Genomic DNA, 72,089 nt, shown 5'->3' with positions numbered 1-72,089 from the left:
CCTGGCATTAGTTCAATAATGAAGTCTATCTCCCGAGCTGGAGGCAATCCTGGAATTTCATCTGGAAAGACATCAGTAAATTCACTAACCACTGGCAAGTCAGCCCATTTTGGGCTAGTTTTCAGCACATCTACTGCATAAACAAGGAATCTCTCTACTCTTTTCTGCAATAAATGAGTCATAGATATAACATATATCAAAGGAATTCGAGATCTCGAACCTTTACCTTAGAACTTCCATTCATCTGCCATTTCAGGTCTGAATCTCACCATTTTATGAAAACAATCAACTGTTGCCATGTACTTAGTTAACATATCTATACCGATAATGCAGTCAAAATCTGACAAAGCAAGCATAATAAAATCTATCTCTATCACATTACCTTCATACTGTAGTATACACTTTCTAACAGATTTCACGGATAATACCTCTGCCCAAAGGTGAAGAAATAGATACTACAGCAGATAATGGCTCAATAGGTAATGCATGTAATATGGCAAATTGTTCAGATATGAATGTATGTGATGCACTTGTATCTATCAATACATAGACAGGATAACCAAAAAGCGAACAGTTACCTGCTATGACATCATCAGGTGCTGCCTGAGCCTGTTCCTCAGTCAATGCAAAAACTTGAGACTGTTGTCTCGGAGGTTGGCTCACAGTCTGGCTTCCTCCTTTCCTAATCTGTGATGGTTGTTGTGGCTGAAATGAGTGTACTGACGACGCTTGCCTCTCAGGATGAGCTACTGATCTAGATGAACTCGCACTTGGTACTCTCTCATAACCATGTTGCGGACAAACTCTAGCAAGATGACCAACCTGGTTACATAGATGGCAACTACCAAATACTCCTCTACATTGATCACTGGAATGACGACCTCCACATTTATTGCAATAGACTCCTGAAGAACTAGATTTTTGTCCAGATATAAACTGTTTTGATCCACTAGAACTGGTTGAACTACTGCTTGATCGCTTAAATTGTTTCCCTCTAGATCTAAAAAAATCTCTTTTACCGCTGCTACTACTTCCTCCCTCGAATCTGGGTGGTGGTTGTGGAACTTGTGACTGATCCTGGGGTTGTCTAGCTGGCGGTGGTACAAATGGTGCTCCTCTTTTTCTAATCAAATTAGATTCCGCCCCTTTTGCTCGATTAAGTGATTCTGCAAAATTATTGGGTCTTCCAGCATAACCAATTTAAAGATATCTGGATTCAAGCCATTTATAAATTGGCCCGCTTGGGCTTCATCATTCTCTGCTATGTGCGGAGTAAATTTCAGCAGGCTAGTAAACTTGGCCACATATTCCTCAATGTTCAGTTGTCCTTGCTGCAAGCTAGCAAATTTCGCTCCTTTGTCTTTTTTGTAGGAGACTGGAAAGAAACATTGATAAAATGCAGTTTTAAACATAGACCAGGTAACAATAGTACCTCGATTCTCCAGAGCTTTCTTTGTTGTAATCCACCAACTTTTTGCAACTTCATGAAGTTGATGTACAACAAATATAATTCTATGATTATCAGAAAATCCAGAGAATCAAACAACTGATCAATGTATTCTAACCAGTTCTCACAATCAACTGAATTCTCGGTCCCCTTCAGATTTGGCAGTTTAAAGGATTGAAATTTTTTCAACAAAGTTTCCATCGGTGTTGCAGTCACATCCATCGGATCATTAGATGTACTGCCCTGAGCATTCTGAGGACCTGCCATAGTCTGTGGTACATTCGGTATTCTTCGAGGAGGCATATCTGATATTCAAACAGATTAGTACACAATACACTATCATATTCAGCATTTCTAGTCCCATCCTTCTCTGATCGGTTTCACATAAAATTTCTAAGATTAGGGCTCAAAAAAAGCATGTTTTAGCAATTACCAATACAAAATCATGCAAAATAAATAAATCAAGCGAACTCGATCTACCCCGCTCATCTATCTTAGTCCAAGAAACATAGGCTCTAATACCACCTGTTGTGGGGCCTTGGGTTTTCTAATCTCATTTTAGGGCAATTAATAAATAAACATGATTGAATCAAACTTGATACAAAATAATCAAAGCCTGAAATTTTTTTTTAAAAAAAACAAGGACTCTTTGCACAGGTTCGTGCATTAACCTGTAGCTAAGAATCTATGGCTACAAGGTACACGGACCCCGTGCCACCTCCGTGTCCAGGTACGTACGAATCAATAACACTAAAACTCCAAGTTTATATTTTCTACACGGACTCCGTGCACCCTCCGTGCCTAGGTCCGTGCATAACATTTCAAAAATTTCAAGTTTCTTCCTTAGCTACAGACCACACGAACCCATGCACGGATGCATGTCCCGGGTCCGGGCATAGCTAAAATAAAATCAATTCCAATTGTGAAGGTACACGGACCCATGCACGGAGGCATGTACAGGGTCCGTGCCCTGCTAAAATCTGCATATTTCAAATGATTTCTATTTTCTGAAAATGCATAAATGATCATATAATTGTCAACTTTAAACATGTCATTAAATTCGAAAATATGCACATACATAGATATCAATGTGCCAAGCATAATCTCATGCATTTCTTACATACATCTAATATTCCAAACACATACAAACTAGATGAAATAAAGTATTTAACATGTGTTCTTCAAACTATAAACAAATCATTTTCTTCTAGCATGTTTTTCAAAGACCTATGGCACATAACTTCTGCTAAAACCCGAGTCCCACAGCTAAGACTCTCTCTCTCGAGCTACTCGTGCCGGTTCTGGGCAGCTCCTGCCCCTGCTGTTGTCATGCACACATACAAAACAAGACAACAGTCGGATACGATTCTCAATAAAGATAGCATATCAACTCAAGATATATCAACTCAAGTTATAAAGTAAATGCAATGCATGTTTCATAATCTGTTTCAATCATCGATATTCGTATCCGATCCCGGCATCAAGATTTGTATCCGTTCTTGGTATGGATATATCCACTAATCATAGTTTGTATATGACACAACATCAATATTCATATCCGACCTTGACATCATAATAAATGCAATTGTAAATCCGATATGCATTAACTAAACGAATCAATGAATCAAGTTCTCAATCAAGAACACATAAATAGACAAGAATGTGATTTTTAGGGAAACTCAAGAATCCTCGATCTCGAGTATTAAATCCCTTAGCATTCGATGTCATCTTATACCTTTTATTTTAAATTGTAGATGCTCCAATCTGAACACTACAACAAGAAGATCTCATATCAAAATTCTGCTCAAGTTCATAATTCAACCTTCAAAGTCGAATGGCTTCAAACCTTGATCATGTCTTCACCAAATCGAAGTCTGAATTCTCGAGCGCGTCAAGTTTCAATACAAATCTGAAATAAAATGTTTATAGGCAATGAATATCAGCTTACACAATAGAAATTCTCAGCTCAATCACAAGGTTCGAAATGTAATCAATTCTTGAACCGACGGCGTAATGGCTACAAACCGGCAATCCAAACTATATCTAAATCAATATATCAATCAAGTCAACCACGATCCTCAACATATCAGCAAGAATAACATGAAGACTAGAATTTTCATAAATGGAAGTGTTCGAACATATCACTAAAATTCATAACAAATCCGTACGTCAATCTTTTCTGATCCGACTTCGAATACATAATCGATACTAGCTTAAGAACATGTATAACCAATAATAATTAAATTCCATATTCAAATCCAAAATCAAACATGATAAAACTTAAGAAAACTTACACCAAAACGTAACTCTCGGAGCGATGATCGCAGATATATATTCAAATCTGAATTCTAACGGTCGGATGATGAAATACCGGAGCTTCAAGAAGTGAAAATGGCATGAGGTTCTTGGTTCTGATTTCTCTGCCTTGGTTGCTGATGTTCACATTGGAAGATGCTAGAAAAGAATGGAAATTTAGATATATTCAAGCTTATTTGTAGTTTAGTCCCCGAACTCTTTGCTATTTGCAAATCAGTCCTCAAAATATATTTTTAATTCAATTTCAATCCTAAATAATTTAAGAATATTATAATTTAAATCTAAACTCTAAATATTTCCAAATTAAATATTTTCGAATTAAAATTAAATAATTTCGGTCCTTACAGGTTGTTAGAGTGGAATTAAGTCCGATTAATTTGCCCGATGAAAAAAGATTTAGTAACTGGTACTGGAGTGGACTTAACTCCAACTAATTTGCAAGATGAACAAATGGTAGAAGATTTAGGAGGTGATGTGGTGGAACAAGAATTTATTGGTGATCATAATAATGCTAGTTTGAAAACAAAGAAGAAGTGAAGAATGAGCTGATAAAGATCGCGATAACTGCATGTTTCGATATTCATGTTTCAAAATCTACAAAAACTCTTTATGAAGTTTGATGTGTGATCAATGCATGTACTTGGAAAGTGAGAGCTGGACAAATGAATGATTCTACTCGTTTTTGTATAAAAACTTATTGCAATACACACACATGCGACCTTGGTGATAAAAGAAGAAGACATAGGCAAGCGAGTTCTGCTGTTGTTGCCAATATGTTATTGGGGAATTATGAAGGTCAATACACGACACCTACACCAAATTGATAATGACAATGATGAAAAATAGAGGACTTGATGTTTTCTACCATAAGGCATGGAAAGGCAAACAAATTTCTCAAAACAAGTTAAGAGGTGATCCGGATGAGAATTTTATGTGGCTATCTTCATATTTGGAAATGATAAAGCAAGTGAATGATGGTAGTGTGACTCGTCAATATTTGAATGAGCGACATAGATTTAGATATGTGTTTGTAGCATTTGGTGCATGTGTCAGTGGCTTAAAGTTTATGAGAAAAGTTATTGCCATTGATCGTACATTTTTGAAAGGTAAATACAAAAGTGTGTTGCTTGTTTCAACTGCTTAAGATGGAAATTTTCATCAATATCCTATTGCATGGGGTGTTGTTGACTCTGAGACTACCGCATCATGGACATGGTTTCTAAAAAACCTCAAACAACTGATACCTGATGATGAAGGATTGCTGATTATGAAACACCCCTAACCTCTAATCTTAAATAAATAATAAAAGAAAACGCGGATTTTAAAAAAAAATTCGCCATGACTTGTTTGTAAGTAAGTAAAACCTCCCTGTCACAGACAGCAATTTTAACCAAAAAAAATAAATGCGGTAATCATAACTACTGCGATAATCAAAAGTACGAAAAGGAAAGGCAACCACCACCCGGTTGCCAAAATAGCAATAACATGTTTAACAAATAAAACGTAAGCACAGGGAAACACATCCTGGCTATTACCAAAAGTACATAAGTTTAAACTCTTTATTACAATTATAACTAAAGAGGAAACATAGCAGCGACAGTCTTAGGGCCTCGCACCACTGGCAACCTCAACCTCGAGGAGCCTGACCCTCGGTCTCAACAAACTGCTCCTCACCAAGCAAACAAACAAGCATAGTGAGTCTAATGATCCAGCAAGTATAAACAGTGATATAACAAGGGTTTTAAAATACTCCTAGCAATACTCAAACTACAATACATAATATACTTTGAAACTTAAATTGTAAATGTGCATGAAATAAGGGAAATGGGACAACATGCAAGTATGAACTCACACCAACTCACGCCATGAAACTTATGAGCTTTCTTGACTTAATGAAATGCATGCATAACATAAAACTGAATAAATTGAGACGAGTCAACTGATACTTGAAACTTTAACTTTGATTTTGCTTTAGAACTTTGATCCTCGAATTCTTACTCAAGTTTCGATCATGATCATGGCTGCAGTGCACTATGCCGGCAAGACGCCAAGATTTCTTCCGACGCGATTTGCCCCTTTACTTTCCTTTTTGGTAGGGGAGCCGAGATGAACCTGGCCGCTTACTACACGTCTCGGGATGTCTCCCAGTCGCTTACTACACGTCTATGGCAAGTGGGTGAGGCATCCCTCAACCCACATTGCCCTGTCCAGTCACAATCAACTCACTTTGTTCAAAAATACTTTCTTTCCTTCCATGACTCGACTCAAAATACTTAGCATGCAAGAACTTGTATCGACTTCCTTTGAAAATATTGTTTGGCTCAAAGATGAAACTCACGCACACGAATATGCAACTTAATAAATGGAACTCAACTCAAAAATATGGGTGCAAGGTGGGTGAGTAGCTGCCCCTAAGCTAAAAGCCCAACTATTCTTTACTTTCCTCAACCTTGCCTTCAACCGAGCAACCAAACCGTAAAACCCTTAACTCTATTATCCCTTAGCCAAATTCGACACCGCTCAAACCGACACTCTCCAAACACTACAAACTAACCATATGACCTGTTTTCAACCTCATTTGACAGCCTATATAACCTGAACAAAAATCCAATCCGGACAGCCCACTTTTGCCCTCAAAATTCTGCACCGACACCTTAACTTTAAAAATCCATAACTTGATGAAATTTTACCCAAAATGAGCCCATTTAATACCGACGCGACCACAACGTCATGAAATTGACCTAGGACCAGCCCTAGTCATGCCCAGACCTCGTCCAGATCCTCCCCTGCGCCGAAATCAGACTGCCCTGCTCAATGCAAATGCCATCCCACACACTTCTACTATGAGGAATCACCACCAAGCCATATATCCTTACCCCCACCTACTTCCAAACCACTAAACACACTCCATACCATCTCTTAGGACTTAACACAAACACCTTGGCAGCCCTCAACCATACCTCCACTCCACAAATTCAAAAACATAAATTTTATGCACCAAAAAGCCTCAAATCACGAGTAATCAACCAAGGCCAAATGTCAAACAATAAAGTACAATTATATACTTCAAAAACAGCCCAAACATTATGCAAATTTCGAATTTCAAGCAAAATAACCCTCTGAAATTTTCGATGGACATAAGATGCAACAATTGACCTCATTTTCTATACTACAACACATCATACAACCCAATCAACAACATGAATGTGATTTTCGAAACTTAAGCATAACCCTAGCTGGAAAATCAGAAAAAGCCGAACCCATACAACTCAAAATACAAGGCATTTCGAAATTTAAGTAAAGGTTTAGCATAGGAACATAAATAGCTAGCTAGAATGCCCAAATAAATGTTTAAACTTGCCTTCAACCTTTAATACCCAACAAAAACGAAAATGAAAGGGAATGGGATGGCTGAATCTTCAACCAGCAGATTCTCTTGACCTCCAAGATGGTCCTCCCAGCGTCGAAAATGGTGGTGGAGGGCGGCGGTCAGCAGCTGAATGTTGGATGGGGGGGGGGGGGGTGGGGACCGGCCGATTGAGAGGGAGGGGGAAAAGAAAAGAGAGAGGGAGTTGGGTAGTGTGGGTTTGGATGGCTAGGGTTCAAATTAAAATGAGTTGAGTGTTTTAAAATGTTGGGTGTTGTGTGTACATGTGTGTATATGTATAGGTGTAAGTATTTTAAAGTAGGTGTGTGTGTGTGTGTGTGTTTTAAAAGTACAACTTATAGTACAATTTTTCCTACTAACTTACACTAATAAAATTCCTAAGTTTAAAACCCCTAATAAAAATATTAAATTGGGTTTTACTAATCCGGGTTTATGAAAATTCTAATTTTCAAAAAAGTCAAAGAATAAGCCCAATATTGCAATACTAAGGAAAATGATTTCTGATACCCGGAAATTTCTAACTTTTGAATTCCCTCCTAAATTTTCCTCTTACCTCCCTACTAAACTTTCAAAATAGAAATTTTTGGAATTTGCCGCCAAAAATCCACCATCACCATACGCCGGAATTGGAAGTCACAGTCTCAAAAATTTCAATAATAAAGAACTTAAAATATTTGAGCACTTAAACTTTAAAAAAAACTTAAGCAATTAATTCCAAGCAATTAAAATCATAATTATTAAAAAAAATAATTTTAGGCACTATCTTAGGAATTAAAATCAACACTTTAAATATTTTGATGTCACTTCAATAAATGGAATATTTAAATAATATCAGAGCGATTAAAATAATTTAAACAACTAGACGAACGTTCCAAAATTAATTTAAATAAATACAAAAGCAGTATAAAAACTTTTAAAATGATTTGGACAGATAAAAGAATTTAACTAAATAATCTAGACATTTAAAATCATTTAAATGAATAAACTAAACAATTAATTAAAATCATTTAAATAAGCAAGCTTATACCTTTAAAATATTTAAAATAAATAAGTTGCACAATAAAAACTTTTGAATAAATAAATGATATTCTAATAACACATAATTCAAATAAAGAATTCAAATCAATTAAACTTAAAAATAATAACCATAATATTTATTTAATTTAATATATACGAATTAGTAGATTGGATTTTAAGTACTACAATTCCTTCCCCCCTTAAATGGAATTTCGTCCACGAAATTCAGGATTTACTAACTAGGTCCAAATACATTAGACCCGGTTGGCACTAACTTTTCTTACCGAGCACCCACATGAGTTGACGCTAAATAGCTTACGATGTACACTCTGATACTTATTAATGTCTATATCATCAAGAATCTGACTAATTCTTATTGCAATACATATTCACAATTCTTATTTGTTCCCAAATGATTGCTTCCTAAGAGAGATTTCAAATCACTGCTCCCATGTGACTTTAAAAGTTTTAATTCGTCACCTAAAGTCCTAAAATATCTTATACCTGCCTTGGTTCGATAACCTTAAATCCGGGATCGCAAATTCTAAGCATTAAAGTTCTGTATCCCCAATAAAGAATTTATGTTGATCTTTACCATAAATTAGAAGCTTTATAACCACGAAACTATGCTTAATGTATATTCACCAGTTAAACTTAACTCATATAATCCAGAACTTGAACTCTTGAGAAATCCACAAGTTCCCAGACTTAGCAACTAAACACTAAACTTTTCTAAATAGAATAACTAAGGGACTATACAATTCTACCTCGTTAGACCTCGAAATAAGATATGAATCTGACCCATATTTCCCAAACATCGATACAGAAAACCCATCATGTATAACTAACAACTCTGTGCCAGCTCGAATGATAAAACAAATTATCCATCTCCTCAACAATTGCATAAGGACCGACAAATCGAGTTAATTTTCTTATATACCCAAGTCTATAGTACTACCGAACAATGATACCTTCAAAAACAACCTAACAACCATTTTGAAATTCTAAAGGTCTACGCCACTTATTAGCAATGATTTGCTTAATACTCTTGGACTATGCTCAATCCCTTATTAGTTACTACATCTCACAACGCCTCTATGGATGATTAAAATTCTCTTAAACAACAACTCTAGTTTAGCTAACCTTTAAGTGGAACAAATGACTCTCCTTAAGTTAGGATTGATTGACCCATTTCTCTAAATAAATCTAATCTAATCCTTGATAAGAAAATATAACCATATAATTCATTATTGCTCAGCTCCAAGATGTTATCCAATAATATAAAGAATCCAAATAGGCAACTACACAGATCTCAATTATCCATTCACCAATTTATACTTTCGTCTTTTAGGCATCCTTGATTCTACCGAAAGTTTAATTCTTAGTTAAAGTATTCCAACGGATTTATCCACCTTTTCTATCCCAGACGCAACGACTAGGAGATCCATATTTACACCTCAAGTCAAATTATCCCACGAGTTATTATCCACTTATTGGATTAGATAGCCTTTAAGTACCAAACAATTCTTACATATCGCCTGAAGACATTTCTCAATTCCCTAGTTCAACTCGACAGCAAGTTCGAAAATCCAAAATTCCCAAATTATTATATCTACAACCTGAATTTATATTTCAAGAACTTAGTACCCAATTAGGCACCTTGAAGAGTTTGTAACCCGATCTTATATGCTTCCTCAGTATTCCTCTAGTACCTTAGTATTTCACCGGTAAATAAATCTACAGCTTATCCGATAAACCGCTTGAATATTCTATTCATCATTTTGTTCCCATAGTTGGTGCAATAGTCCTACCGATTGACATTCACAAAACCTTAGAATGCTATAAAGTACCCAAATGTCTCTAGGGACAACTCTATTTCCTATCTCTCAACTGTTCACCCATTCAGCTTACCAAAAAAATAATCTGTTTACTCTTAACGATCCTATTCAAAATTGAAACAACCCAAATCAAATCATTTACTACCTAGCAATCTACTCACTAGAACTAGATACAATTGATAGTCGCTAATCCTGGGATCACAACAATAACTTAAGATTTTATCTAGTATAAATGCTAAATTCCAACATTCAAAACTATCCATAATAATATAAACAAAGTATATACCTCAAATCTTCACACCAGTTCGATTCACAACTTAACTGACAAAACATACATCTATAAATTTCTAAGCAAACTATACACTTAGTTTATCCAACTAAATTCCATTCATAAGAGAATAAATTACTACAAGGACACATCAATTAATATTTTCCTAATGCGCAAGTTTAATGTTTTCAACCAACTCCTACAATCTCATCAAGAATTGTTAACACTGCCTAATAACTCAAACAATTCTCCTGTACTGTCCAAAACTGGAAGAAATATTGGTACACCAACTCCGTTTAACTTGAAGTCTCATGCTAAAAAAATAAAAATTTGAATGGTACACTTCAAAACTACTAACAGAAATTTTTAAACAAAATTAAACACTGAAATTACACATTTAAAGGATTTAAACATCTATTTTGAAAATATTTTTAAAAAGATTACATCAAAACATTTAAAGCAATAAATCAATTACGACTATCATATAAAATTCCTTAAAACTTACAGACCTTGAGGCGAGATCCCTTGAGTTTTGGCAACCGGCAGTAGGCTCAGCCCAAACCAAGACCGTGCTCTGATACCAACTGAAACGACCCTAACCTCTAATCTTAAATAAATAATAAAAGAAAACGCGGATTTTAAAAAAAAAATCGCCATGACTTGTTTGTAAGTAAGTAAAACCTCCCTGTCACAGACAACAATTTTAACCAAAAGCATTAAATGCGGTAATCATAACTACTGCGATAATCATAAGTACAAAAAGGAAAGGCAACCACCACCCGGTTGCCAAAATAGCAATAACATGTTTAACAAATAAAACTTAAGCACAGGGAAACACATCCTAGCTATTACCAAAAGTACATAAGTTTAATGTAGTAGCCCGTACCCGAAATCAGTGATTAAGGGATTAATCAACGCAAATTAAACAATTGGGTATCAGACAGTTCGGAAGCTCTGAAGGCGCGATCAGAAGCTCCGAACAGGATCAGAAGCTCCGATCGAATTACGTCAGGCATGATGTGTGGCAGGATCGGAAGCTCTGATCACCCCTATCCGAAGTCAACCAGTGATATTTTGACACGTGGCAGATGAGGATCTTCGAAAGCTCCGATGGCAGGATCGGACGTTCCGATCGAGGAACGGAAGTTCCGATCGAGGATCGGAGGTTCCGATCGTTGTCTATAAATAGAAGGCCGAGGCTTCATTTTAATTTGCCAATTCCAAGAATTCCCTCTCCATTCTAGTCTTATTTGCTTAGTTCTAGTCTTCATAGGCTTGATCCGGGGGTCGGCGAGGCGTTTGGTAGTCGCAGCGGAGTTGTGCCCAAGTTTTGGAGGCATCGACATCAAAGGGCTAACGACGGACGAAGGTATAGCTTTTGCTTCCTAAAAATATTTAGGAGTATGCAATAGCTTAGTTAAGGCTTTTAGAGCACTTTAATGATAGTAGTATCATTTGGCAGTGTAGAGCTTACTATAGGCGTGGACCTAGAGTTGGTAGAGCTTGCACTTATTTGAGGTACGAAAGTACTGTTCGAGATATCCTGACTGAGTATGCATATATTATGTGACTGCATGGTTTATATGTCATTGATTTATGCTGCATTCATTTGCATACTGAGCTATCTCCTTTGAGATGTCTATTAGTAGGGTTGTACCCTATCCTGTTCAGAGATGCGTGAGTTGAAGAATCAGCTACAAGATCTTTTGGACAAGGGGTACATTCGTCCTAGTGTATCTCTTTGGGGAGCTCCTGTTCTTTTTGTAAAGAAGAAGGATGGGTCTATGCGGCTATGCATTGACTATCGGCAGCTGAATCGAGTCACTGTGAAGAACAAGTATCATTTGCCTCGTATTGATGACTTGTTTGATCAGCTGTAGGGCACTTCAGTTTACTCCAAGATTGACTTGAGATATGGGTATCATCAGTTGAGAGTCCGAGATCAAGACGTAGCCAAGACTACATTCCGTACTCGCTATGGGCATTACGAATTTCTAGTGATGCCATTTGGTTTTACTAATGCGCCGGCTATATTCATGGACCTGATGAACCGTGTCTTAAGGGAGTATTTGGACAAGTTTGTCCTGGTCTTCATTGACGACATCTTGGGGTATTTGCGTAATATGGAAGAGCATGTTTCTCACTTGCGGTTGGTACTGCAGACTCTTTGAGATGAGCAGTTATACGCCAAACTGAGCAAGTGTGAGTTTTGGATGGATCGAGTGGTCTTTCTTGGCCATATCATATCCAGGGAGGGGATTTCTGTTGATCCAAGCAAGATTGAGGTGGTGCTTAATTGGTCATGACCGACGACGGTTGCTGAGATCCATAGCTTTTTGGGTCTAGCAGGATATTATTGTCGCTTCATTTTGAATTTCTCTCAGCTAGCTCGACCTTTGACGCAGCTTACCCGCAAGGGTGTGGATTTCGAGTGGTCCTCCGAGTGTGAGGAGAACTTCTGGGAGCTTCGACGACGGTTGACTTCTGCGCCGATGTTGGCATTACCGTCAGGATCTGGAGGGTATGTGGTGTACACTGATGCTTCTCTTCAGGGGTTAGGTTGTGTCCTGACTCAGAATGGGCATGTGATCGCATACGCTTCTAGACAGCTGAAGCTTCACGAGGATAACTACCCAGTCCATGATTTGGAATCGGCAGCCATTGTGTTCGCTTTGAAGATCTGGCGTCATTATCTGTATGGAGAGAAATTTGAGATCTTCACCGACCATAAGAGTCTCAAGTATTTGTTCACTCAGGCGGAGTTGAACATGAGGCAGAGACGTTGGATGGACTTGCTTAAGGACTATGATTGCGAGATTAAGTACCATCCGGGAGCTGCTAATCTCACCGCTGATGCATTGAGTCGCAAGGTGCGACTATCCGCACTTCAGACTTGTTCGATGTCTAGTGCGATCAGTGACTGTTGTACTTCAGGATATACTTTCAAGCATAAGAAAGGTATGCAGAGTATCCAGATGTTTGCGATATTATCTGAGCTAGCTTTGTATTCGCGGATTCGAGATGCTCAGATGTCTGATTCGAAGACCCAGTGTTTAGCTCGTCTAGCTAACAATGGTAGCTCATCTGGATTTTATTATCAGTCAGATGGCTTTCTGTGTTTGTCTGGTAGGCTTGTGATTCCGCAGGATGTAGAGTTGCGAGAGGAGATTTTGTCTCAGGCGCATCGCACTAAGTTGAGTATTCATCCTGGGAGCAACAAGATTTACAAGGATCTACGTACTCATTTCTGGTGGAAGGGAATGAAACGCAGTGTTTATCAGTTTGTTTTGAGATGTTTGGTGTGTCAACAGGTCAAGGCAGAGCACCGACGACCTGGAGGATTGCTTCATAGTCTGCCTATTCCTAAATGGAAATGGGAGTTTATCACAATTGACTTTATGACCCATTTGCCGGTATCCCCGAGGAACTGTGATGCTATCTGGGTTGTGGTGGACCGACTTACCAAGTCAGCGCATTTCATTGCCTATAGCCAGGAGTACAATGTGGATCGTATGGCTCGGTTGTACATTCAAGAGATCGTTCGACTTCATGGAGTGCCTGTGAGCATTATCAGCGATCGGGACCCCAGGTTTACTTCTAGATTCTGGGGGAGTGTTCAGCGTGCGATGGGTACTACTCTCAATTTGAGTACTGCCTATCATCCGGAGACTGATGGTCAGTCAGAGCGCACTATCCGTACTTTGGAGGATATGCTTAGAGCGTGCGTCATGGATTTTGGCTCAGCCTGGCAGGATCATTTGCCATTGATCGAGTTCGCGTACAACAACAGCTATCATACTAGTATTGGGATGGAACCTTATGAGGCATTGTACGGGCGGCATTTTCGTACTCCACTCTTCTGGGAAGAAGTGGGGGAGAGACAGGCTGAGGGACCGGAATTTATCCAGCAGGCGGTAGACATTGTTGATCAGATCAAGAAACGGATTAAGACTGCACAGGATCGTCAGGCCAGCTATGCTAACACCAAGCGTAGGCCTTTGCAGTTCGATGTCGGGGAGAGGGTGTTTTTGAGAGTGTCACCTTTCCGCAGAATTCTCAGATTTGGCCTTAAGGGCAAGTTGTCTCCCAGGTTTATCGGTCCGTTTGAGATCTTGGAGAGCATTGGCGATTTGGCTTATCGACTAGCTTTGCCACCGCATCTGTCCAGTATTCACGACGTGTTCCACGTATCTCTGTTGCGACGGTATGTGGCGGATGAGTCCCATATTCTGCTGCGGTCTGAGGTTTAGGTGAGCAAGGATTTGACCTATGTTGAGAAAACTATTCGTATCCTGGATCATAAGAATAAGGTCTTGCGAAACAAAGTCATTCCTTTGGTTTTAGTTCAGTGGCAGCGCCGAGGCACTGAAGAAGCTACTTGGGAGCTTGAGGACAGGATGCGTGAAGACCATCCTAAGTTGTTTTGATTTCATTCTTAAGTTGTATTCAGTTGCAAACTCAGTAAATGTTTGATTTGAATAAAGAATGTTTTTGTACCTTGTGTTACATTCAGTACTTAAGATCTGTTTCGAGGACGAAACATCTTAAGTGGGGGAGAATGTAGTAGCCCGTACCCGAAATCAGTGATTAAAGGATTAATCAACGCTAATTAAACAATTGGGTATCGGACAGATCGGAAGCTTCGAAGGCGCGATCGGAAGCTCCGAATAGGATCGGAAGCTCCGATGAGCGATCAGAAGCTCCGATCGAATTACGTCAGGCATGACGTGTGGCAGGATCGGAAGCTCCGATCAGGATCGGAAGCTCCGATCACCCCTATCCGAAGCCAATCAGTGATATTTTGACATGTGGCAGATGAGGATCTTCGGAAGCTCCGATGGCAGGATCGGACGTTCCGATCGAGGAACGGAAGTTCCGATCGAGGATCGGAGGTTACGATCGTTGTCTATAAATAGAAGGCCGAGGCTTCATTTTGATTTGCCAATTCCGAGAATTCCCTCTCCATTCTAGTCTTATTTTCTTAGTTCTAGTTTTCCTAGGCTTGATCCGGGGGTCGGCGAGGCATTCGGTAGTCGCAGCGGAGTTGTGCCCATGTTCTGGAGGCATCGACATCAAAGGGCTAACGACGGACGAAGGTATAGCTTTTGCTTCCTAAAAATATTTAGGAGTATGCAATAGCTTAGTTAAGGCTTTTAGAGCACTTTAATGATAGTAGTATCATTTGGCAGTGTAGAGCATACTATAGGCGTGGACCTAGAGTTGGTAGAGCTTGCACTGATTTGAGGTACGAAAGTACTGTTCGAGATATCCTGACTGAGTATGCATGTATTATGTGACTGCATGGTTTATATGTCATTGATTTATGTTGAATTCATTTGCATACTGAGCTATCTCCTTCGAGATGTTTATTAGTAAGGTTATACCCTATCCTGTTAGTGGATGAACTTCCGTGGCTTTGGGTCCGGTAAATCCACTGGTATTATGGTATGGGAGCCACCTCCTGAAGCGACGGCAGAGCGTGCTACATACCAGGGCCCGGTCTGTCTTTGTATCTGATCCTTGACCTCAAGTTATAGGGAGTTCACTTTGCATGCATGTATACTCATACTCTCGTACTGAGCATTTTATGCTCACGTCTCGTACTCTGTGTTTCTGGACACCCTATTTCATGGGGCAGGTTTGTGATTGGACGAGGCGGGTGGATCGAAGAGGGACTAGACAGTGGTTGATCAGCTGGAGCTTCGTTTAGGTTTTTTTTATTCTGTTGTTTTGGGTTTATACAGCTATTCGATTTGGTTGAATATTTTTGGATATTTACAGATTCCTTTTCTTGGTGTTGTAAATGTTATGGTTTCCGCAGTTGAATTCTGATTACTGTTTTGATTAAGTTAATTGCATACCTAAGTTCTGTTTAGTAGGTGATCCGGGTAAGGGTCACTACATTTAAACTCTTTATTATAATCATAACTAAAGCAGAAACATAGCAGCGACGGGCTTAAGGCCTCGCACCACCGGCGACCTCAACCTCGAGGAGCCTGCCCCTCGGTCTCAACAAACTGCTCCTCACCTGGAAAACAAACAAGTATAGTGAGTCTAATGACCCAGCAAGTATAAACAGTGATATAACAAGGGTTTTAAAATACTCCTAGCAATACTCAAACTACAATACATAATATACTTTGAAACTTAAACTGTAAACGTGCGTGAAATAAGGGAAATGGGACAACATGCAAGTATGAACTCACACCAACTCATGCCATGAAACTTATGAACTTTCTTGACTTAACTGAAATGCATGCATAACATAAAACTGAATAAATTGAGACGAGTCAACTGATACATGAAACTTTAACTTTGATCTTGCTTTAGAACTTTGATCCTCGAATTGTGACTCAAGTTTCGATCATGATCATGACTGCAGTGCAATATGCCGGCAAGACGCCGAGATTTCTCCCGACGCGATTTGCCCATTTACTTTCCTTTTTGGTAAGGGAGCCGAGATGAACCCGGCCGCTTACTACACGTCTCTTTTGGTAGGGGAGCTGGGATGTCTCCCAGCCACTTACTACACGTCTATGGCAAGTGGGTGAGGCATCCCTCAACTCACATTGCCCTGTCCAGTCACAATCAACTCACTTTGTTTAAAAATACTTTCTTTCCTTCCATGACTCGACTCAAAATACTTAGCATGCTAGAACTTGTATCGACTTCCTTTAAAAATATTGTTTGGCTCAAAAATAAAACTCACGCACACGAATATGCAACTTAAAAAATGGAAATCAACTCAAAAATATGGGTGCAAGGTGGGTGAGTGGCTGCCCCTAAGCTAAAAGCCCAACTATTCTTTACTTTCCTCAACCTTGCCTTAAACCGAGCAACCAAATCGTAAAACCCTTAACTCTATCATCCCTTAGCCAATTTTGACACTGCTCAAACCGACACTCTCCAAACACTACAAACTAACTATATGACCTGTTTTCAACCTCATTTGACAGCCTATACAACCTGAACATAAACCCAATCCGGACAGCCCACTTTTGCCCTCAAAATTCTGCACCGACACCTTAACTTTAAAAATCCATAACTTGATGAAATCTTACCCAAAACGAGCCCATTTTATACCGACGCGACCACAACGTCATGAACTTGTCATAGGACCAGCCCTATTCATGCCCAGACCTCATCCAGATCCTCCCCTGCCCCGAAATCAGACTGCACTGCTCAATGCAAATGCCATCCCACAACACTTCTACTATGAGGAATCACCACCAAGCCATATATCCTTACCCCCACCTACTTAGAAACCACTAAACACACTCCAAACCATCTCTTAGGACTTAACACAAACACCTTGGCAGCCCTCAACCATACCTCCACTCCACAAATTCAAAAACATAAATTTTATGCACCAAAAAGCCTCCAATTCACGAGTAATCAATCAAGGCCAAATGTCAAACAATAAAGTACAATTATATACTTCAAAAACAGCCCACACATCATGCAAATTTTGAATTTCAAGCAAAATAACCCTCTGAAATTTTCGATGGACATAAGATGCAACAATTGACCTCATTTTCTATACTACAACACATCATACAACCCAATCAACAACATGAATGTGATTTTCGAAACTTAAGCATAACCCTAGCTGGAAAATCAAAAAAAGCCGAACCCATAAAACTCAAAATACAAGGCATTTCAAAATTTAAGTAAAGGTTTAGCATAGGAACATAAATAGCTTGCTAGAATGCCCAAAGAAATGTTTAAACTTGCCTTCAACCTTTAATACCCAACAAAAACGAAAATGAAAGGGAATGGGATGGCTGAATCTTCGACCAACTGCTTCTCTTGACCTCCAATATGGTCCTCCCGGCGTCGGAAATGGTGGTGGAGGGCGGCGGTCAGCAGCTAAAGGTTGGAGAGGGGGGGGGAACGGTCGATTGAGAGGGAGGGGGAAAAGAAAAGAGAGAGGGAGTCGGGTAGTGTGGGTTTCGATGGCTAGGGTTCCAATTAAAATGAGTTGAGTGTTTTAAAATGTTGGGTGTTGTGTGTACATGTGTGTATATGTATAGGTGTAAGTATTTTAAAGTAGGTGTGTGTATGTGTGTTTTTTAAAAGTACAACTTATAGTACAACTTTTTCTACTAACTTACACTAATAAAATTCCTAAGTTTAAAACTGTAATGAACTGGGCTGGCCCAGTTCATTCTTGCTCTCATGATCTTCTCCCCCCTGGTGAGAAGTTTTTGCCCTCCCCAGGATTCGAACCTTGCACTCCAGGTCATAAATGCAATGTTCCCTTAATCCTGGATTCGAACCTTGAAGAGTTTGTAACCCGATCGTATATGCTTCCTCAATATTCCTCTAGTACCTTAGTATTTCACCGGTAAATAAATCTACAGCTTATCCGGTAAATCGCTTGAATATTCTATTCGTCATTTTGTTCTCATAGTTGGTGCAATAGTCCTATCGGTTGACATTCACAAAACCTTATAATGCTAATATAAAGTACCCAAATGTCTCTAGGGACAACTCTATTTCCTATCTCGCAACTGTTCACCCATTCAGCTTACCAAAAAAATAATATGTTTACTCTTAACGATCCTATTCAAAATTGAAACAACCCAAATCAAATAATTTACTACCTAGCAATCTACTCACTAGAACTAGATACAATTGATAGTCACTACTCCTAGGATCACAACAATAACTTAGGATTTTATCTAGTATAAATGTTAAATTCCAACAGTCTAAATGCTCACTAAGCGGCTACGAGCCAGTTCTCTACACAAGGATTTGAAATAATAATTGAAATTATGATCCACCCAAATCCTCATCATGATGGATCATGAAAGGAAACAGACATACAAGTAATGCTGCTTAATGTGAAATGAAATGATGCAAGCATTACAAACAAAACGAGCTGAAAATGAAAATCTAGATAAGTGAAAACAACCAACTCATAATTAAATTCTAGGGATGAGTGAATAATAATGGAGGCTCCAAGAATAATGAATATGAGCCAACAAGATACAAATCTCGTGATCATTCATCCATGAGTAATGAAATCATGCTCAAACAATCAAAGCATGATTGAGAGTAATCGATGTGACTTCAGTCGAGATAAGTCCATACAAGTCAATAATCAGGGGAAACAACGGTCCTAAGGCATATTCAAATGTCAACCACAAAATAAGTAGATCACCAAAAATAAGGACAAAATGAATCTCACTCACATCAACATGTGACTCTATAACCGAAGAAAAATTTCAAGAAGTGTGAGATAAGAATAAAGTCTTATTAAAAGTTCAACCTATGTCAAAGTAGCAGAATACAACGTTGATTGATGGCATACGAATTCATAAATGAACAAAGGATGTGCAAAGAAATTTCGGATACTCAAAAGTATTCGTTGCAATGGATATGAGCACAAAAGAGGAAAAATGAATTAATGATCGGAATAATAGTTCATATAATTGAAAGGCTCATAGTAATCGAATCACTATTTCTAAAATCATATTTGCCCATATAACAAAAGAAAAACTCAAAACTATCTATAATAATATAAACAAAGTATATACTTCAAGTCTTCACACCAGTTCGATTCACAACTTAACTAACAAAACATACATCTATAAATTTCTAAGCAAACTATACACTTAGTTTATCCAACTAAATTCCATCCATAAGAGAATAAATTAATACAAGGACACATCAATTAATATTTTCCTAATGCGCAAGTTTAATGTTTTCAACCAACTCCTACAATCTCATCAAGAATTGTTAACTCTGCCTAATAACTCATACAATTCTCCTGTGCTGTCCAAAACTGAAAGAAATATTGGTACACCAACTCCGTTTAACTTGAAGTCGCATGCTAAAAAAATAAACATTTGAATGGTACACTTCAAAACTACTAACAGAAATTTTTAAACAAAATTAAACACTGAAATTACACATTTAAAGTATTTAAACATCTATTTTGAAAATATTCTTAAAAAGATGACATCAAAACATTAAAAACAATAAATCAATTACGACTATCATATAAAATTCATTAAAACTTATAGACCTTGAGGCGAGATCCCTTGAGTTTCGGCAACCGGCAGTAGGCTCAGCCCAAACCAAGACCGTGCTCTGATACCAACTGAAACGACCCTAACCTCTAATCTTAAATAAATAATAAAAGAAAACGCAGATTTTAAAAAAAAATTCGTCATGACTTGTTTGTAAGTAAGTAAAACCTCCCTGTCACAGACAGCAATTTTAACCAAAATCAATAAATGCGGTAATCATAACTACTGCGAAAATCATAAGTACGAAAAGGAATGGCAACCACCACCCGGTTGCCAAAATAGCAATAACATGTTTAACAAATAAAACTTAAGCACAGGGAAACACATCCTGGCTATTACCAAAAGTACATAAGTTTAAACTCTTTATTACAATCATAACTAAAGCGGAAACATAGCAGCGATGGTCTTAGGGCCTCTCACCACCGACGACCTCAACCTCAAGGAATCTGCCCGTCGGTCTCAACAAACTGCTCCTCACCTGGCAAACAAACAAGCATAGTGAGTCTAATGACCCAGCAAGTATAAACAGTGATATAACAAGGGTTTTAAAATACTCCTAGCAATACTCAAACTACAATACATAATATACTTTGAAACTAAAATTGTAAGCGTGCGTGAAATAAGGAAAATGGTACAACATGCAAGTATGAACTCACACCAACTCACGCCATGAAACTTATGAACTTTCTTGACCTAACTGAAATGCATGCATAACATAAAACTGAATAAATTGAGACGAGTCAACTGATACTTGAAACTTTAACTTTGATCTTGCTTTAGAACTTTGATCCTCGAATTGTGACTCAAGTTTTGATCATGATCATGGCTGTAGTGCACTATGCCGGCAAGACGCCGAGATTTCTTCCGACGTGATTTGCCCCTTTACTTTCCTTTTTGGTAGGGGAGCCGAGATGAACCTCGCCGCTTACTACACGTCTCTTTTGGTACGGGAGCTGGGATGTCTCCCAGCCACTTACTACACGTCCATGGCAAGTGGGTCAGGCATCCTTTAACCCACATTGACCTGTCCAGTCACAATCAACTCACTTTGTTCAAAAATACTTTCTTTCCTTCCATGACTCGACTCAAAATACTTAGCATGCAAGAACTTGTATCGACTTCCTTTGAATATATTGTTTGGCTCAAAAATGAAACTCACGCACACGAATATGCAACTTAAGAAATGGAACTCAACTCAAAAATATGGGTGCAAGGTGGGTGAGTGGCTGCCCCTAAGCTAAAAGCCCAACTATTCTTTACTTTCCTCAACCTTGCCTTAAACCGAGCAACCAAACCGTAAAACCCTTAAGTAGATCTATCATCCCTTAGCCAAATTCAACACCGCTCAAACCGACACTCTCCAAACACTACAAACTAACCATATGACCTGTTTTCAACCTCATTTGACAGCCTATACAACCTGAACAAAAACCCAATCCGGACAGCCCACTTTTGCCCTCAATATTCTGCACCGACACCTTAACTTCAAAAATCCATAACTTGATGAAATCTTACCCGAAACGAGCCCATTTTATACCGACGCGACCACAACGTCATGAACTTGACTCGGACCAGCCCTAGTCATGCCCAAACCTCATCCAGATCCTCCCCTGCCCCGAAATCAGGCTGCCCTGCTCAATCCAAATGTCATCCCAAACCACTTCTACTATGAGGAATCACCACCAAGCCATATATCCTTACCCCCACCTACTTCCAAACCACTAAAAACACTCCATACCATCTCTTAGGACTTAACATAAACATCTTGGCAGCCCTCAACCATACCTCCACTCCACAAATTCAAAAACATAAATTTTATGCACCAAAAAGCCTCCAATTCACGAGTAATCAATGAAGGCCAAATGTCAAACAATAAAGTACTATTATATACTTCAAAAACAGCCCACACATCTTGAAAATTTTGAATTTCAGGAAAAATAACCCTCTGAAATTTTCGATGGACATAAGATGCAACAATTGACCTCATTTTCTATACTACAACACATCATACAACCCAATCAACAATATGAATGTGATTTTCGAAACTTAAGCATAACCCTAGCTGGAAAATCATAAAAATCCGAACCCATACAACTCAAAATACAAGGCATTTCAAAATTTAAGTAAAGGTTTAGCATAGGAACATAAATAGCTTGCTAGAATGCCCAAAGAAATGTTTAAACTTGCCTTCAACCTTTAATACCCAACAAAAACGAAAATGAAAGGGAATGGGATGGCTGAATCTTCGACCAGCAGCTTCTCTTGACCTCCAATATGGTCCTCCCAGCGTCGGAAATGGTGGTGGAGGGCGGCGGTCAGCAGCTGAAGGCTGGAGAGGGGGGAACGGCCGATTGAGAGGGAGGGGGAAAAGAAAAGGAGAGGGAGTCGGCTAGTTTGGGTTTGGATGGCTAGGGTTCAAATTAAAATGAGTTGAGTGTTTTAAAATGTTGGGTGTTGTGTGTACATGTGTGTATATGTATAGGTGTAAGTATTTTAAAGTAGGTGTGTGTGTGTTTTTTTAAACGTACAATTTATATTACAACTTTTCCTACTAACTTACAATAATAAAATTTCTAAGTTTAAACCCCCTAATCAAAATATTAAATTGGGTTTTACTAATCCGGATTTATGAAAATTCTAATTTTCGAAAAAGTCAAAGATAATCCCAATATTGCAATACTAAGAAAAATGATTTCTGATACCCGGAAATTTCTAACTTTTGAATTCACTCCTAAATTTTCCTCTTACCTTCCTACTAAACTTTCAAAATCAAAATTCTTGAAATTTACCACCAAAAATCCAACATCGCCATACGTCAGAACCGGAATCCACTGTCTCAAAAATTTTAATAATAAAGAACTTAAAATATTTGAGCACTTAAATTTTAAAGGAAACTTAAGCAATTAATTCCAAGCAACTAAAATCATAATTATTAAAAAAATAATTTTAGGCACTATCTTAGGAATTAAAATCAACACTTTAAATATTTTTATGTCACTGCAATAAATGGAATATTTAAATAATATCAGAGCGATTAAAATAATTTAAACAACTAGACGAACGTTCCAAAATTAATTTAAATAAATACACAAGCAGTATAAAAACTTTTAAAATGATTTGGACAGATAAAAGAATTTAACTAAATAAGCTAGACATTTAAAATCATTTAAATGAATAAACTAAACAATTAATTAAAATCATTTAAATAAGCAAGCTTATACCTTTAAAATATTTAAAATAAATAAGTAGCACAATAAAATCATTTGAATAAATAAATGATATTCTAATAACACATAATTCAAATAAAGAATTTAAATCAATTAAACTTAAAAATAATAACCATAATATTTATTTAATTTAATATATGCGAATTATTATATTGGATTTTAAGTACTACAGATTATTTCTGATAGACATCAAGGTATAATTAATGTTGTTGCTAATGTGTATGAAAATGCACATCATGGTTATTTTGTGTGGCATCTTTTACAAAATTCCTTCTGTTGAGGAGTTTGGTAGACGTAAATGAAATGAGGTTGCCATTATGCTAGATTGGTCTGCGTGATGATATATTGCTTTGATGGTCTCAATGGCTTCACGATGGTCTCTAATGGTCTCTGTCCAGTGGTCGCCCAGCATATGGTTGCATGGTCTCTAATGGTCTATGATGGTCTTCTTAGTCATCTAATGGTCGTCCGACATTGTAATGGTCATCTTAGTTTTGCGTGGTTGTTGGTAGTCATTAATGGTCACCTTAGTTTTTCATGGTCTCTGATAGTCTCTAATGTCACCATAGTTGTCTGGTGTTTGCCCAACATTGTAATGGATTCATATGTTACATATATAATATATGTCATGAATGTCATATGATATCTCTATAAGTTATGATATATATATTTATTACATCTACAATATATAATAATTTATTGTACATCACAATATTTCATAGTATACCTATGTAAATTATTATATATATATTTATGACGTATCCTAATATATATATCATACATAAAAAGATTTAGTCTAACAAAATATATCGCATGTTTATGACATATAACTACAATATGTTACATTACAACACAATATATTTTGGTATATCTGTATCTCTATATATCATACCATATTTCATGCATGTAAATGATATTTTTATATGTATTACATGTACAACATATTATGATGTGTTGTGCATCATAATATGTCATAATATACATAAATATACATATGTAATTTATGATATATGGATTTATGATATGTATGTTATGATTTGTTGTGCATCACAATATGTTATAGTATACCTATGTAAATTATGATATATATATATATATATATGTATATATTTATGAAGCATCTCAATATATATCATACATAAAAAGATTTAGCCTAACAAAATATATCACATGTCTATGACATATAGCTACAATATGTTACATTACAAGATATTATATCATGGTATATATGTATCTCTATATATCATACCATATTTCATACATGTAAATGATATTTTTATATGTATTGCATGTACAACATATTATGATGTGTTGTGCATCACAATATGTCATAATATACATAAATATACATATGTAAGTTATGATATATAGATTTATGATATGTATGTTATGATTTGTTGCGCATCACAATATGTCATAGTATACTTATATAAATTATGATATATATATATATATTTACGACGCAACTCAACATATATATCATACATAAAAATATTTAGTCTAACAAAATATATCACATGTTTATGACATATAGATACAATATGTTACAACACAATATATCATGGTATACAGAAGACCATTAAGAGACCGTGGTAAGAGACCATTCCACTTTACAGAACACCGTTAAGAGACCGTGCTACTTTACATAAGACCATTAAGAGACCGTTCTAAGAGACTGTTCTAAGCGACCGTTCCACTTTACGACCATTTCAAAACGACCATTACAGATGACCGGAGACCATGCAACCTTAATAAAGACCATTAGATGACCTTCAATAAAACCATTAATGACCAGAGATCATACAACCTTAGCAAAGACCATTAGACGACCTTCAATAAGATCATTAATGACCGAAGACCATGAAACCTTAGCAAAGACCATTAGACAACCTTCAATAAGACCATTAGACATTCAACTCCTAAACATATATTTTCAATGCAAGACACTGTATGATCCACAACAATCTTCAAAATCAACACCAGATACCATTACTGTCATGAACTACCATCATTATAAGACCATTCATGTCCAACATCTATAATTCAATTCAACATGATCAACAAAGTTCTAGCATAACAAATTATATAATAGGTCTATTTTCCACTCAATGTCCAATGCCCATTCCAAATAGATAAAGAAAAGTACTTTCTAAAATCAACAACTATATCATCATTGAGTGTTAATGCATTTATGTCACATATCTCCAAAGCAGCTTTCGTGATGGCATATACTCCACATTCTCCACTGCAATATGAAAAGGATACTAATTAATACCACGATATATAGGAAAAAAAATTTTATTTTAGTAATGTGTAATATAGGGGCTGTAATATTTGACTAACTTTAATTGTTGCTGGGGGAAAGATCTAGGTCGATTTACATTCCACTTATTGCTATTTTAATTATTCCCAACTTCGTCATCAACACAACAATCATTGCTCCAATTGGTCTCATGAACGAGAGTATTTCACGTCTATTGTAACAACTCTGGTTTGAATCATAAACAAATATTTCTTTTTCCTTCACATTCACCATCAAAGTATCCAATGATTTCATAAGCTATGAGTAAAAATGATACTTCTGACATTTTTCCAGGGAATTGATGGCCACTTAAAATCTTTCTCGGTCACAAGATTTATCAACGTGTCAAGATTCTTTTTTTTATCATCATTGAACTCGTTTATAAGCCTCTAGGAGAAATAACTATCCATCAATGAAATATCTTGAGCAATAATTGTTGTATGATTTTTTTTGTAGAACCAGCAAACCCTTCAAACATTCAGTAATATGCTGAAAATACATTCACTAAATTATTATATGTTATATAAACTTAAAAATTTATAAATAAATTAAGATACTCACATCATTATCTATCCAAGATCCAGGTGTGTACAATTGTTGATCCACAATTTGTTGTAATCTCTACACATCTCTTTCTTCATAGTCGTTTCCTCCATAATATTCAAATCCAACTCCAGCTGCTTGATATCCTTCTTATATTCTTTATTGTCAAACCAACCCAAAAATGGATTGAACTTCATGACAATCGATGGAGTGGTGGAGGGTCCACTGGTGAATGGAGTCGATAAAAACTTTGAGTTTTTAACTACACGTTTCGGGGATGAAGGGGTCATCGAATCTAGTTGCTCCACTGGCTCTGGACATGGTTTTCCCTCCGATCGAACATCATATTTATTTATTAACATATAAACAAAAAAAATATTAATAACTGCACAAAATAATTCGGAATATATAACTCAACATGTTCTAATTATAAAATACCGATTTTACGTGTGAATGTATTTTGTATGTGCTCGAATAATCCCTTTGATTGATGCACATCATCTTTATCTATTAACATATTAAAAACATATCAGTGATTTCACGAAATATTTGGAATGTATAACCAATAAATTACCAATATGTTGTGTGGACGAATGTTGCATGTGCTCAAATTTTTCCTCCGATTGATGAACATTGTCTTTATCTGTTAGCATATAAATCAAAAAATATTAAGAGTAAAATACCAAAATTTCATAAATTACTATAAAAATACCCATGTATCATGAAGAAAACTGTTGCAATGGAGTGTTGGGCTCAAACTCTCGTTCCTTTTCATTTTCCTTGCAAACATATTGTCTTTATCTGAAATATAATCCAAAATCATTTGCAATGTGTCCTCAATCTTAGTCAATCTTGTTTCAATATTAACCTCGCTTTCTGACAACCTTCTTTCTAAATCTTAGTCAATCTTGTTTCAATATTAACCTCGCTTTCTGACAACCTTCTTTCTAAACTGGCTTCCATTTGCGACAATCTTTTATCAATGTATTCTCAAATGTCATTGGACTGAACTGAAGTAGATGCCGCAACATTTACATTCACATGTGTAGGAGATGGAGAATTTGGTGCTTCATGTGCACGAAGGGATGGCTTCTCGGCATCTAACTATGTATATGGCTCTAGTGCAAGTGTTTGAATGAAATAAACATATTTTTCTTCCATCATATACTCCATTATTTTTTCGATGATTGCATCTTCAGATGAATGGCTAAAAAAACCATTCAAAACATAAGCAGCAGAGACCTCTTCCGTCGTAGGCCTCAACAAACCAATAATATCCTACAAATATTTTAAATGTATTAGTTAAGTATAAGGTATTAACATATATACTAATAAACTAATACAATATAGGATATTAACATATATATGGACAAACTAATACAATGTATGTTATTAGCATATAAATAAATAAATTAATCCATACATTGGTCAGCTTGTTAGCTGCATCAGTAACCTCACTAAGCGATGGAGCTTTCTTTTTAGACCATTTATTTGACTTCCATCGACACATACGAGGTAGCGGAATGTTATGTTCCTCTTTTTTTGTTGCAAAAACTTCTCGAATCCTTGGAATACATTCATATGCCAATATCTATAATCACAATACACAAATGAAAATATCAATCAATTAACATTATAAATAATTCATATTTTAAAACAATGATCTTATTTACCTAAAGAGGTTGGATGAAACCACTCATATTGAAAGTGAAATTCTTTACGCATTTTTGCTTTGCTCGAGCCTCAATCAATTGTTGTTCTTTTTCTACTAAATATTTTTTCAAACTACCAAGAGCTTGTTGGAAAGCAACTCTACCCCAAGGATATTTATTAAAACCATCTATATCATTAATAAGATAAAGTATCTTGTCATCTATAGATGGATCACATTTCTCCTTAATTGGCCATAGAAGTCCACCAACAAATAACAAACAAGCTAATCTGATTTTATCCATATTCACTGCAATTAAAGAACTACCAACCATCTCTTCTAATTTCGCACATACATCACTCAATAAAACTATACTCGCCCTGGAAAATGTTTTTCATGAAAATCAGTACATTCTTGATTGGTGGAAAAGTATCGCTGCAAGTGATTAAATTTCCAAATTGTGTGTTTTTTACCATGAATTCAATATCTTCTGGATTTAGACTATTCATTATTATCTTCGATATTTCTTTGTAACGTGCTTGAACTGTTAGTTTGCACTTGAAAGCCTTTTTTCTGGGAGATAGTTGAGTATCTAAGTTTATCTGTGTTCGTAAGACAAAATAATATCAAAATGATATCAATTTTAAGATTACATGATAGAAAAAAAAAAAAAAACCATCTCACCCTATTCATAATCAAAATATAACCAAAAGATGGTCTCTATACATCATAAAAATGGTCTTCGTAGACCATCTAATGGTCTCTAAAAACCATCCAATGGTCTCATTAGCAAAAACACGGTGCACATCAAAAAATGATGTCCAAGACACCTCTTTTTCCCTTTTTTTTTCTTCGTTTCGAGTAAAAAAAATGAAAGAGTTGAATAAATAAAAAATCCAAAGAAAGTTCATGGCCAAGAGGAAAGGTGCACATTATAAAAATGGTCTACATAGAAATGGTCTCTACAGACGGTCTCTAGAAACCATCTAATCTTGAGGCAAGACATGTAAATAAACTAGTGCAAAAAAATCCTAAACCATTGAAAGGTCTCCAAAAATCATCTAATGGCTCTATAAGCCAAAACCTCTATAACTCCATATTAAGGAGCTTATAGTTGTCGGACTTGACCGAGTAAATTTTCTTCAAACATTTCTTCTATTTTCGATATGTTCATTATCACTAATTTCGAAAAACAAAAGAGTTCAAAATTTCAAATATAACCGGTCCCTCCCCTCCCTTGGAAGCCCTAAATTCACAATATTCAAACGTATTCGCATCTCAATTCTGTGAAACTAGACGTTGATAAGTTAGTACATATCATAGATATTTCAAATTGATCTATGAAAAATCACCTATATTTTCAAATCGTACAAAACATCACAACCCAGAAACTATTACAAACAAATTTCACAACATTTTTGCAAAACAGGTAAATAAAATTACAAGAACTCTTTCATTCGACATCGAAAGTAGCAATGGTCGTGTGATGGTGAAGAAGATGTGCTTTCGAAGAAGATGGTTGTGGGAGGAAGAAGATTTCCACTGGGGTGGGGAATATATTTTTTGGATAAAGATATGGAAGAATGGAGGAAGATGGTCACATGAAAGGAAGATGGTTTATGTTGACTATACGAAACAAGGGTTTACGAGCGAGGCAAAGCCAGGGGTTTATGTTTAATGGTTGGATTTGTGAGTAAAAATGTTTTAATAATTTATTTAATAGGGTTATTTTTGTAATATAAATAATGAAGGTTATTTTTCAAAAGTGGTGTAAGGGCTAAATCTTCGGCTCACAGACCACAGTTGGTGGTCCACGTAACTCCGCTTTCATCGTCGCCGGCTACAATTTTTTTTTTTTAAAAAAAAAAAACCCCCCAAATTAAAGCCCTGTAAATCCCCAAATTTTGAGAGCAAACCCTAATTCCGATCTGGATCAGGTGCGTGGAACAGTCGAAACCCGATGAAATTCGCCTGATCACGCCACGTGGGGTGACAATGGATTTCTCCGAACTGGAAGCAAGCGAGGGTTTGCGTTGGTCATGGCACTCGTGGCCCGTCTCCAAGTCTGAGGTTGCGTCTCTAGTAGTTCCACTATCAGTGATGTGCACGCCATTGATGCCATTCAGCGAGCTTCCGATCCTCCCGTACGAACCCTTGAATTGCTCCCAATGTGCTGCCGTTTTGAACCCCTACTCTCGCGTCGACTACGTCTCCAGGATCTGGACCTGCCCTTTTTGCTACCGCAAAAACCCGTTCCCGAAATCGTATGCCCATATCCACGAAAACAATATTCCTGCCGAGCTTTTTCCCACTTACAGCACGGTTGAGTATCATTTCAGCAAAGGGGGTTCTGGCCCTGGTTTGGGTTTGTCTTCGAGTTCGGGACCAGTCCTGGGTAGGAGAGAAAATGGGCAGTTGGGTTTGGGGTCTAACAGTAGTTCTTTCTCGAGTTCAGCTGCATACTCCGGCTCGGGTTTGGGTTCTGACTGGGTGGGAAGTGTGGTTGGGCCAGCTTTTGTGTTTGTTGTGGATGCTTGCACATCAGAGGAGGAGTTGGGGATGCTAAAAAGGGAGTTGTTGCATGTCATCTCACTATTGCCAGAGAATGTTTTGGTAGGTTTGGTGGTTTTTGACTCGATGGTGAGGGTGTATGATTTGGGATTTGCAGATTGTTTGAAGGTCATGGTTTTTCATGGTGAAAGGGAGGTTTCATCTGAGAAGGTATAATGCGTAAAGATTGCGAATTTGTAGTGATGCTTTACATTTGATGATAAGGATGATGCTCATTTTCAATCTATTGCTCAAATGGTATGAATTTGATATATGATCATGCTGTTAGTGGAAGATGTTCACTTTTTTTCTGATTGAACATAATCAACCTTTTTAAGTTGTCATATAGTTTTTGTTGATTCGTCTCTTTGTGAAAACTGAATATATATACGATGATGGGGGAGCTTCTGAAAATGACAATGGAATTTAATTTCATACGACTTTGTTTTCTTTGGTTATGTTCTAATGTTTCATGTATTATATGATGTTTTCTGAGAGTAATTTTGTTTATTGTCCAATCAGAGGAATTTTGTTCCTGTGTACAGCAATGCTTGTTTTCATTGCTGCATTTGGTTATTGAAAAATAAGACGTCAAATGTGCATGAATCAAGTGACTCTTAAAAGAACATGCATGGGATACTAGCAATTTAGCCATTGATAACCTATTCATACAACAATACCCAACTTAATTGTGTGCTTTATTTCTAGCATTTAACTTACTGGCATATTTTCTCAGATAAACCAAATAACTATTTCCTCCCATTATTTCCATCAATATATAGATTTTTGCTTCCAAAATATTCATCTTTTCACCCTTTTCTTAATCATGTTCTAAACCTCACTATGCTCATACTTTTGCTGGATCTAACTTAACAAGATTTGGAATTTTCACCACAAATGTACCTTCTTTCGCATGAACGTTGTTAGTCCGTAAAATAATGACTGTACTGTAAGCCAGTTGTTTTTGGTGAAATGGAACTTATAGATGAGCACTATTCGATAAAATGTCCTCACTTAGAGTTGTAGCTATGGAATATTAGATCCAGTACAAAAGATTCTTGCTTTCTCAACTATAGCAGTTTATTTTTATTGACTCACCCAAGTTTATTGCCTTCTTTTTGACAGGTCAAAGAGTTTCTGGGGCTTCATCACATGACAAAGTCTCTTGGAAAGTTATCGGCTGTGCAAAGTCGAGGCTTTCTGTTGCCAGTATCTGAATGTGAGTTCAACATCACAACAGCAATTGAAGATTTGCATTCTTCAACCGAGGTCAGGCCAGGCCATCGGCCTCTAAGGTCTACAGGGGTTGCTATATCGGTTGCTGTTGGGCTCTTAGAAGGACTCCTGAACACTGGATCTCGTGTTATGGTCTTCACCTCAGGACCTGCAACAGTTGGCCCCGGAATCATTGTTAACTCAGATCTTGGTGATGCCATCAGAACTCACCGAGACCTCAATAATGGTTATGCTTCCTACTATAGAAAATCTACCACATTTTACAAGAAAATGTCTCAGAGATTGTCTGATTCATCTATCATTCTTGATCTGTTCGCATGCTCTCTGGATCAGGTTGGAGCAGCTGAGTTAAAAATCCCAGTTGAAAATTCTGGTGGTTTCATGATGTTAGGGGAATCATTTGATTCTGAGCAATTTAGAAAGTGCTTGCGCCACCACTTTGATCGTGATGATGATGGAAATCTGAAGATGTTCTTTGATGCAACAATAGAGCTAGTAACAACCAAAGATGTCAAAATTTGTGGAGCTCTTGGCCCCTGCGTTTCGTTGAAGAAGAAGAATAATTCCGTGAATGACAAAGAGATTGGCGAGGGTGGCACTTACATTTGGAAACTTGGTACCCTGACCAGCAAAACGTGCATTGTTTTCTTATTCGAAGTTGCCAATGAACAGAATGTTCAGCCTAGTTCGGCATTTTTCTTACAGTTCATAACACGTTATAGATATAGCAACATGGGACTTCGGAAGAGGGTGACAACTGCTGCGAGAAGGTGGGTGGGTAAGAATTCACCGGAAATTGCATCTGGGTTTGATCAAGAAGCAGCTGCTTCGGTAATGGCTAAACTAGCCATTCATCGAACAGAAAATAGTTTTGCTCATGATGTTATCAGATGGCTTGACAAAATGCTGATACGTTTTTCAGCCAAGTTTGGGGATTATGTACCGGAAGATTCATCCACCTTCCGTCTCTCAACGAACTTCTCCTTATATCCTCAGTTTATGTATTACTTGAGAAGATCCCAATTTATCGATGTTTTTAACAGCACACCGGATGAGACATCTTATTTTCGTCTCATGTTAAACCGTGAGGGTGTTGTAAATTCTCTTATCATGGTTCAACCAACTCTTTTCCAATATTCTTTCGATGGCCCCCCTATCCCTGTAATCCTGGACATATGCTCCATCTCCCCAGATGTAATTTTACTATTTGATTCCTTCTTCTACGTTGTGATTCACTATGGTTCCAAGATTGCACAATGGAAGAAGCTCCGCTACGACAGAGACCCCAGCCACGAAAGTTTCAAGAAACTGTTGGAAGCACCCGACCTTGACGCCGAGCAATTGGTAACAGAAAGGATTCCTGTTCCAAAACTTGTTAAATGTGACCAGCACAGTAGCCAGGCAAGATTTCTTCTTGCCAAGTTGAATCCATCCGTTACTCAGAATTCAGAATATACAGATGGTACTGATATTATATTTACCGATGATGTAAGCTTGCAAGTATTTATTGAGCACTTGCAAGCTTTGGCAGTGCAAGGTTAATCGAGTCGAATGCATCGTTTTGAAGCTGAGTATGATCATTGAAGTGAGCTGTTTTCTGGTGTCACAAAAGAAAACTCTAATGGAAGGGGGAAGAGGGTTGATGTACATATATATGTATTTGGTGTTGTGATATTATGTATCCATTTTTTCGGCATTGCTTGGACTAATTTTGTGCTATTGAGGGTTTTGGAAAAAATTGTGTGTAAATAAATGCCTTGTTTGATATTGTTTCAACTCACTTCCCATAGATGGCAAATTGTATCTGATATATCTCAACTGTTTCATATTATAATGTCGAACTATTTTTAAATTATCAAACTGATGGATAATGAAAATGGTGAAAAGAAGAACAAAAGGTAAGTGACTTCGTTCTTGTTAGCCAAAAATTCAATTTCTTTATGTATTAAAGTTTTGGGTCAATCAGCATTTGACAGCGGGCGCAAATCTGAAAACAAATTGTATGGTAAGTTATGGTGAGTTGCATCAGAAATTTGAAAGTTAAAACAAAATGTATGGTAATTTACTTTGGAAATTAAATTATATTAAAATTTCGGGGTTAAATGTTAACACATTTTAGCACGTGTAGCTTAGAGATTTTCTCAATTCAATCCCTATTTTCTTTAGTCTTGTACAAAAATGATCACACAACCCACGCAAGTATGACTCAAATACGAATTTTTTCACAAGGTATTTTCTCGAATTTAAGGGAGAAGAAATCTGATGTGCAAGATTTTATTTGTTATCACATTGCTATTATTATTTTTATTATTGATACTTATTAATAATGTGAACTCTTTGGATGAGCTAACTAGCCGAGCTAATTAGACTCCTCCAACAGCTGATGAGCTGTTGCTGACCTGAAACCACGAACAAGAGTGTTAAGGGGGGCCGGAAGGTGTTTCGGCGTATCCCCTCCGACGCTCAAGTCAGATGCTAGGATAGCGAAATATAGTGAGTGGTGTGTGCACTCGAGTGAAATTGAAATTACAAATAATGAAAGTGAACCTGGTATTTATAGGAGATGGCTCCGGGTTTAGCGCTTACCTTCCTTATCAAGAACCCGAGAATCCCGGGATCATAATCCCGAATATCTAGGCTGAGATCTCGTCCGAATCTCATTTGACAAAGGAAATATTGATATGTCTGATCTAAGCTGAACGGTCATCACCAAGACACTATATTGTTGCTCTCCATGAAGTCATATGGAGAGTGGTGAGTGAGCTATTGCTGAAACTCAAAGCTCACCATAAACGCTGATCCTAACATTTTAGCTAATTTTCTAAGGTTATCGAACCAATCTGCTAAGCTAGCTTCCTACTGACATCGAGGCCGAGCTAAGCTCCCAAACTCCGGAGCTGAGCTCCCGAGCCGAGCTGAGCCTCCGAGCCGCACTCCCGACCCGACCTGAGAAGTATAGTGGGGGAGCTTGGCCGAGCTCCTGAGCTCCCGACCTAAGCTGGGAAATATGGTGGGAGAGCTTGGCCGAGCTCCCGAGCTCCCGAGGCCGAGTTCCCGAGCCGGTCCTAGTTGGATAGCAAAAACCTTTTACTTTAGGGTCATCGATGAGTTGAATTAATTTTCTCCTCCGGATATCAATTATTGTTATTATTTTGATGCAGTAAAGGTGACGGATTTGTACAACTAACAACCCACACAAGCATGACTTTGAGACCTCGTTGTTGTTACTAGACCAATGCATCATTGAAAAAATAATAATAATCGAATTCTCTAAAATGTCATGTGTCTGATAAATAAAAATAAAAATAAAATTTAATGGGTTAACGCACATGCACACCATACTTCCATATCAACGTTGAAATAAAATAATTAGAAAATTAACATTGCATTAATTGAGTTAGATACTTAATTTTAACCCAAACAACCTACTTGCATGTACGTACAAGGTGCAAAATTTTTCTAGTTGGATAAATGTCTGTGACATAAGATTTTTAAAAGATTATTGATTTTCTATAGGGGTTTTTTGTTAATATACTTTTTTAACTTTTCAATTTTCACCAATGGCTAAATATAATTCACCCCAATTTTTGTTCAAATAAAGGACAATCCTGTAACGAGATCACATTTTAAGGGGTGGCAATGTAATTTACCAAAACATTATTATGACAGGTCAATTTCAAGAAAATACATTACAAAAAACTCAAAAGGGTATCTTAAAAGAAAACAAATAGGCCTTGGCGGTACAAACTTAAGTAGGGGCAGGCACCATACAATGAGAGTAGAGATGTAAACGAGCCGAGCCGAACTTTTGAATGTTCAAGCTCGGTTCATTTATCGAGCTTATTTAACGAATATATTCATGGCTTACGAGCTTATTCGAGCTTTTATCGAGCCTAAACGAGCTTAATATATTTAGACTATGAATTTAAATATTCATTAAATTAATTAAAAACTAAATTATATTTTTGAAAAAATATAATATTATTATTAAAATTTGTAATTTTATTCTAATAAATTAATTTTTATAGATTTTTCAATATTTTTCATAAGTAAAGTGTAAATTTATAAATTAAATATCAATACTATTATTTTTTCGTCTAAGAGATGACGTACGAGCTTGTTAACGAGCATGCTCACGAGCTAACGAGCCGAATATTGTAAAGCTCGAGCTTGGTTCGTTTGCCTTAACGAGCCTCATTAAACGAGCTCGAACGAGCTTTTAACGAGCCGAGACCCGAACAGTCCGCGAACTGTTCGTCTCATTTACATCCCTAAATGAGAGAATATATGCTACACCGGGAGCTTTATTCTCGGTGAGTTTGTATAAGATGTTCGTGTATTCTCGGTGAGTTTGTGTAAGATGTTCGTGCGTTTCTGTTTTATACCAAGATATTCACGCGAATATCTTATAAAAAAAAAAAAAAAAGGGATACTTCTCCCCCTATAGCATAGACTTACCCCATACATGAACAAAAAAAGGAAGGATGCCTGCAGCTAAACATTACCAAAAGCTAGCAAAAAAGAAACAAAAAGACAGAAAATGTACATAAAATGCAGAAGCAAAACCTACATAGTTTACAGTAGTACACAGGTCAGATTATAATGATTCCCCAAACTTCCTCTCTAAAATGATCTGACCAAGTTTCGTGTACAAAGCCCGTTGCTCTTCGAATGTGAGGTTCATCAATATCTACAATGACACAATATCAATATGAAAAATAAATAGGGCGACAATCAAGTTGGCTTTAGCTTAGGATCGAGAGTGGATTGTAGAAGTAGAATATGCTGCCTAGCTAGAGCTATAATCGACGAAAATGATTTAACTCAATTTTTTTATAATCATATAGCATTTTAAGCATCATGTTTTAGTGTTGTGTCATATAGGCAACCACATAAAACATTAGGAATAGTTAATGCTTCCAACATAAAGTAAAGGATAAACAAAATTTTAAGGTGTGATGAAATTATTATTTAACTTTAAGGAGTCTCCGAGATGTTCACAGTTTCATTACCTGGTCCATAATCATCTCGATCGATAGGCTTTGAGGAACGATAAAGGATTGGTGATAGATATAAGCAAAAACAGCCATAACCATCTGGACGGTAAGAGGAATGTTATCAAAACAATGGTATGGACATCTTCATGGCACACAAGAATGAAAGTCGTACGAATATCTCTGTATCAAAATCTCGTATTTTCTCAAACTCACCTGGCAATCCATTCTATCAGTGATCCCACCATGTCCAGGAATGCTATCGCCAAAATCCTGCAATAGCAGGAAAACATTGAGAAATTCATTGCAAGACTATTAAAGATATGCATAAGTTGACAAATGTCATCACTTAAACAAGAGATTTCAAGCCTGGATTGGTGGGGGAAATGATACAAAACCTTGATCTTGAAAGCTCTTTTAAATCCACTGGCAAAAAAGCCTCCAAAAGGTGCTATAATTGATGCGAAAAGTCCAAGACACAGTGCATGCCATTGCACAGGAAAAACAAGAATTTCCTTCCAAAGAAACTGCAAAATAATAGTAACAATGACGATGATAAAGAAAGGTAGAAAATGAATCAGCATTGCAGCACATAAGTAGTTATCTCAAAATCAGAAATATGTTGGCTAGAGTGCAAAGAAGATGCAGATACGGGTAGGCATAGCTGAAATATTCGAGCATGCAACAGCAGAATGCACTTTCGGTTAGATTCTAGATTAGTTCTAGATCATAAATATAAATGCCCCTATAATCTTTAATGCTGTTACATCTCTTGTTGTGATACCAGAGGGGCTCTCCTATCAGGAATGCTAGTCTTTTGGGTTTGGGCTTTCTGTTTGGACTAAAGGCATAACATTGGTGTTTCCACAGGGAGACGAAATAGACGGGGCCGTCTGGGAAAGGTTAACCATTCGGTGAGTATCGGTAATGGTCATATCTATACTATATATAAAGTTCGAGGCTCCAGTGGTCCGACTTTGTAGCACCAATTGAATTTTTAAAAAATGCCTATATCAACTTAAAAAACTATTCTTTCTCATTTAATAAAAAATACCATGAACATATTTTAGTACATTTATAATTTATCCATAACTATAATATCTCATCCACTTTTCAAATTCAAGAATTCACATATATCTATACAATAGAAAATATATTTAACATATTTAGTACATTGGTGTTTCCATAGCTCTGCTTGCAATCGCGGAGTAGCCGCTACGCTTAAAGAATTCGTCTAGCTACCTCTAAGCTAGTATTTTGGGCTTGAGCTCTCCTCTTAGACTTCTGGTATAACATCTCTTCTCCCTGAATTGTAATTTCTGGCAAAGATGACACAAACACGTCTTTCTTATCTCCATACTAGACAGATATCAAGCTTTTTGTCCAACGTATGGTCTTTTCCCATAAAATGGCAATTTGACACCATCTAAATGTTTTTTCATTGGAAAATGTATAGACAAAAATGGGATTTGTCGCATCTGTAAAGAAAGGCGGGAAAGAAGGCATGCAATTTTGAGGCTAAAACTAAACTTTCAAGAAAAAGAACCTTTCCTCTGATGATTGAAGATTTTTGGAGAAAAGATCAATGTGTAAAAGGATGGAGCAGCTAAATCAATTACCCATCTAGGAAACCACTCTGGTACATTGAAGTACTCGGGACTGAAGAGGGGATCAGGATCGCAATTAAGCCAACCGGTCGATAAATCCTGCTTATACATTACAAAGTCAAAAGAAAGCTTCATGTTTCTCGAAAGATAAGTATGAAATTCGAAACAAAGAGATTGAGTATCATCCAGTAATGTTACCTTCCTTGGGCATATTAACCACTTAAAGCGAGCAAATACATTGGCAAGCTACAAAATGAGTTAAATAAACTCATCAGAACATGCTTTAAAGTTGATTTGTTGACCATAACTCTAAATTGATTTTCTGTTACCATCTATAACGTTTTTCCTTATCCATGTCATGTTTTTGTTCAATGATTAGGACAAAGAAATTAAATACTAAAAATTATGACAAGTCAGTCAAATATTGGCCATTGCTTTAAAATTTTCTCAAACAAATGGATAAAATATATACCAAAAATGCAGAGACGACCGTAGTAACTGATGCTCCAATGAAGCCCTCCCATGTTTTCTTCGGTGATAGCTTGATTAAAGGAGTTCTCCCAAAGAAAAACCCGAAGAAGTAAGCGGCGATATCATTGATGACAATAAGTGAAGCTGGAAGAAGGAACCTACAAAGTCATCAATCTATATTTATTACTGCTTAACCAAGAATCAAGCAGAAAACAGAGACATCGGAGTAACTGTAAAAAAAAACGATTTACTATGAAAAAGAGACTTATTAAGATATGGTAAAAAATTCTCCAAGAATTTAAGTGAGAATATGGCAGAACAGCAATAGTTATGCATTGTAATTATGTTTTAATCAAACGGGAATTTCAAATTTGTTTTACCAGAAAATTCCTTCAAATATATTAGCCACAGTAAATGATGACTGTGCAAACACCACAATTAAAATCATGTGTGTCCACGCATATTGGCCAAATTGATACTTGTACATCTTTTTCTTCAATGTAAGTATGAACCACATAAAACCTGAATAACAAAACAAGAAGAAATATCAGCTATACAGTTAACTATACCATAAAACCACATGAATTATAAGTATGCAGTTTGTCTTCCTGACTGAAACGACAGAACAAGCTCAAAATAGAGAATACAGCACAACACCAACTCCACAAAACCAGAATGAATTATTGAAGAAAAAAGTACAATATCATATAGTACCAACCTAAAATGTAGAAGAAATAACAGGTAACCATGTGATACTTGATAAATCTACTAACGATCTTATAGAGGAATTTGTCTGTCATCACAGTGTTCACAAGTCTCCGATTGAGAAATCGACCATAAACAAATAACATTGCGGTGAAGAAATATTGCCTGAAATACAGAGTACAAATTGTTACACACAGAAATTGCGCTACTGGCTTCGGAAATTTTCGGCCAGTAACATAATGTTAATAGCAGTCAGATAATTTTAAAATATAAAAAGGCGGATGAGAAGCTGTTCCAGATACCAGTTTAAGAGTCTGAAGCCTGGGAGGCTTTTATCTTCGTGTGCTCTCCTAAGCAAATTGAACAGCTCCTTTGCCATAAAAATTTGGATAACAACGATCATGGCCCATATGTACAGATGACCCATATAGATTATCAAAGCAAACCCTCCAATCATCCAAACAGATGAATATATCCGTATTAACATAGACTTATACTTGTTACGATCATTAACAAGCAAATGGCTGCCATTTGCTGCGTTAACTCCAGGAGGGCTCTAAAGGTTCATAAGTGAAACAGAAATTAATCAGAACTCTGAAAACCATGAATACAATCAAGAAGTAAAAATGTAAAATAATTTCAATCTTATCAGATCAAGTAATGGAAAAAGAAACAACCCTGAACAAAGAGTTCTCTTCCAAATTTTCTTAAATGAGGCTAAGGCTGTACCATTAGAGTCAAGCATGCATGCCAAAAGACGGTTGGCAGGGGCAACTGAAAGTCACCTATTTACTAAAATATTTTTATGTATCATAAAGACACAAAAATTATACGATTTTAACCACCCCTAATTTTTTCAAGTTTGATTTCCCCATTATGCAAAACTCCTAGATTCGAGCATGAAAAATGTCATAGCAGAATTACTAATTGGTCAGTCTTCTCAAATCTCACCATTCTTCTTTGAGCAGAACCTTCACTTAAAAATCAGAAATGGGTACGGACATTTCATAATGTTAACAAATTGTCGTGAAAGAAATGAACTCCAAAAGATAACTAACCTCATTTGAACCCTTGCGTCATCTTAACCGTGCAGTAGGCCCACTGGTTGGTGATGGGCTGCCAGAACCACTATCCTTTTGCATGCTTCTCTTTGATTCACACCCCACCGAAAATATATGGCATAAATATTTGAAGACCGAGAAGCTACAAGAAGATCTAATGACAAACAGCGGAAAGTTTAGATCCACTTGAACTCTGTTTAGCTGGAATAAACAAAATTAAAGTTGCATAAGCTGCTAAACATAACCTTTAAATCTCATTTTCCACAGGCTAGGCTCAATATAACAACAAAAATGATATTCAATTACAAATTTAAGTGTTTCTCGATGTTAATTCAAATTTTCCTTGTCACTAATCTTTCCTTAATGTTCAACTTCTTATCAACATTCAAGTTCAACTCCTCTCATTGAAAAAAAAATTAAATTCAATACACTTGCAGAATTCATCATCAACAACAAAGCCTAAGTTTCCAAATATAAAAACATCATGGTTCCATAGTTGTTTTAGCTCTCCAGCAACTATAAAAGTCGACATTTTTCATTAACACGGAATGCTGCATACATAAAATAGTAAAAGAAGCAGAATCAAGAAAATCTGAGTTGCTCGAGTGAAATTAATTATTACAAATTTACAACATAAAAAGGTTGCATCTTTACTCAAGAAAGAAAACAAGAAACTCAAAACAAAACCCAGATAAAAAATAGAATAGTTACATCAGTCTGTGAACTCTTTAGCTAAACTGTCACACACACAAAGAAGGCATCGTTATCATCTTAAAACTAATGCTTCAATAAAAATCCCTCTACGCAACAACAACTTGGCACGTATACAATCAGATGAAAAATGAGAAGAAGAAAAAAGGGAATAAATACAAACCTTTGCTTTGTGTTTGCGTTGGAAGAGAGGCTCTCAGCGAGGTACTTTGTAGAAGACGGGACCAGAGGCATTAACATTAGTTTGGGGTGAAGAAAAAAAGGAGCTTGTTTACAATTTTAGTTCCTCCAATTTTATTAATTACGAAAAAGTCCGATTTGGCCACACAAAATTGTGATTCAAGAAAATCCTGTAAAATATTCTTCAAACCTTTTTTAGTAAATATTACTTTCATTTGACTTTCTATTAAATAAATTCTATACCTTAAGTAGGATCTAAATTTTGGCACAATATATTGTTTCAGAAAGTTTATTGATGTATATCTCGGATCACAAAGACTCGTGTTTTTGCTTTTTTTGTTATTCTCTACCATATTAGGAGAATTCACGCCACAACAAATATGATTTTTTTAGTAGCGCAGCATCGATGACGCACATCAAGGGTAGTGGGAGGAGTTTTTTCAACTTTCAAACAAAGGGCGCTCTTGAACCTTTGTCTTTTTTTTTTTATTTAAAAAATATTTTTTTATTATTTAATGATCAAAGTTTGCCGGTCGTTTTTTTTTTTCCTTTTTTTTATTTATTTATAACGTTAATTTTTTTTTTGTGTTTTTTTTTTAAATTGTATTTATAGTGGTTGTAATTTTATCCTATAAATACACATCAATTTTTTTTTAAAATATATATATAAATTTCAACTAATAAAAATAATAGTTATTTTTTATTTAATATAATTAATGAATATTAAAAATATATTCATGATAAATTACGTATATAAGAATATATTAAATGTATATATTGATAGTGTAAATTAATAGTGTGTTTTATTAAAATAATAATTGAAATATTTGAAATGAGTGTGGGGACTAAAAGAGTTGTTTGAGGTTCTTATTATAGTGGAGAGTTGAATGAGATTTTTTGTTTTTGATGTGGCGGAGTAGGGACCACAAAAGAGTGTTGGGGGAGGTTTACCATTGTGGATGCCCTAAAAGCATGTTATTATTTACGGTGTGTGCATTCACGTGCGTTTTTTTATATTTTTATAGCTTTTACAAACAATGGCAATCTGTGTGAACGTGATGTTAAAATTTAATGTTTATAGCGAACTTTGCGCGCCAAATTACTTGATTAAAAGCACGGCACTAGATTACCAAATATCATCGGACCCTTTCTCTCTTTTCTCTCATTGTCAAACCTCAATTATCATTCCTACTCCAACAACTCAATAGCCAAGAATAAGAGACGGCATCGAAGAAGATTTCAAGTTCTGGAAGCTTTTTCATCTTGTTTTCTTGAAAACTCTTTCATCAACAAGAGTAATCTTTGATCTATAGAACGATGTAATTATTGATAAATTGTGAAATTGATATATGAACTTTTGTAAAAAAATTAATGAGTACGTGGTCAAACTAAAAAGTCAAATTTACACTTTATGTAAATTGCTTTTAAGTCCAATTAGATTATTTATTTCAACTACATACTCATTTTATTTTTTCAACATTGTTTTATTGATTAAAATTATAGAATAAATTAAAAGCTTATTGATAAAAATATATTTTTTTATATTCGAATTAAAGTACAAATTGAACACAAGAGGAAATATTTTGGAAACAAAGGGCTAAGATTTTTTTGGCTTCAGGAGGAGGATGCAAACACTAAACTTTTCCATAAAGTATGCTTCTACTCGCAAGCGAAAGAATAATATTTTTCAACTTCAAGATGACATGGGTAATTTTTGTACTTGGGATAATGGACTGTCTGATCTTATTCTTACTTACTTTCAGAGTATGTTCACTTCTCATGGTTGTGAGGATCAACATGTTCTTCCCCATGTCTCTCGATGTATTGATGATGTTCAAAATCAAAGTCTTCTTAGGCCTTTCACAGCACAGGAGGTCCTAGCAGCGCTTAAGTCCATGCATTCCGATACTTCACTTGGTCCAGATGGTTTAAATCCCGGATTTTACCAGAAAGTTTGGGACATCTCAGGAACGCATGTAATTTTAACATGCCTATCTTTTTTGAATCAAGGTTTCTTGCCGCCTAGTCTTAATGATACACTTATTATGCTCATTCCGAAAAAGAACAGACCATCCAAAGTTTCGGATCTACGTCCCATTTCCTTATGTGATGTGCTGTACAAGATCGTGTCTAAGGTTCTTGCAAACAGATTGAAGATTGTTCTGTTGGGATTTATGCCCATAAACAAATGTTTTGTTTTATGTGAGGAATATTTCAATATTATTTTTGCATGCATATTTTGATGTTTTAATAAATATCAAAAAATTCCAAGATTATTGTTATGTGAATTTAAATATTTGTATATAAGTGTTATATACATGAGGATAATATTTAAATTATAATAATCTAAATATGTCCGCAATTAGAAATTAAAGTTGGGATCTTTAATTTAAAATTGCTAATGTGGTTCATTATATTATGAATAAAACAATCTTATCCGGATTGTTGATAATGAGATTATTGGAATGAAAACACTTTATATAATTTGATTATATAGGACTGGAACACGATTAATTTTGAATCTCTATAAATTTTCATATCATGTTGAGAATTCAATATTAATCAATAATGGTCATATATGAGTCAATCTTAATTCTGAGTGATTAATAAACTTCTATTTATGATTTTGTATTTTTTGACATATCAAGTAATGACACAAATTACATAGTGTCAAAATTCTTGATACATTGGAAATACAATAAAATAAATAGCTGGAAATATTAATACGCAAGACGAAATCCATTCCTTCGTAAAGAAGTCAGATAAGTTGTTCTCTTAAGTATTGATTCAGGACTTGAATAATAAGAGCGCTCAAATTTATGATTAGATCATAAAATATTATTCATTAGAGAATCAATGGAACTTAAGGAAAAAAAGATATAATTGAAGAGGTTAAGTGGAAATTACCTAAATTTAATTATGAATGATTTATGGAGAATTAATTTATATGTAGTGACTATATCAATGGACTATTCATTTTGTTGAATAATTTTATATCTATTTTTTCAAGAGTGCAATTCCAAGTTTATAGTGGAATAACTTTGGAATTAATAAAATTAATATATATAAATTAAAGAGTTTAATTTATTATCAATTTTATTGGAGCTTGAAATTATAGGTCCATAGTTCCCCATGCCATCTCCGGATTTAAGAACACTTATGATATAAGTATTAAATTTGTTAACTTGAAATTATTGAATTTTAAGTTATTGAGCACTCTTATTTTGTATGAATAAAATTACAAGAAAAAATGTTTTCTTTGTAATTTTAATTACAAAATTATATTTTATCTCAGTTAATTAATTTTGAATTAATAATGCTTATAATTTTCTCTATTTATTTATTAGATAAATATATATGGGAAATGGATTTTCATGCGTGTATATATATACATATATGTATATATATTTATGAATATAAGTAAATGATTATATAAAGATATAATCAAAAATTGAGTATAAGATATATAATCCCTATCCAACGTGTATCACTTCTATCTCATTTTAAATATTTAAACAAAATTGTTTTGTTTAAAAAATAGTCTAGAGATCAGATTGTTGAGAATATATCTCAACCAATTGTGATAATATATATGAAAAGATATGTATTTTCTTTTGAAAAATTTCAAAAAGAAAATAGTAAAATATCTATATATATGTGGTGATAGGAGAAGGAACGATACAGACGTCGTACTCCACAGTGCATTTATAATACTAATATATATTAAGAAAAGTTGGTGACGCCCACACGTCAGTGTTCGGTTGATCTGGAGAATAGGCTTGGAAGGACTGCGGAATCAGCATTCAAGTTTTATAAATTTCGTTCAACATAGGTATATTTTCTATCCTTAGTTGATTCTATGTTGAATTAATATAGATATTGATCGTTAAACATTTTTAACAAGAAAAATGTTTTTATTCGATTCGATCTATACCAAGCTTCCGCTACGAAATTTTTGAAATTCGGTTTACGAAACCAACAATTGGTATCAGAGCCAGGTTAATACTCTATATTGATTTATTATATTTTATTCAAGACTATTACAGTCATGTTCCAAATTTTATTTATAATGGTAAATATGTGGTTGGGGTATGAAGTACGGTTTTGAGATTGTCTTAATCTCCAGTAATTTCCCTATCACTTTTGTACGTTGCCACTTGTTTTGTATATTCATGTCGATGAATGTTTATGTGTTTGTCTTACTTAATGATTAAGTTTAAGAGTTTTAAACTTATATATATTTTTTATTTTCATAATCAAATTATACACAATATCTTTTATGATTTAATTTTCTCATGTGAGATGATGAAATAAAAATCATATCAGTTATTAAATCGGATTTCAAATCGGATTTTGTTTCTTGTTATTCGGTTTAGACACTGAATTAGATTAGTTTGTATATTTATCAAGTTTTTTTTATTTTAGGATTTAATGAGATTAAATTGAGAAATTATAATATGTTTTTGCATTGGATTTGCAAAAAGGATCGGAGCTTTATGAATGTATTTAAATGTTAAATTTCATTCATTGCCATCATCGATTTATAATTTTAAACTGTTTAAAATTATAAAAACTTTGTGGTTTAAAATGTTTAAATTCAGGATTATAATCTAATGGTTATTTTATAATATTGGATTTTATAATAACATTTTTTTTGTCCAGTTATAATTCCATACTGCATTTCTAAAAGCTTTCTGTTCAATTATTTCGTGGTTCTAGTAACTCGTGTGCAGTATACTATATTTCATGATGATTGATTTATTATCAACATAGGCATGGTACATGTGTATTATTCTTTATTATTTTTTTCAATGCTTGTCTTGCCGCTTGTCTGTTTTTGCATTCCTGTATAAATTGTTTAAAATATTACGTGATTGAAAATTTACAAAATAATAGTTTTTTTGTTATAAGTGGTATAAAATGTTTAAATTCACTGCATATTATAAATAAGAGTTATTTTATAAATAAAATACATTTTTTTTAAAATAGTGAGTGGGAGTGGTTAATATGACAATATTAACATTCGGTCTCCACCGTTTGAACAACAACGTGAGTTTTTAGTAGCGCCTTGAGATGCTTTGATTATGTCCTCCCTACGGAGGGTGTCTACTAATTATAATAGCAAGGTTGTTTTCCATGAGATAGGATTTTAAAATGTATTTTAGTATTGACCTACCCTACGGAGGCAATTACTAAATTAAGTTTTAAAATCTAATATGGTGGGTTACACTCATAAAGAAATAATTAAATTAGTTAATTATTTTCTTGACTAAATTTTGTAGGAAATTAAGAAATGCTAGAAATATGAGATATTTTTGATAGCATTATTAATTGAGAAAGTCTCTTTATAATTAACAATTTTTGACCTACCCTACGGCGGCATTTAATTGTGGTGATTATAATTTCTTAGACTACGAGTAAACATGTTTTGTGTATTATCATGTGCTCTTATGTATTATATTTACTCATGTCTTTAATGGTTAATGATATTTATGCATTCATATATATATTGAAAATATTTTTCATTTTTTCCAGCAAGTATGACAAATCCTATCCTTCTACTTCTTTCATCTGAAATTTTGACTGGTGAAAATTTTGCTAAATGGAAAAGCAACATGAATATCCTCTTGATCAATGAGAGTTACCAATTTTTCCTCAAGGAGGATTGTCCTCCAGCACCTCCAGCTAATGCTTCAAGGACTGTCTCACAAGCTTACAACAATTGGATTGTTGCAAACAATAAGGCACGTTGCTATCTGTTAGCAGCAATGAATGAAGTGCTTAGAGCTAAGCATGAAGCCTTAGAGACTGCTAAAGGGATTATGGAATCTCTACATCAAATGTTTGGACGTCCATCTGAACAAGCACGTCATGAAGCTATGAAAGCAGTTATGAACTGCAAGATGAAGAATGGTTCCTCAGTCCGTGATCTTGTGTTGAAACTGATTAATCATTTCAATGATGCTGAAATCAATGGTGCGAACATTGATGAAAAGACTCAAGTTGGCATGATCTTGGAGACACTTTCTCCTGCTTTTCTCCAATTCAGGACGAACTATGTGATGAATCATAGGGTCTATAACATGACACAACTCCTGAATGAGCTACAAAGTTATGAATCTCTGATTGATGACAAAAATGGCAAGGAAAATGTTGTCGAAGACAATGTGGCTGTGGGAAAGACTTCTTCTTCTAAGAATACAAAGAAGAAAAATGTGGGAAAGTTCAAGGGCAAGAAAAAGATCCAAAAGAAGAAAGGGAAGGGTGTTGAACCTAAACCAAAAGGAAAATGTTTCCATTGCAATGTGGATGGCCATTGGAAAAGGAACTGTAAGAAGTACCTTGATGAGGTGAAACAAAAGAAGAAACAAGGTAAATTAGATTTACTAGTCATGGAAACATGCTTTGTTGAGAATGATTTCTCAAGCTGGATAATTGATTCGGGTGCATCTAACCATGTTTGTGTTTCTTTGCAGATGTTGGAGTCGTCCAAGGATCTTGAGGAGGGAGCTTTCATGATGAGAGTGGGCAGTGGGGAAAGATTGTCAGCGACGGCAGTTGGGACAGTGCGACTGTCATTCAAGAATAATAAATTTTTGCTTTTGAACAATGTTTACTTTATTCCTAGTTTCCAACGCAATTTGATTTCAGTTTCCAAGTTGCATGAACAATTTATTTCTGTTTCTTTTGAGATTGATTCTGTTTCAATTAATAAGAATGGTATGAATATTTGTTCTGGTTATGTTGAGAATGGTTTATTTTTTTATTAAGCCAACTTCACATAATTTACTTCAAACTGAAATGTTCAAAGTCGCTGAACCAACCCCTAAAAGAAGAAAGATTTCTGATGAAAATAATGACACATTTTTGTGGCATTTAAGGCTTGGTCATATTAACGTAGAGAGGATAGAAAGACTAGTAAAGGATGGTCCTTTGAAGGAGCTAAAAGTTGGCTCTTTACCAGTCTGTGAATCCTGTCTTGAATGAAAGATGACCAAAAGACAATTTTTGGCAAAAGGTGAAAGAGCTAAAGCACCTCTAGAAATTATACATTCTGATGTATGTGGACCTTTGAATGTCAAAGTAAGAGGAGGCTACGAATATTTCATCACTTTCATTGATGATTATTCTAGATATGGATATGCATTTCTAATGCAAAGAAAGTCCGAATCTTTTGAAAAGTTCAAACAATTCCGCGCTGAATTAGAAAATCAACTAAGCAATTCAATCAAAATTCTTCGATCAGATCGAGGATGAGAGTATATGGATTATGAATTCAAAGACCACTTGATTGAAAATGGAATACTATCACAGCTCACGGCACCTGGGACACCACAACAAAATGGTGTGGCCGAAAGAAGAAATCGAACATTTCTTGACATGATGAGATCAATGTTGAGTTATTCTTCTTTGCCTAACTCATTTTGGGGTTATGCACTGCAAACATCTGTATACATTTTGAATATTGTTCCATCTAAGTCAGTTCTAAAACTCCTCTAGAGTTGTGGAATGGTCACAAACCTAGTTTGAGACACATCCGCATATGGGGGTGTCCAGCACATGTGCTGAAAGGAAAGACTGGAAAATTGGATCCTCGTTCAGAAGTGTGTATTTTTGTAGGCTATCCCAAGGGAACAAGAGGAGGTCTATTTTATAGTGCTGTCGAAAATAAAGTATTTTTATCGACAAATGCTACATTTCTTGAGCATAACTATATAAAAGACTTCAAACCCAGAAGTAAAGTAGTTCTGGAAGAGTTGCTGGTGTTGGTTATGACTGGCGAGTTCCCAGACCAATTACGATTGATACCCGGTGCAGCGGAAGTTTAAAATTTTCTCATGGAACGATTCCATGGTGTGGGTATCAACCATACAACGATTGAATTATTTGTGTGTAAAATTTAAATAACAATTAAATAAATTTTACCTCAAATCTCGCAACGAGATTAATGGACACCAACAGAACAATTCTGCTCTTGTTGTCTCTCCCTGGAACCGATGAACGCCTTCAATCAGGTCCACGAACAGAGGTTTAATCCCTCTGATAGATTGCACTAGAAAATCTATCAGAAGTTTTCTGCGAAGAGATTACACGAATCTGATTCGTTATTCCTGACCGCGATTCAAAATCACAGACCGGAATTTTCTCGGGCAGAGCAAAGGGAGGGGACGGCCGATCGGTTTTGAGAGGGTCTAGGGTTTTCGAAATTTGCTCTCAAAATTTATGACCTGTTGTGTGTAATTTCTGTACTGAAATAACTTATTTATAATGCAGGCCACTAACACCTTAGGGCCCATTAGTCATAAGCTGGGGCCCGACAAGCAAAGCCCGCTCGTTCAGAAATTAATATAAAATTCATCGTGACTCCGATTGATGAAACGATTTCACCAATGTGCACAGAAACCATTTCTGCACGTTTTAAAGTCAAAATAAATTTTCCTGAATCCGAATTCAGTGGTTTCCAAAAATGTCCATCCCTATGTCATTTTAGGAAACCCTACTCCCTTACTCTTAATTAAGAAGTCCAACTCCTTAGTTCATTAAATTTAACTCTTTAAATTTAACTATCTCAACGGGGATTAAAACTCCATTACACTGTGTGACCCTCAATGGTTCAGGGATACAGCTAGCCGTGGGCTCACAACTCCTTGTGACTCGGAACAACACTTTCCGACTTGCCCAACGAATCATGGTAAAGCGCCTAGCAACATCGCCCCATGATTCCCTAGGTATCACTGATAGTGCCTACAAGAACCAGTAGATTTTGGTTAGCGTACAGTACGGTCCCTTCATCCATATATCCCGATCGAATCAACAACCATTGGTATATCGAGAGTCGCTCAAGATTCGATAACTATGCAATGCATCTTGAAGATCAAATTAGTGACATCGCATGTGCTACTAAGAAACCATTTCTTAAATCACATCAAGTACTCTGGCCAGAGATTTGTCACACTAATATCTCCTCAGATCGCATAGGATATCCACACTCGCAAGTATGTGGTGAATCCTTGACAACAATGCATTGACTCCTATATGTGTCGTAACTGTACCCAATCTCGACACCTGATGACCCCCTCAGAGTCGGTAAACGAGTCAAAGCACAGTACTAGCATATAGAGTCTCCATGATGTTTCAAGTCGTAAGGACTAATGGTGTACAACCAAAACCGCGGACTTTATCCACTCGATAAGTGATAACCACTTGGAAAGTCCGGATAGGGTAGTTCGACTATTCATCCTATGAATATCCATTTGCATGCTTCGAACATCTCCATGTTCCCTACCAATGAAACGTGGTACTCCGCATCGCAAATGCTAGTCTCAAACTCGAGCGATCCTTATCCTTATTATCGGACGGCTCAATCGACTAGGAACGGTTTTAGAATATACAGTGACTATAAGATGTATTTTATGATAGACATCTCCATGTTCTACCACATCTTACATACACTATAGTATATTCAAGGTCTTTATCAAAACAACAATAGTATATCACAATATAACAATATGAAGTAATATAAAGTCATTGCCATAAAAGTGTAAATAATATTAAACAAAAGATTGTTTATACAAAGAGTCAACAAAGCCCATAGCCACACAGTTGGCTCACTGGGCACCCACTCTTACAATCTCCCACTTGCCCTATAGCCAACTAGTCATACTACGTAGACCCATTGCTTCGCGATGTTTGTCAAACAATGGTCCTGGCAAAGGCTTAGTAAGTGGATCAGCGATATTGTCTGCAGAGGCCACTCGTTCGACACTGATGTCTCCTCTTTCCACAATCTCCCGGATTATGTGGTATTTCCTCAGTACGTGTTTGGATCTTTGATGAGACCTTGGTTCCTTTGCTTGAGCAACGGCACCCGTGTTGTCGCAGTACACCGGGACTGGACCAACAAATTCAGGAATGACGCCCAACTCTTGGACGAAATTCCTCATCCAAACGGCCTCTTTAGCAGCAGCTGATGCTGCAATGTATTCAGCCTCAGTGGTGGAATCCGCTGTGGTGTCCTGCTTGGAACTCTTCCAAGAGACAGCACCGCCATTGAGCATGAACACAAATCCAGAGGTTGACTTCGAGTCATCCACATCACTTTGGAAGCTAGAGTCGGTATAGCCTTCCAGTTTGAGTTCTCGTCCTCCATAAACCATGAACATATTCTTAGTCCTTCGCAAGTACTTAAGAATGTCCTTCACGGCTTTCCAATGCATCTGACCAGGATTAGACTGATATCTGCTCGTGACACTCAGAGCAAATGCTACATCCGGTCTGGTAGATATCATCCCATACATGATACTACCTATAGCTGACGCATATGGTACATGTGTCATATTCTCTATCTCTGCATCAGTCTTGGGACACATAGACTTGGATAGAGAAACTCCATGACACATGGGTAGATGTCCTCTCTTGGACCCATCCATTGAAAACCGTTTCAATATGGTATCGATGTAGGTTGATTGAGTGAGTCCTATCATTCTCTTAGATCTATCCCTATAGATCTGTATCCCAAGAATGTAGGATGCCTCACCCAAATCCTTCATCGAAAATCTACCTGATAACCATATCTTTGTTGACTGCAACATCCCTACATCATTCCCAATGAGTAGGATGTCATCAACATAAAGTACTAAGAATGTCACTGCATCCTTAACTACTTTCTTGTACACGCAAGGTTCCTCCGGGTTCTTGATGAAACCAAAGTCTTTAATTGTTTCATCAAATTTCTGGTTCCAACTTCTTGATGCTTGTTTTAGACCATAAATTGATCTCTGAAGCTTGCATACCTTATGCTCGCTTCCTATGGATGTGTACCCCTCAGGCTGCTTCATATAGATTTCTTCCTTAATGTCTCCATTAAGAAAAGCAGTCTTCACATCCATTTGCCATATCTCATAGTCATACCATGCAGCTATGGCAATAAGGATTCTTATGGACTTGAACATAGCAACTGGTGAAAAGGTTTCATCATAGTCAACTCCTTGCCTTTGAGTATAACCTTTCGCCACCAATCGCGCCTTGTAGGTCAATACCTTACCATCAGGCCCAAGCTTTCTTTTGTAGATCCATTTACACCCTATTGGAACAATTCCATCGGGAGGATCCACTAAAGTCCAGACTTGGTTAGTATGCATCGAATCCAATTCTGATTGCATAGCTTCAAGCCATAAATTCGAATCCGCATCAGAAATTGCTTCCTTGAAGCTTCTTGGATCACATCCAATGTCGGGTTCATCTTGACCCTCTTCAAGAAGAAGACCATATCGAACTGGAGGTCTAGAAGTCCTCTCGGATCTTCTAGGTGCAGGCGTGTCCAGCAATGGTTCCTGAGGTGTGGGATCGTTATTTTGTATTTTGGGTTCTTCTCGAACTTCTTCGAGTTCCATCATCTCGCCTTTCTTATCCAATAAGAACTCCTTCTCCAAGAAGGTGGCATTCCGCGAAACAAACACCTTTGTTTCAGCAGGATAATAGAAATAATATCCGATTGAATTCTTCGGATACCCCACAAAATAACACAGGCTGGATCGACTATCCAACTTATCTCCCACTGTCCGCTTCACGTAAGCAGGACATCCCCAAATCCTCAAGTATGAATACTTAGGAGCTTTGCCATTCCATAACTCGTATGGTGTTTTGTCCACTGCTTTAGTGTGGACGTTATTCAACAACAATACCGCCGTTTCAAGCGCATAGCCCCAAAACGAAGGTGGAAGCTCAGTGAAGCTCATCATGGATCGAACCATGTCCAACAAAGTTCGATTACGACGCTCCGATACACCATTAAGCTGTGGTGTCATAGGAGGAGTCCACTGAGAGAGAATCCCATTCTCTTTCAGATAGTCCAAAAACTCGGTACTCAAGTATTCTCCACCTCGATCCGATCGAAGTGCTTTAATACTTTTACCTAGCTTGTTTTCTACTTCAGCCCTGAATTCTTTGAACTTTTCAAATGCTTCAGACTTATATTTCATTAAATATAAATACCCATACCTTGAATAATCATCAGTAAAGGTAATGAAGTAGGTGTGGCCATGTTGAGTCCCTACTCTAAATGGACCACAAACATCTGTATGGATCAAATCCAACAGATTTTGACTACGTTCAGGCTTCCCCTTAAAAGGAGATTTAGTCATTTTCCCTTTTAGGCAGGATTCACAAGTAGGTAGAGAGTTAATATCAGACATATCAAACATGCCCTCTCCCACTAGCTTGTTCATCCTCCTTGAGGAAATATGACCTAGTCTAGCGTGCCAAAGGTTTGCCGGGTTTTGACTATCGATTTTCCTTTTGTTTGTTGTTGCCGGTTTGTCAATACAATTCACTGGAACGTCTTTTAGTTTTAAATTGTATAGATCGTTTTCAAGTTGTCCATTTCCAATTAAACATTCATTCTTGTAAATACTGCAAATCCCATTCACAAAATTACAAGAATAACCATCTCTATCAAGCATAGAAATAGAAATAATGTTTTTAATTAAATCTGGCACAAATAAAACATCTCTCAACAATAATTTAAAACCATTCTGCAAAATCAAACAAACATCTCCAATGGCCGTAGCTTCAACTCTGGAACCATTCCCGAGCCTCAGCTGGGTCTCACCCATTCTAAGCCTGCGACTTCTTGTCATCACCTGCAAATCATTGCAAATGTGAGAACCACATCCGGTATCCAATACCCAAGAAGTTGTATTAAGTGACATGTTTATTTCGATATAGAACATACCCTTTGCAGTTCCCAACTGCTCAAGATACTCCTTGCAGTTGCGCTTCCAATGACCCGGCTTCTTGCAGTAATGGCAAACATCCTTGGATTTTCCATCGTTTGAAGCCTTTGTCTTTTGCTTCTTCTCGGGTTCCACTTTCTTGGGTGGGGCAGAACGTTTCTTGCCCTTCATACTTGGCCCCTTCTTAGCAGAAGATGAGGAGCCCACCAAGAAAGCTGGCTTATCCTTCTTAAGTGTGGATTCATATGTAACGAGCATATTGACCATCTCTTCAAGGGTGGCCTCTATCTTGTTCATATTAAAATTTATCACGAATCCATCAAATGAAGAAGGAAGAGATAGAAGCAGCAAGTCCACATTGAGTTCATGCTCCAACACCAAATCAAGGGTCGCTAACTTCTGTATGAGCCAAATCACTCGTACCCCATGATCACGGACCGAAGTCCCTTCACGCATGCGGCACGTCATCAACTCCTTAACAGTAGAGAACCTTTCAGCCCTCGACTGAGCCCCAAAAAGTTCCTTGAGTTGCGTGTGAATGTCAGCAGCATTCACCGTGTCCTCAAATCGCCTCTGGAGTTCATCAGACATCGAGGCTTGCATATAGCATTTGGTCTTGATGTCATGGTCACACCATGCATCAAGTTTGGCCAATTCCTCCGGACTTATGTCAGCTGGTGCTTCCTTCGGAGGTGCTTTCTCTAACACGTAGAGCATTTTCTCCGAAGTTAAGACAATCTTCAACTTCCGGAACCATTCCGTATAGTTGGCGCCAGTCAGCTTGTTTTGTTCGAGGATCGAGAATAAAGGATTTCGCGAATTCATTGTGTGAAATACTGAAAAGGAAAAACAGACATATATCAATGATTGTTTAACAATTTACTAAGACATAAAATAGGCGAATTTAATTTTATGAATCTCACTCCCACTATTTTAACGATTTCACCACCCTCTAGTGAAAACGGGAAACTTTTTCCTTAGTGAGAACATGGAGTCCAATTGACAAACTTATGGTCCCGAATAATATCAGCCAACCATAATTCTCAAAAGGTAGAGCCCAATTGCTTCCAAAGCAACCCCCATGTATTTACCTCATGTCCAATAAGGGCCCAATAATATGACGCCGTTTAAAGTGACATGTCAAGATGACCCATCAATATTAAGTTGTGATGGACGGTCGCCATGTGGATCCCCCAATAATATGAGCCGATCCCATGGGAGTTCCACCCAACTTACAACATTTGTCGATCCAATGTACAGCTTTCCGACGAACGGGCCCCCCCAATAATATGAGCCGGACCGTATCCGCGGGTAGCATCACATACATTGACCGTTGATGGAAGGTAGGAACATTTAAACAATATTTAAATTTCCTTTATTTATCTTGATATAAATTTTAAATCATATTTAAAATGAGGGATTTTATTTATAAAAATATTTGTCTCATCATTTTTAATTTATTGCATGCATTGCCGGATTCACGCAATTTATGTCTAAACATGCATACAATCATAATATCACATATTATATAGGATGATCGATTCCATTTCTAATTGACCCGTGGTTGCCAATCACGGGTCTTAGTCCAATCCTAGGTAATATGCAGTATGCAAATGCAATCCTATTACATATGCTTCCAATTTACATTTCTTCAGTCTTCATTGTCTGCTGGGCCCACCATCTTCAAATCTTGATCTCCCACTAAATCTAATGTATTTACAATTAAATAACAATGACAAGTAGGGGATACATTTTTAGGGGGTGGGAACGGGCTATAAACCAAGCCCACTTTTATTACATATGACATTCATATCGGGCCATAAACCAGGCCCATTAATAAAACCAACAACAATAAAGACAAAATGTAAATTCCTAACATACACCTACAAAATTGGTCATGGCAATCGATCATCCTTATCCAATAACATTTAATTCAAAATTAATTTATTGGATAACATGCTGTGGCAATTCAAATTTAAACAAGATAAAATCATATTTTATATATAAAATCACATTTCACATATAAAATCATATTTTATCTCCATATCAAATAAAATCATATTTTATCTAATATATCATAAGATCATATCTTATCATCAATTGTACCAAAATAATTGATTTCAAAATTCAATTTACGGATAAAATATTAAAATTTTCCAAAAATTCAAATTTATCCAAAATCAATTTTAAAATTTACGGACTCGAACAATTCGATCCGAAATCTCGTGAACCAATCAAAAACAATTTTTGACCGGACCAAAAATAAAATTTTAAATATTAAAATTAATAAAAAATTAAAAATTAATTTTTCCCGCGGGCCACCCGGGACACTCCCGGGTTGGCCCGCACCCGGGGCGCGGGCCGGGGCAGCCCGGCTGCCCCCTTAGGGCAGCGCCTGGCGCCGCCCCTGGGCGGCGCCGTGCGCTGCCCTGGGCGGCCCCGTGCGCCGCCCTGGGCGGCGACGGTCGCCGCCTTGGGCGGCGCTGTGCGCCCCCTTTGGGCGGCGCCGTGCGCCGCCCGGGGCAGCAACAATTGCTGCCCCACCGGGCAGCGATCCAATCGCTGTCCGGGTTTTGCCCCGAAAAAATTTTTTTATTAAAAATATTTATTTTGTTTCATAAACCGAGACTCAAAAATTTTGTACAATTGATTATTCAATCGATTGATCTGAGCAACCTGGCTCTGATACCACTGTTGGTTATGACTGGCGAGTTCCCAGACCAATTACGATTGATACCCGGTGCAGCGGAAGTTTAAAATTTTCTCATGGAACGATTCCATGGTGTGGGTATCAACCATACAACGATTGAATTATTTGTGTGTAAAATTTAAATAACAATTAAATAAATTTTACCTCAAATCTCGCAACGAGATTAATGGACACCAACAGAACAATTCTGCTCTTGTTGTCTCTCCCTGGAACCGATGAACGCCTTCAATCAGGTCCACGAACAGAGGTTTAATCCCTCTGATAGATTGCACTAGAAAATCTATCAGAAGTTTTCTGCGAAGAGATTACACGAATCTGATTCGTTATTCCTGACCGCGATTCAAAATCACAGACCGGAATTTTCTCGGGCAGAGCAAAGGGAGGGGACGGCCGATCGGTTTTGAGAGGGTCTAGGGTTTTCGAAATTTGCTCTCAAAATTTATGACCTGTTGTGTGTAATTTCTGTACTGAAATAACTTATTTATAATGCAGGCCACTAACACCTTAGGGCCCATTAGTCATAAGCTGGGGCCCGACAAGCAAAGCCCGCTCGTTCAGAAATTAATATAAAATTCATCGTGACTCCGATTGATGAAACGATTTCACCAATGTGCACAGAAACCATTTCTGCACGTTTTAAAGTCAAAATAAATTTTCCTGAATCCGAATTCAGTGGTTTCCAAAAATGTCCATCCCTATGTCATTTTAGGAAACCCTACTCCCTTACTCTTAATTAAGAAGTCCAACTCCTTAGTTCATTAAATTTAACTCTTTAAATTTAACTATCTCAACGGGGATTAAAACTCCATTACACTGTGTGACCCTCAATGGTTCAGGGATACAGCTAGCCGTGGGCTCACAACTCCTTGTGACTCGGAACAACACTTTCCGACTTGCCCAACGAATCATGGTAAAGCGCCTAGCAACATCGCCCCATGATTCCCTAGGTATCACTGATAGTGCCTACAAGAACCAGTAGATTTTGGTTAGCGTACAGTACGGTCCCTTCATCCATATATCCCGATCGAATCAACAACCATTGGTATATCGAGAGTCGCTCAAGATTCGATAACTATGCAATGCATCTTGAAGATCAAATTAGTGACATCGCATGTGCTACTAAGAAACCATTTCTTAAATCACATCAAGTACTCTGGCCAGAGATTTGTCACACTAATATCTCCTCAGATCGCATAGGATATCCACACTCGCAAGTATGTGGTGAATCCTTGACAACAATGCATTGACTCCTATATGTGTCGTAACTGTACCCAATCTCGACACCTGATGACCCCCTCAGAGTCGGTAAACGAGTCAAAGCACAGTACTAGCATATAGAGTCTCCATGATGTTTCAAGTCGTAAGGACTAATGGTGTACAACCAAAACCGCGGACTTTATCCACTCGATAAGTGATAACCACTTGGAAAGTCCGGATAGGGTAGTTCGACTATTCATCCTATGAATATCCATTTGCATGCTTCGAACATCTCCATGTTCCCTACCAATGAAACGTGGTACTCCGCATCGCAAATGCTAGTCTCAAACTCGAGCGATCCTTATCCTTATTATCGGACGGCTCAATCGACTAGGAACGGTTTTAGAATATACAGTGACTATAAGATGTATTTTATGATAGACATCTCCATGTTCTACCACATCTTACATACACTATAGTATATTCAAGGTCTTTATCAAAACAACAATAGTATATCACAATATAACAATATGAAGTAATATAAAGTCATTGCCATAAAAGTGTAAATAATATTAAACAAAAGATTGTTTATACAAAGAGTCAACAAAGCCCATAGCCACACAGTTGGCTCACTGGGCACCCACTCTTACAGCTGGCTGATGAGATTAGCCCCATTCCAACAAGAGTTGTTGAACAAGAAAGAGAGAAGACCAATACTCAAGATCCAACACCACCACCTCCACCACGACGTAGTGAAAGGGAAATAAGATTGCCTATTCGCTATCGTGAAGAAGGAGAAGCACAAGTTGCAGTCACTGATGGAGGTGATGATGATCCATTGACATATAAGATGGCAATTATTGATGTTGATCAAGAAAAATGGCAAGAAGCCATGAAACTCGAAATGGAGTCTATGTACTCGAATTTAGTCTGGAAACTTGTAGGTCAACCTGAAGGTGTTAAGCCGATTGGTTGTAAATGGATCTACAAGAAAAAAAGAGGACCCGATGGGAAATTTGAAACTTTCAAAGCTAGGTTAGTGGCAAAGGGTTTTACCTAAAAGGAAGGAGTAGACTATGAGGATACTTTCTCCCCAGTTGCCATGCTGAAATCTATCCGGATTCTCTTATCCATTGCTGCTCATTATGATTATGAGATATGGCAGATGGATGTTAAGACGGCATTCTTGAACGTCCATCTTGAGGAAACCATTTATATGGCACAACCAGAGGGTTTCATTGTCAAAAGCCAGGAGCAGAAAGTCTGCAAACTCCAAAGATCCATTTATGGACTTAAGCAGGCTTCTAGATCATGGAACTTCAAATTTGATGAAGCTATAAAGTCTTATGGTTTTCATCAAAATGTGGGTGAACCTTGTGTATACAAGAAAATAAAAAATGATAAAGTGGTCTTCTTAGTTCTTTATGTAGATGACATTCTTCTCATTGGGAATGATGTTGAATTTTTATCTAGCGTAAAGAATTGGCTAGCCAGCAAATTCCAAATGAAAGATTTGGGAGAAGCAAGCTACATTCTTGGGATCAAGATTTTTCGAGATCGCAAAAATAAGCTTCTGGCATTGTCTTAAGCATCCTACATTGACAAAGTGCTTGTCAGATTTTCGATGCAGAACTCCAAGAAAGGTAATTTACCTTCTAGACATGGAGTTCATCTCTCAAAAGAGCAGTGTCCTAAAACACCGCAAGAAGAAGAGACAATGAGACGAATTCCCTATACATCAGCAGTTGGTAGTCTTATGTATGCAATGTTGTGTACAAGACCCGACATATGCTTTGCAGTGGGAGTGGTTAGTCGATATCAGTCAAATCCAGGATTAGATCATTGGGTAGCAGTGAAGCATATACTCAAATATCTGAGAAGAACTAGAAACTATATGCTAGTATATTCTGGTGGGGATTTGATTCCTATTGGATATACAGATTCTGATTTCCAATCAGATAGAGACTATAGAAAGTCTACTTCCGGTGCGGTGTTTACTTTGGGGAATGGAGCCATCATATGAAGGAGTGTCAAGCAAACTTGTGTTGCTGATTCAACTATGGAGGCTGAGTATGTGGTAGCTTGTGAAGCGTCAAAAGAGGCTGTTTGGCTTCGTGAGTTCTTGAAAGATTTGGAAGTTGTTCCAAACTTGAACGAACCAATCAAGCTCTATTGTGATAATAGTGGAGCGGTGGCAAATGCCAAAGAACCTAGAAACCACCGCAAAGGAAAACATATAGAGCGAAAGTTCCACTTGATAAGAGAAATTGTCAGTAGAGGAGATGTTTTAGTTCAAAAGATCGCTTCGGCGAAAAATGTAGCTGATCCATTTACTAAGACATTACCTGCTCGAAGTTTTGAGCAACATCTCGAAGGGATGGGACTGAAAAACATGTCTTATTTGCTTTAAGGGCAAGTGGGAAATTATTGGGATTTATGCCCATAAACAAATGTTTTGTTTTATGTGAGGAATATTTCAATATTATTTTTGCATGCATATTTTGATGTTTTAATAAATATCAAAAAATTCCAAGATTATTGTTATGTAAATTTAAATATTTGTATATAAGTGTTATATACATGAGGATAATATTTAAATTATAATAATCTAAATATGTCCGCAATTAGAAATTAAAGTTGGGATCTTTAATTTAAAATTGCTAGTGTGGTTCATTATATTATGAATAAAAAAATCTTATCCGGATTGTTGATAATGAGATTATTGGAATGAAAACACTTTATATAATTTGATTATATAGGACTGGAACACGATTAATTTTGAATCTCTATAAATTTCCATATCATGTTGAGAATTCAATATTAATCAATGATGGTCATATATGAGTCAATCTTAATTCTGAGTGATTAATAAACTCCTATTTATGATTTTGTATTTTTTGACATATCAAGTAATGACACAAATTACATAGTGTCAAAATTCTTGATACATTGGAAATACAATAAAATAAATAGCTGGGAATATTAATACGCAAGACGAAATCCATTCCTTCGTAAAGAAGTCAGATAAGTTGTTCTCTTAAGTATTGATTCAGGACTTGAATAATAAGAGCGCTCAAATTTATGATTAGATCATAAATATATTATTTATTAGAGAATCAATGGAACTTAAGGAAAAAAAGATATAATTGAAGAGGTTAAGTGGAAATTACCTAGCTTTAATTATGAACGATTTATGGAGGATTAATTTATATGTAATGACTATATCAATGGACTATTCATTTTGTTGAATAATTTTATATCTATTTTTTCAAGAGTGCAATTCCAAGTTTATAGTGGAATAACTTTGGAATTAATAAAATTAATATATATAAATTAAAGAGTTTAATTTATTATCAATTTTATTGGAGCTTGAAATTATAGGTCCATAGTTCCCCATGCCATCTCCGGATTTAAGAACACTTATGATATAAGTATTAAATTTGTTAACTTGAAATTATTGAATTTTAAGTTATTGAGCACTCTTATTTTGTATGAATAAAATTACAAGGAAAAATGTTTTCTTTGTAATTTTAATTACAAAATTATATTTTATCTCAGTTAATTAATTTTGAATTAATAATGCTTATAATTTTCTCTATTTATTTATTAGATAAATATATATGGGAAATGGATTTTCATGCGTGTATATATATACATATATGTATATATATTTATGAATATAAGTAAATGATTATATAAAGATATAATCAAAAATTGAGTATAAGATATATAATCCCTATCCAACGTGTATCACTTCTATCTCATTTTAAATATTTAAACAAAATTGTTTTGTTTAAAAGATAGTCTAGAGATCAGATTGTTGAGAATATATCTCAACCAATTGTGATAATATATATGAAAAGATATGTATTTTCTTTTGAAAAATTTCAAAAAGAAAATAGTAAAATATCTATATATATGTGGTGATAGGAGAAGGAACGATACAGACGTCGTACTCCACAGTGCATTTATAATACTAATATATATTAAGAAAAGTTGGTGACGCTCACACGTCAGTGTTCGATTGATCTGGAGAATAGGCTTGGAAGGACTGCGGAATCAGCATTCAAGTTTTATAAATTTCGTTCAACATAGGTATATTTTCTATCCTTAGTTAATTCTATGTTGAATTAATATAGATATTGATCGTTAAACATTTTTAACAAGAAAAATGTTTTTATTCGATTCGATCTATACCAAGCTTTCGATACGAAATTTTTGAAATTCGGTTTACGAAACCAACATGTTCTTCAGTTTATTATTTCTCCTTCACAAAGTGCCTTTACTCCATGCCGTTTTATTACTGATAATATTGTACTTGCGTTTGAACTTGGCCATTTTTTGAAACGTAAAAGACAAGGGAAGTTTGGGACAGCAGCTTTGAAACTGGATATGTCGAAAGCATATGACCGTGTTGATTGGAATTTTTACAACATATGATGCTTCAATTGGGTTTCCATAAAAAATGGGTGAAACTCATTATGCTCTGTATATCCTCAGTTAAATATACGGTAATCCAAAATGGGTTTGAGATCGGCCCCATTATTCCTCAACGTGGACTTCGCCAAGGATATCCTCTTTTTCCTTATCTTTTCCTTATTTGTACTGAAGGATTATCATCTCTTCTCACTACAGCGACTCGTCGAGGTGCTGCTCTCCATGGTGTTCAAGTCGCTCGCTCCGCACCATCAATATTGTTGGGTTTCTCCGGAACCCGCATCGAATACGCAGCGAAATTATAAAATTTTTCGATCTGTTCTTTGATTTATAAAATAACATGCATAAAATATTAAACGCATGAAAAGAGATTACCACACGACCTTCAGTAGTGGATGGATTCTCCTGTCTTGTCCCAATCTGACCCCAACGGTAGACTTTGCCGCAACCGCCAAAAATCCGGTCCACCATCAATTGGATCTACCACGAATAATTGACACTAGACAACTATTCGAATTATACGAACAAGAAATCTAATATCGTATCGAAACCACGGTCGAAACGATATATAGATTGTATTAAGGACACGAAAAAACCAAATTTTAATTTTGAGAGGAAAATTTCGAGAATTGAAATCCGACAATTCGAATTCCAAGTCTGCACCCACCGAAAATTCTATTCCTCCTCTCGTATATCTTGCATCCATATATTTATGTATAAACTTATATTTAGTAATAATATAATGATAATCTCATTATCATTAATCATTACTTAATATAAAATATTTGATTTCACAAATCAAATATATTTTTACTTTTTGATATACATACGTGTATATAAATATATATATATATATATATATAAATTAATTAATAAATATAATAACTTAATGATAATCATATTATCATTATTTATTAGTTATCAATTTAGATAATAATTTGATTTCCATAAATCAAATGTCTCATTATCTTCCACATATATATATGCACATCGCCAAGATGGGAAATAAAATATTTTCATGGTAACAATTAAAACTTTCTTGATTTTTTGTGTCAACTTAAAATTAGCTCATAGTCTAAATTATAAGCTTATAAATTTAATCATATTAACTATTAAATTTATAACTATTAAATTCAACTCATTGAATTTAATTATCTTGTTCGAGTAGATCACAATTAGTATTTGTGTAACCCTCAATGGTTCAGGTGTATGCTAGTCATGAGATCACAACTCTTTGCGATTTTAGATTAAACATATTTAATCTTTTGTGGACATACCCTAATTGTCCTCATTGATTAATTAAACTCTTTTAATTATTGATGTCCGAACTCATTTCAGCTTAACCCACTAAATCGTGATTAGCGCCTAGCAACGTCGCGTCACGATCCCCTAGATACAAACTGATAGTGTCTGCAAGAACCTTCAGTTATAGTTAACGTGCATTACGATCCTTTCAGTTCATATGTCCCGATTGAAACTAGGGCATTGGTATGTCGAGACCCCAATTGATTTAAATAACTATGTGTACGTTCCAACATGTCATATGCATGTAAGTAGAGAAACTCATTTCTCTAAAACATACATCCTACTCTGGCCAGAGATTTATTGAGATATTCATTTGATAGAACACATAGGACATCCACTATTAAAAGTGAGCAACTGAATTCCCAACTACAATACACAAGCTCCTATCCAATTTACAATGCACCGAACTTGCCACCTTATGACCCTCAAGGAGTCGGAAAACAAGTCATAATGCAATTCTCATTAGATAGAGCTACAGTGGTGTATTGGGTCGTGAGGATTAATGGTGCACAACTGTAACTATAAATTCTCTACTCGACCAGTGGTAACCACTTAGAGAATTTAGGGTGAGGGTTGTTCAATGCACTTATCCAATAAGCACCTATTCGAGTATGTGGATGTCTCTACATCTATGCTAATGAAACGTAGCATCAACATGACTCGAATACTGATCTCAATCGAGCTTTTCAATATCCTTCTTCTTGAAAGCTCATCGACCAGGAACTAATGCAGAGACTACAGTCACTGAGAAATGTGTTTTATGATTACCAACAATTGCGTAATCGCATTTCTCATGAATTATAGTAATCTCAAGGTCTTTATATTAATGTCGTTACATGGGTATAAATATAAAGGTATACCATTAAGATAATCAATAAATTGAATAAAGAGTGTTTACACATCAAAATAAATAAAACCCACAACCACAAGTTGGCTTGTTGGGCATTTACTCTAACAATCTCCCACTTGCCCTATAGCCAACTACTCATGTATCTTAAGCCCATCGTCTCACGGTGTCTTTCAAATACTGGTCCTGGAAAAGGCTTAGTTAGTGGATCAGTTATATTATCTGCCGAGGCAACTTTCTCGATCACTACGTCGCCTCTTCCAACTATCTCTCGGATCAGATGGAACCTTCTCAGTATATGCTTGGATCTTTGATGAGATCTTGGTTCCTTTGCTTGTGCATGAAAGAGTGGGTGTCCGTGAGCCAACTTGTGGCTAAGGGCTTTGATGACTCTTTGTATAAACAATCTTTTGTTTAATATAATTTACACTTTTATTAATGACAATGACTTTATCTTTCTTCATATTGTTATATTGTGATATACTATTGTTGTTTTGATAAAGACCTTGAATATACTATAGTGTATGTAAGATGTGGTAGAACATGGAGATGTCTATCATGAAACACATCTTATAGTCACTGTATATTCTAAACTGTTCCTAGTCGATTGAGCCGTCCGATAATAAGGATAAGGATCGCTCGAGTTTGAGACTAGCATTTGCGATGCAGAGTACCACGTTTCATTGGTAGGGAACATAGAGATGTTCGAAGCATGCAAATGGATATTCATATGATGAATGATCTAACTACCCTATCCGGACTTTCCAAGTGGTTATCACTTATCGAGTGGATAAAGTCCGCGGTTTTGGTTGTACACCATTAGTCCTTACTACTTGAAACATCATTGAGACTCTATATGCTAGTACTGTGCTTTGACTCGTTTACCGACTCTATTGGGGTCATCAGGTGTCGGGATTGGGTACAGTTACAACACATATAGGAGTCGATGCTTTGTTGTAAAGGATTCACCACATACTTGCGAGTGTGGATATCCTATGCGATCTGAGGAGATATTAGTGTGACGAATCTCTGGACAGAGTACATGATGTGTTTTAAGAAATGGTTTCTTAGTAACACATGCGATGTCACTATTTGATCTTCAAGATGTATTGCATAGTTATCGAATCTCGAACGACTCTCGATATACAAATGGTTGTTGATTCGATCGGGATATATGGATGAAGGGACCGTACTGTACGCTAACCAAAATCTATTGGTTCTTGCAGGCACTATCAGTGATACCTAGGGAATCATGGGGCGATGTTGCTAGGCGATCTTACCATGATTCGATGGGCAAGTCGGAAATTATTGTTCCGAGTCACAAGGAGTTGTGAGCCCATGGCTAGCTGTATCCCTGAACCATTGAGGGTCACACAGAGTAATGGATTTTTAATCCCCGTTGAGATAGTTAAATTTAAAGAGTTAAATTTAATGAACAAAGAAGTGAGACTTCTTATTTAAGAGTAGAGGAGTAATATTTCCTAAAATGACATAGGGATGGACATTTTTGGAAATCACTGAATTCGGATTCAGAAAAATTTATCTTGACTTTAAAAGGTGCAGAAATGGTTTCTGTGAACATTGGTAAAATCGGTTTATCAATCAGAGTCACGATGAATTTTATATTAATTTCTGAACATGCGGGCTTTGCTTGTCGGGCTTGAACTTATGACTAATGGGCCCTAAGCTGTTAGCGGCCTACATTATAAATAAGTTATTGCAGTACAGAAATTAGACACAACAAGTCACAATTTTCGAAAAACCCTAGTTTTCTCTCTAAAAGGTGGCCGCCCCCCCTCCCCTCTGCTCGGGAAAAATCCAGCCTGTGAATTTTGAATTCTAGTCTGGTTTAACGGATCAAATTCGTTAATTCTCTTCGTAGAAACTTCTGATAGATTTTCTAGTGCAATCTATCAGAGGAATTAAATCTCTGTTCGTGGACCTGATTGAAGAACAGTTCGTCCATCAGTTCCAGGGATATACAACAAGAGCAGAGTAATCTGTTGGTGTCCATAATATCGATTCGAGATTGGAGGTAAAAATTTATAATTGTTATTTAATTTTTACACACACAATTTAATCGTAAAGTTTTGATACCCATTATGGAATCGTTCCATATAAAATTTTTAAACTTCCGCTGCACCGGGTATCAATTCTGATTGATCTGATCGCCGTTCTCCAACAGTGGTATCAAAGACAGGTTGCTCAGATCAAGCGATTAAATTAATCGATTGTACAAAATTTTTTAAGCCTCGGTTTTTGAAACAAAATAAATATTTGAAAAATAAATTTTTTTTTTTCGGGCAAAAACCCGGGCAGCGATTGAATCGCTGCCCGAGGGGGGGGGGGCAGCGCACGGCGCTGCCCAGGGCAGCGATTGTCGCTGCCCTAGGGGCAGCCGGGCTGCCCGGTCCGAGCCCTTTGGGGCGCGGGCAGCCCAGGAATGTCCCGGGCGGCCCGCGAAAAAATTATTTTTTTAATTTTAAATTAAATTTTAATATGTTAAAATTCTATTTTTGGTCCGATCGAAAATTGTTTTTGATTGGTCCACGAGGCGTCGGATCGAATTGTTCGAGTCCGAAAATTTTAAAACTGATTTTTGGATAAATTTGAATTTTTTGAAAATTTAAATATTTTATCCGTTAAATTGAATTTTGAAATTAATTATTTTTGGTACAATTGATGATAAGATATGATCTTATGGATATATTGAGTAAAATATGATTTTATGTATAAAATTGGATTTTATAGATAAAATATGATTTTATTTGATAAAAAGATAAAATATGATTTTGTATATAAAATAAGATTTTATATATGAAATATGATTTTATCCTTTTAATTTAAATTGCCATTGCATGTTATCCAATAAATTAATTTTGAATTAAATGTTATTGGATAAGGATGATCGATTGCCATGACCAATTTTGTAGGTGTATGTTAGAATTTTACATTTGTTTTTATTGTTGTTGGATTTATTAATGGGCCTGGTTTATGGCCCAATATGAATTGTCATATGTAATAAAAGTGGGCCTGGTTTATGGCCCGTTCCCACCCCTTGAAATGTATCCCCTACTTGTCATTGTTATTTATTGTAAATACATTAGATTTAGTGGGAGATGAAGATTTGAAGACGGAGGTGGGCCCAGCATACAATAAAGACAGAAGAAATGTAAATTGGAAGCTCAATGTAATAGGATTGCATTGCATACTGCATATTACCTAGGATTGGACTAAGACTCGTGATTGGCAACCACGGGTCAATTAGAAATGGAATCGATCATCCTATATAATATGTGATATTATTGTTGTATGCATGTTTTAGACAAAATTGTGTGAATCCGGCAAGCATACAAAAATTTTAAAAATGATGAGACAAATTTTCAAAATTAAAATCCCTCATTTTAAATATGATTTAAAATTGATATCAAGATAAATAAAGAAAATTTAAATTTGTTTAAATGTTCCTACCTTCCATCAACGATCAATGTATGAGATGCTACCCGCGGATACGGTCCGGCTCATATTATTGGGGGGGCCCATTCGTCGGAAAGCTGTACATTGGATCGACACATGTTGTAAGTTGGATGGAACTCCCATGGGATCGGCTCATATTATTGGGGGATCCACATGGCGACCGTCCATCACAACTTAATATTGATGGGTCATCTTGACATGTCACAATAAACGGCGTCATATTATTGGGCCCTTATTGAACATGAGGTAAAAACGTGGAGGTTTCTTTGGAAGCAATTGGGCTCTACCTTTTGAAAATTATGGTTGGCTGATATTATTCGGGACCATAGTTTGTCAATTGGACTCCATGTTCCCACTAAGGAAAACAGTTTCCCGTTTTCACTAGAGGGTAGTGAAATCGTTAAAATAGTGGGAGTGAGATTCATAAAATAAATTTTGCCTATTTTATGTCTTAGTAAATTGTTAAACAATCATCGATTATTGTCTGTTTCAACTCAGTATTTCATTACAATGAATTCGTAATCCACATGTTCTCGAACAAAACAAACTTCCTGGCGCAACTATACGGAATGGTTCCATAAAGTTAAGAATGTCCTGAGTTCGGAAAAGATTTTCTAAATGTTAGAAAAGGCTGCTCCGAAAATAGCCCCGGCTGATGGAACTAGAGAAATGGTTGGACCATGATCTCAAGGCAAAATGTTACATGCAAAATTGGACAAGTCTAAACAAGTTTGCCATTACTGCAAGAAACCCGGTCATTGGAAACGTAACTGCAAGGAATACCTCGAGCAATTGCGAACTGCAAAGGGTATGTTTTACATTGAAATAAATGTTTTTCTTAATACTACTTCTTGGGTATTGGATACCAGATGTAGATCTCATATTTGCAATGAGTTGCAAATGATGACAAGAAGTAATAGGCTAAGGATGGGTGAGACCTAGTCAAGGCTCGGGAATGGTTCCAGAGATAAATCCAAAGCTATAGGAGACATTTATTTAATTTTGCAGAACAATTTTAAGTTATTTTTGAGAGATGTTTTATATGTTCCGGATTTGGTCAAAAACATTATATCTATTTCTATGCTTGATAGAGATGGTTTTTCTTGCAATTTTGTAAATGGGATTTGCAATATTTACAAGAATGAATGTTTGATTGGAAATGGACAACTTGAAAACGATCTATATAACTTAAAATTAAAAAATGTTCCAATAAATTATGTTGATAAACCGGCAACAACAAACAAAAGGAAAATCGATAGTCAAAACCCGGCAAACCTTTGGCATGCTAGGCTAGGTCATATTTCCTCAAGGAGGATGAACAAGCTAGTGGGAGAGGGCATGTTTGATATGTCTGATATTAACTCTCTACCTACTTGTGAATCCTGCCTGAAAGGAAAAATGACTAAATCTCCTTTTAAGGGAAAACCTGAGCGTAGTCAAAATCTGTTGGATTTGATCCATACAGACGTTTGTGGTCCATTTAGAATTGGTACTCAATATGGACACACCTACTTCATTACCTTTACTGATGATTATTCAAGGTATGAGTATTTATATTTAATGAAATATAAGTCTGAAGCATTTGAAAAGTTTAAAGAATTCAAGGCTGAAGTAGAAAACAAGCTAGGTAAAAGTATTAAAGCACTTCGATCGGATCGAGGTGGAGAATACTTAAGTACCGAGTTTTTGGACTATCTGAAAGAGAATGGGATTCTCTCTCAGTGGACTCCTCCTATGACACCTCAGCTGAATGGTGTATCGGAACGTCGTAATCGAACTTTGTTGGACATGGTTCAATCCATGATGAGCTTCACTGAGCTTCCACCTTCGTTTTGGGGCTACGAGCTTGAAACGGCGGTGTTGTTGTTGAACAACGTCCACACCAAAGCAGTGGACAAAACACCATACGAGTTATGGAATGGCAAAGCTCCTAAGTATTCGTACTTGAGGATTTGGGGATTTCCTGCTTACGTGAAGCAGACAGTGGGAGATAAGTTGGATAGTCGATCCACCTTATGTTATTTTGTAGGGTATCCGAAGATTTCAATCGGATATTATTTCTATCATCCTGCTGAAACAAAGGTGTTTGTTTCAAGGAATGCCACCTTCTTGGAGAAGGAGTTCTTATTGGATAAGAAAGGCGAGATGATGGAACTCGAAGAAATTCGAGAAGAACCCGAAATACAAAATAATGATCCTACACCTCAGGAACCATTGATAGACACGCCTATACCTAGAAGATCCGAGAGGACTTCTAGACCTCCTATTCGATATGGTCTTCTTCTTGAAGGGGATCAAGATGAACCCGATGTTGGATGTGATCCAAGAAACTTCAAGGAAGCAATTTCTGATGCGGATTCAAATTTATGGCTTGAAGCTATGCAGTCGGAAATAGATTTGATGCATACAAACCAAGTTTGGTCTTTAGTAGATCCTCCCGATGGAATTGTTCCAATAGGGTGTAAATGGATCTACAAGAGAAAGCTTGGGCCTGATGGTAAAGTATTGACCTACAAGGCGCGATTGGTGGCGAAAGGTTATACTCAAAGACAAGGAGTTAACTATGATGAAACCTTTTCACCAGTTGCAATGTTCAAGTCCATAAGAATCCTTATTGCCATAGCTGCTTGGTATGACTATGAGATATGGCAAATGGATGTGAAGACTGCTTTTCTTAATGGAGACATTAAGGAAAAAATCTATATGAAGCAGCCGGAGGGGTTCACATCCATGGGAAGCGAGCATAAGGTATGCAAGCTTCAGAGATCAATTTATGGTCTAAAACAAGCATCAAGAAGTTGGAACCAGAAATTTGATGAAACAATAAAGGATTTTGGTTTCATCAAGAACCCGGAGGAACCATGCGTGTACAAGAAAGTAGTTAAGGATGCTGTGACATTCTTAGTACTTTATGTTGATGACATCCTACTCATTGGGAATGACGTAGGGATGTTGCAGTCAACAAAGATATGGTTATCAGGTAGATTCTCGATGAAGGATTTGGGTGAGGCATCCTATATTCTAGGGATACAGATCTATAGAGATAGATCTAAGAGAATGATAGGAATCACTCAATCAACCTACATCGACACCATATTGAAACGGTTTTCAATGGATGGGTCCAAGAGAGGACATCTACCCATGTGTCATAGAGTTTCTCTATCCAAGTCTATGTGTCCCAAGACTGATGAAGAGATAGAGAAAATGACACATGTACCATATGCGTCAGCCATAGATAGTATCATGTATGGGATGATATCTACCAGACCGGATGTAGCATTTGCTCTGAGTGTCACGAGCAGATATCAAGCTAATCCCGGTCAAATGCATTGGAAAGCCGTGAAGGACAATCTTAAGTACTTACGAAGGACTAAGAATATGTTCATGGTATATGGAGGAAGAGAACTAAAATTGGAAGGCTATACCAACTCTAGCTTCCAAAGTGACGTGGATGACTCGAAGTCAACCTCTGGATTTTTGTTCATGCTCAATGGCGGTGCTGTCTCTTGGAAGAGTTCCAAGCAGGACACCACAGCGGATTCCACCACTGAGGCAGAATACATTGTAGCATCAGCTTCTACTAAAGAGGCCGTTTGGATGAGGAATTTCGTCCAAGAGTTGGGCGTCATTTCTGAAGTTGTTGGTCCAGTCCCGGTGTACTGTGACAACACGGGTGCCGTTGCTCAGGCAAAGGAACCAAGGTCTCATCAAAGATCCAAACACGTACTGAGGAAATACCACATCATCCGGGAGATTGTGGAAAGAGGAGACATCACTGTCGAAAGAGTGGCCTCTGCAGACAATATCGCTGATCCACTTACTAAGCCCTTGCC

The 72,089-nt window shown here is 36.5% G+C and overlaps 3 protein-coding genes and 1 pseudogene across 4 annotated transcripts; 3 read left to right on the top strand and 1 right to left on the bottom strand.

Moving 5' to 3' along the window:
* The first annotated feature begins 29,826 nt into the window (after positions 1–29,826).
* On the top strand, positions 29,827–33,602 carry LOC140889795 (protein transport protein SEC23 G). Its single transcript, XM_073297527.1, has 2 exons — positions 29,827–30,755; positions 31,710–33,602. Exons 1-2 carry the CDS (start codon positions 30,030–30,032, stop codon positions 33,360–33,362), a joined length of 2,379 nt encoding a protein of 792 aa, XP_073153628.1. The 5' UTR covers positions 29,827–30,029; the 3' UTR covers positions 33,363–33,602.
* Positions 33,603–36,343: 2,741 nt separating this feature from the next.
* LOC140875065 (phosphatidate cytidylyltransferase 1-like) lies at positions 36,344–41,606 on the bottom strand (annotated as a pseudogene).
* A 3,637-nt stretch (positions 41,607–45,243) lies between these two features.
* On the top strand, positions 45,244–48,135 carry LOC140876371 (uncharacterized). Of its 2 annotated transcripts, none has more exons than XM_073280323.1 (3): positions 45,244–45,381; positions 47,085–47,921; positions 48,026–48,135. In XM_073280323.1, exons 2-3 carry the CDS (start codon positions 47,090–47,092, stop codon positions 48,049–48,051), a joined length of 858 nt encoding a protein of 285 aa, XP_073136424.1. In that variant the 5' UTR covers positions 45,244–45,381; positions 47,085–47,089; the 3' UTR covers positions 48,052–48,135. The 2 variants fall into 2 exon arrangements, with proteins under 2 accessions (XP_073136424.1, XP_073136425.1); XM_073280324.1 differs by having other exon boundaries at positions 45,261–45,381; positions 47,161–47,921.
* Positions 48,136–48,812: 677 nt separating this feature from the next.
* LOC140861304 (uncharacterized) lies at positions 48,813–59,250 on the top strand. Its single transcript, XM_073264311.1, has 2 exons — positions 48,813–48,998; positions 58,843–59,250. The coding sequence occupies exons 1-2, from the start codon at positions 48,813–48,815 to the stop codon at positions 59,248–59,250; spliced, it is 594 nt and encodes a 197-aa protein (XP_073120412.1).
* The last annotated feature ends 12,839 nt before the right edge of the window (positions 59,251–72,089 follow it).

This window comes from Henckelia pumila, chromosome 1, assembly GCF_033568475.1.
Source record: "Henckelia pumila isolate YLH828 chromosome 1, ASM3356847v2, whole genome shotgun sequence".
In the NCBI taxonomy this organism is placed as follows: domain Eukaryota; kingdom Viridiplantae; phylum Streptophyta; class Magnoliopsida; order Lamiales; family Gesneriaceae; genus Henckelia; species Henckelia pumila.
Note: the sequence above shows the minus strand (reverse complement) of the source record. Positions and strands in the feature narration are given on the sequence as shown.

Bases quoted from the DNA above. Each gene is read 5' to 3' on its own strand.
- LOC140889795 (XM_073297527.1), top strand. From the start codon at position 30,030: ATGGATTTCTCCGAACTGGAAGCAAGCGAGGGTTTGCGTTGGTCATGG. The intron at 30,756-31,709 runs GTATAATGCGTA...TCTTTTTGACAG, and splicing joins GGGAGGTTTCATCTGAGAAG to GTCAAAGAGTTTCTGGGGCT.
- LOC140876371 (XM_073280323.1), top strand. From the start codon at position 47,090: ATGACAAATCCTATCCTTCTACTTCTTTCATCTGAAATTTTGACTGGT. The intron at 47,922-48,025 runs GTAAATTAGATT...GTTTCTTTGCAG, and splicing joins GAAACAAAAGAAGAAACAAG to ATGTTGGAGTCGTCCAAGGA.
- LOC140861304 (XM_073264311.1), top strand. From the start codon at position 48,813: ATGGATTATGAATTCAAAGACCACTTGATTGAAAATGGAATACTATCA. The intron at 48,999-58,842 runs GTATACATTTTG...CCACTCTTACAG, and splicing joins GTTATGCACTGCAAACATCT to CTGGCTGATGAGATTAGCCC.